This window comes from Oncorhynchus clarkii, chromosome 7 (assembly GCF_045791955.1).
Source record: "Oncorhynchus clarkii lewisi isolate Uvic-CL-2024 chromosome 7, UVic_Ocla_1.0, whole genome shotgun sequence".
In the NCBI taxonomy this organism is placed as follows: Eukaryota; Metazoa; Chordata; class Actinopteri; order Salmoniformes; family Salmonidae; genus Oncorhynchus; species Oncorhynchus clarkii.
Genome location: NC_092153.1, coordinates 70,446,585 through 70,518,673, shown reverse-complemented (window position 1 = coordinate 70,518,673; position 72,089 = coordinate 70,446,585). Strand labels below are relative to the sequence as shown.

At 43.1% G+C, this 72,089-nt stretch overlaps 1 protein-coding gene across 5 annotated transcripts; it reads left to right on the top strand.

The window, feature by feature from the left end:
* Positions 1-24,247: 24,247 nt before the first annotated feature.
* LOC139413785 (elongation factor for RNA polymerase II 2) lies at positions 24,248-64,399 on the top strand. Of its 5 annotated transcripts, none has more exons than XM_071161534.1 (13): positions 24,248-24,635; positions 33,897-33,944; positions 34,733-34,854; positions 35,052-35,203; positions 40,860-41,119; positions 42,386-42,510; positions 42,622-42,694; positions 42,925-43,642; positions 46,015-46,078; positions 46,257-46,428; positions 52,227-52,271; positions 59,805-61,076; positions 62,758-64,399. In XM_071161534.1, exons 1-12 carry the CDS (start codon positions 24,504-24,506, stop codon positions 59,919-59,921), a joined length of 2,028 nt encoding a protein of 675 aa, XP_071017635.1. In that variant the 5' UTR covers positions 24,248-24,503; the 3' UTR covers positions 59,922-61,076; positions 62,758-64,399. The 5 variants fall into 5 exon arrangements, with proteins under 5 accessions (XP_071017635.1, XP_071017636.1, XP_071017637.1 ...); XM_071161535.1 differs by lacking the exon at positions 62,758-64,399 and adding an exon at positions 59,233-59,459 and having other exon boundaries at positions 24,300-24,635; positions 59,805-60,192; XM_071161537.1 differs by lacking the exon at positions 62,758-64,399 and adding an exon at positions 59,233-59,459 and having other exon boundaries at positions 24,325-24,529; positions 59,805-60,223.
* Positions 64,400-72,089: the final 7,690 nt, after the last annotated feature.

Here is a 72,089-nt window from a genome sequence, read left to right as displayed (position 1 = left end):
CTCTATTGTAAAAATGTGCTTTTTGGACTTAATTTAAGTTTAGGATTAGGCACAAGGTTAGCAGTGTGGTTAAGGTAAGGGTTAAGGTTAGCAGTGTGGTTAAGGTAAGGGTTAAGGTTAGAATCAAATGGTATTACTTAATGTAACAACAGCTTAGGTAGTGAGGACCCTGCAGAGCTGCCTCCAGTACATGAGTCATCCAAATAAATGTCAACCTGCAAAGAGGACTCTCAGCACCTCATCGCTTTCACCTATCCTGTATTTTCAGCATTGTACAGATGAAGGCACCTTCATTCCTCTTCTCTAATTTCCTCTCCTCCATTCCTTATCATCTCCGTCCCTCTCCATATCTCTCCAAACTCATCCCATCAGCCGAGATTCCTAACACATCTGGTTGCTTTGGCCCGAGAAGAGAAGAGTCCAGATGCCTGATGGGGTAAGAGTGAAAGGAGAGGGGGGAGAAAAGAAAGAGAGGAGGGAAGCCAAGGGAGTGGGATATGAGATAAAAACACAACTCACAAATACAGATGATGGAGAACAAGAATTGATAGCTTTACAAAGAGTGCTAGACGTAGAGAAAGAGAAAGAATAGTTTCCTGGAGGACATCCAGGCCTTAGCCCAAAGCCATGTCATGCTGCAGAGTCTTGTCTGTCCAGAGCATGGTGCTGTTCCCACTCGGCAAACTGCTCTCAGGTCAGTCCAACTTTGCCACCAACACGCTTTCACATCACCATTTACTCGGTCTCTCACTGTTGCGCTCCTCCCCCCCTCTCCTTTTGCTTTCACTCTCCTTCTTTCACTCTTTCTCTCTATACCTCCCTTTCCTCTCTCTGTGAATACTCACATCTCAGGTAATTGTAAAATGGGTCATGGCTGTCGTTGATTTCATCGTCTTTATAAAAATTGACACAGCCTACAAGTTCTGTAATGATATTGAGAGATAATTTCACTACTTAAAGAATTCCAACTTGTCAAGCTTCGAAAGTGTGAGTGCATTCTTCTCATTCCCAGTGTGGACTTACATTTCTTCCCAAATCAATGCTTCATTTTCAGAGCCAGCTATTTTCAGGTCTCTGTTCGATCATGTTCAAGTCCGGGCTCTGGCTGGGCCACTCAAGGACATTCATAGACTTGTCCCGAAGCCACTCCTGTGTTGTCTTGGCTGTGTGCTTAGGGTCATTCTCCTGTTGTAAGGTGAACCTTCGCCCCAGTCTGAGGTCCTGAGCATTCTGGAGCACGTTTTCATCAATGATCTCTCTTTACTTTGTTATTTTTCATCTTTCCCTCGATCCTGACTAGTCTCCCAGTCCCTGCCGCTAAAAAACATCCCCACAGCGTGATGCTGCCACCACCATGCTTCACCGTAGGGATGGTATTGCCAGGTGATGAGCGGTGTCTGGTTTCCATCACATGTGACGCTTGGCATTTAAGTCAAAGAGTTCAATCTTGGTTTCATCAGAGCAGAGAATCTGCAAATGACACATACAGTAAAACTCTCGCTCTCTCTCTCGCAGTAATTCTACAATCTTTACTGTCTCACAGTCCCAGTAAACTCTTAAGTCTTGGTCACACTTTCAAAAAGTATTCAATCCCTTTGTTATGGCAAGCCTAAATACGTTCAGGATTCAAATGTATTAACTCAGATAAGTTGCTTGGACTCACTCTGTGTGTAATAATAGTGTTTAACATGATTTTTGAATGACTACCTCATCTCTGTACCCCACACATACAATTATCTGTAAGGTCCCTCAATCGAACAGTGAATTTCAAACTCAGATTCAACCACAAAGAACAGGGAGGTTTTCCAATGCCTCACCAAAAGGGCACATATTGGTAGATGGGTGCAGCTGTAATCGCTGCCAAAGGTGATTCTAACATGTATTGACAGCGGGTTGAATACTAATATAATCAAGATACAGTGCCCTCCGTAATTATTGGGACATGTTATGCGGAGTGGAACAGGGGAACCCAAGAGCAGATGAGGAGACTGGGATGAAGTAACCAAGGCATTTGTTGAAACACAGGGGGGAGTTGGAGTGCAGGTCAGGAGCAGCTCGGGCGGGTTGCTGGAAACCAGGTGCGGAGGCTGAGCCTGGAGCGAGAGGGGTTAAGACAGGGTAAGCAGGTCTAGAGGGGAATCCAAGGGAGTAGTAGAGTGGGGAATCCAGGACAGAGTAACAGGATGACGAGACGTGGGACTGGAGACAGGGACCAAAGTCAGAGTGGGTAGAACTGCAGCGGAGAGGAAAACAGCGTCAGTCAAGGAAAACAGGCACAACAGGATCTGAATGGTAACAAAAGGCTAGACATCTAGAAGCGTGGAAGTGGCAGGGTATTTGTCGAGGTCTTGATTATGGAACAGGTGAGCTGGTGGGGATCTGCTCTGACTCCAGCACACCTGTCTCCGCCCACACACACACGCACACGCGCGCGCGCACACGCACACGCACACACACACACACACACACACACACACACAGAGAGAGAGAGAGAGAGAGAGAGAGAGAGAGAGAGAGAGAGAGAGAGAGAGAGAGTGGGAAAGAGTACTGGGGGAGTGGCGGCAGGTTATCACACCCTAACCTTAGTTATCTTTGTTTTCTTTATTATTTTGGTTAGGTCAGGGTAGACAAGGGTGGTATGTGTGTTTTTGTCTTCTCTAGGGTTTTAAGTATATCTATGGGGTTTTGGTATTGTCTAGGTAAATGTAGGTCTATTGTGGCCTGAATTGGTTCCCAATCAGAGACAGCTGTTTATCGTTGTCTCTGATTGGGGATCCTATTTTTGGTTGCCATTTTCCATTTTGGTTTAGTGGGTTATTGTCTATGTGTAGTTGCATGTCAGCACTCGTGTGTAAAGCTTCACTTTCGTTTGTTTAGTGTTCTTCGTTCTCCTCGTTATGACGAACGTGACACAGGTCAAGGAGACACAGGATGAGCAGTAGAGGGCATTGCAGGAGCAGATGTGACAGGACAGTAATGCATTTTTTCTCCTTTTGGCTGTAAAGTTATGGGACCAAATACTTAATTTCCTACTACTTTAAATACACGTAAGTGCATTTGTCCCAATACTTTTGCTCTTCTAAAATGGGGGACCACGAACAAAAAGAGCTGTAATTTCTAAACGATATGGATGAAAATACCATCAAATTAAAGCTGACTATTCTGAGTGTTATTTTTCATAACATGTTTAGAAATATTCAAAATGTTCTTCCACTTTCACAAGAATAACATTTTAATCCCACTTTGTAACACAGCAAAATGTTGAAAAAATCAAGGGGTGTGAATACTTTCGGAAGGCACTGTATGCTATCTGCATATCTGTTGGTTTAATCATCAAACAAACAGCTACAGTTCCTTTTTATACACTGATTAACGTTAAACACTGATTAAAGGGATAAGTGATTTTGACATGCTACTAGAAGAATGCTGACAGGGGTCCTATACCACTAGTTTTTAACTCAATGCTAAGCTGTTGCTAAGAAAACAAACACAGATGTAGGATCACGGACTCTCTAGGTCCTTAGCCTACTTTCTACTTTCTCATTACATGACATGACTAGGTTAGACCAGTTGTACCTCACCTTGCAGCCTCTAGCATGATGGACTGATTAATGTAAATGTGGTTCTTTAAATGTGGTTCTGTCAAAGTGCCCTATTATTCTGACAGAAAACATATTTTGAGAACGATACATCTCAATAAACACGACCACAAGAAAATTCATCATTGAGCACACTTTTTTACCCCAATAATTCTGTAAAATCTATTATTGGGCCAACTGAGAACCAATCGTCATTGCAATTATGACCTGGACAAGAATCTGAAACTCTTGAGGGTCTCAATTTCAGAATAAGTACAAACCCATATAACTATAAACCCATATGAAAACATAATACAGTTTGCTATAGAATTCTGTAGTAAACTGTAGTATACTGCAGAATACTATACTACAAATTGTAGTATCCCTTGATCATGTGTAGTACTTAATATATACTGTTGTAGTATACTGTAGAATACTATAGTAAATACTACAGTATTATCAACAAAAGAACACGGTAGTAAATACTACAGTAATGTTCTCAAGAACACTACAGTCCACAAAAACATCACACTTGTTTATCTATAGTAAATACTAAATTATTTTATTTGCATATATTCCCTACAGGTTATTCGTTCAGACCCCAGTCCTACCTACCTACAGGTTATGGCAAATTATTTCTCCAGTAGGTTTCCTTAAGGAGAAAGCCTCCACTTCTATGTCAAATCTACAAAAACGTTTATTACAATGGTATTCAGTGCCTTCGGAAAGTATTCAGGCCCCTTGACTTTTTCCACATTTTGTTACGTTACAGCCTTATTCTAAAATGTATCAATTTGTTTTGTTCCATTCATCAATCTACACACAATATCCCATAATGATAAAGCAAAAACAGGTTTAGAATGTTTTGCTAATTTATATATATTGGTTAAACCGGATATATGACATTTACATAAATATTCAGACACTTTACTCATTACTTTGTTGAATCACCTTTGGCAACAATTACAGCATCTAGTCTTTTTGGGTATGACGCTACAAGCTTGGCACACCTGTATTTGGATCTCTGCAGATCCTCTCAAGCTCTGTCAGGTTGGATGGGGAGCGTTGCTGCACCAGCTGTTTTCAAGTCTCTCCAGAGATGTTAGATCGGGTTCAAGTCCGGGCTCTGGCTGGGCCACTCAGACATTCAGAGAATTGTCCCAAAGCCACTCCTGCGTTGTCTTGGCTGTGTGCTTAGGGTCATTGTCCTGTTGACAGTCTGAGGTCCTGAGCACTCTGGAGCAGGTTTTCATCAACGATCTCTGTACTTTGCTCCGTTCATCTTTGCCTCTACCCTGACTAGTCTCCCAGTCCCTGCCACTGAAAAACATCCCCACAGCATGATTCTGCCACCACCATGCTTCACCGTAGGGATGGTGCCAGGTTTCCTCCAGACGTGACACTTGGCATTCAGTCCAAAGAGTTCGATCTTGAATTCACCAGACCAGAGAATCGTGTTTCTCATGGTCTGAGAGTCTTTAGGTGCCGTTTGGCAAACTCCAAGTGGGCTGTAATGTGCCTTAACTGAGGAGTGGCTTCTGTCTGGCCACTCTATCATAAAGGCCTGATTGGTGGAGTGCTGCAGAGATGTTTGTCCTTCTGGAAGTTTCTCCCATCTCCACAGAGGAACTCTCGAGCTCTGTCAGAGTGACCATCGGGTTCTTGGTCACCTCCCTAACCAAGGCCCTTCTCCCCCAATTGCTCAGTTTGGCCAGGCACCCAGCTCTAGTAAGTCTTGGTGGTTCCAAACTTCTTCCATTTTAAGAATGACGGAGGCCACTGTGTTCTTGGGGACATTCAATGCTGCAGTAATTTTTTGGTACCCTTCCCCAGATCTCTGCCTCGACACAGTCCTGTCTCGGAGCTCAATACCTTCGACCTCGTGGCTTGGTTTTTGCTCCGACAACTGTGGGACCTTATACAGACAGGTGTGTGCCTTTCCAAATCATGTCCAATCAATTGAATTTACCACAGGTGGACTCCAATGAAGTTGTAGAAACATCTCAAGGATGATCAATAGAAACAGGATGCATCTGAGCTCAATTTCGAGTCTCATAGCAAAGGGTCTGAATATTTTTTTATATTTGCCCCAAAAAATGTTCATCTGTTTTTGCTTTGTCATTATGACGTATTGTGTGTAGATTGCTGAGGATTTTTATTTATTTAATACATGTTAGAATAAAGCTGTAATGTAACAAAATATGGAAAAAGTGAAGGGGTCAATATGATATAAATGAGATAACAACAAAAAGCAAGCTGTCGATGAAAACAAAAAGTCCACTCACCATTATGGTTATCATTTAAAAACGAAGTTCATTCTCTTGTCCTTCTTTATGAAATGGGCAATGGCAGCTTCATATAGATTGTCTTTTGATTTTAAATCCGAAATAAGTTATTTTTTGATTGCGATCAAAGCCAGGGCTGACAGTCGGGCCTGTCCAGTGGTGTTCCTGGAATATGTCTTGATCCATTTTAGTGCAAAAAATGTTCTTTCTACTGAAGCAGTGGACACTGGAATGATCACAACTAGACAGGTAAGCAGATACAATTGGTGTGTACTATCAATTAGTCTCTTCTGCTGGAGAAAGTGGAGCAGTTCAGCCGGGCTCTTACCCTCGACGTCAGACATTGAGTACATAACGTTGAGTTCTGTTTTAAGCCGCGGCAAATCAAAATTAGGGCCATAGCTTTCCTCAAGACTTGAGAACATATCGTTTGGAAAGTTTGGTGTTTCCCTACATATTGGGAACTTTTGTGGGTCAAGGAGGGCAAGAAACATGAGCCTTTCATGGTCATTGTGTCACGTCCTGTCACGTCGTTGTCTCTAATTGGGGATCATGCTTAAGTAGCATTTTTACCACCTGTGTGTTATGGGATATTGTTTAAAGTTTTCCACCTAGCATCTCTGTAGTCACGATTCGTTGTTAGTTTATTGTTTATTTGTTTTTTGTCTTTGCTAAGTTTCACTTTATTCATTAAAATTATGTGGAACTCAACATACGCTGCGTCTTGGTCCGATATTCATTCCAATGAACGTGACAGAATATCCCATCAACAAAGAACCACGCAGCGTGCCCAGGAGGAGGAAGTAGCCTGGACTTGGGAAGAGATTCTGGATGGGAAGGGATCCTGGACTTGGGAAGAAATCCTGGCAGGACTGGATCACTTTCCATGGCGGGAGACGACAAGGAGAGAATGGAGGACAGCGACGACGACAGGGTTCGCGGCCACGATGCAAGCCCAAGAAGCAGCCTCAAAAAAATATTTGGGGGGGGCACACAGGGTGGTCGGCGAAGTTGAGGGGTGAGTCAGAGACCGTCGAGGAGTTGTTGGATAAATTGGAGGAGAGTGAAGCGAGAGAGCTGTTGGTTTGGTGTAGTATGCATGGCATTCGCCCTGAGGAGCGTGTTAGCCGTCCGATGCCACCTGAGTCAGATCCCCGTACTCGTCCTGAGAAGTGTGTTATAAGTTCCGGTACAATTGATGCAGACAGGCTATACGCACCAGGTTTCCAGTGCGCCTTCACAGCCCAGTACGTCCTGTGCCAGCTCCTCGCACTTACCGGGCGAGGTGTGTCATCAAACTGGTACCATTGATGCCGGCTATAGGCACCAGGTCTCCAGTACATCTCCACAGCCCGGTACGTCCTGAGCCTGCTCCTCGCACTCTCCCTGAAGTGCGTGTCCCCAGTCCGGTACGTCCTGTGCTTGCTCCTCGTACTTTCCCTCAAGTGTGTGTCCCCAGTCCGGTACATCCTGTGCCTGCTCCTCACACTCTCCCTCAAGTGCGCCTTCCCAGTCTGGTACGTCCAGTGCCTGCTCCTCATACTCTCCCTGAAGTGCGTGTTCCCAGTCAGGTACATCCTGTGCCTTCTCCCAGCACTCCCCCTGAAGTGCGTGTCACCAGTCTGGCGCCACCTGTCCCGGCTCCACGCACTAGGCCTCCAGTGCGCCTTCCCAGTCCGGTACGTCCTGTGCCTGTTCCTCGTACTCTCCCTGAGGTGCGTGTCACCAGTCCGGTACCAGCAGTGCCGGCCCCCCGCACCAGGCTTCCTGCGACGATCCCCAGTCCAGAGCTTCCGGCAACGGTTCCCAGTCCAGAGCTTCGGTCCACACTTCGGTCCACAGTCCGGAATCTCCAATGACGGTCCACGGTCCGGAACCTCCTGAGACGGTCCACGGTCCGGAACCTCCTGAGACGGTCCACGGTCCGGAACCTTCTGAGACGGTTAACGGTCCGGGAACCTACTGCGACGGTCAACGGTTCGGAACCTCCAGCTCCATGGCCGGAGCCTTCCCCTGCGCCGATGCCCAGTCTGAGCACAGCGTCCAGTTCAGCTCCAAGGCCAGAGTCTTCTTCTGCGTTGGTGCCCAGTCCAAGCACAGCGTCCAGTCCCGCTCCATGGAAGGAGCCTCCCCCTGCGCCGATGCCCAGTCCAGACACGGCGTCCAGTCCAGCTCCATGGCAGGAGTCTTTCTCTGCGCCGATGCCCAGTCTAGACACGGCGTCCAGTCCCGCACCAGAGCCGCCCCCGATGTTGGCGGATCCGTGGGATGAGCGGGTACTTCGCCCCGCACCAGAGCCGCCACCGACACTAGACACCCCCCCCTAACCCTCCCTTTTTATTTCAGGTTTTGCGGTCGGGGTCCGCACCTTTGGGGGGTGGGGTGGGGGGCACTGTCACGTCCTGACCATAGAAAGCCTTTCTTTTCTATGGTAGAGTAGGTCAGGGCGTGGCGAGGGGTTTAGTCTAGTTTATATTTTCTATGTGGGGTTCTAGTTTGTTTTTTCTATGTTGGTGTTTTGGTATGATTCCCAATTAGAGGCAGCTGGCTTTCGTTGTCTCTAATTGGGGATCATACTCAAGTAGCATTTTTTCCACTTGTGTGTTATGGGATATTGTTTTGAGTTATTGCACGTAGCATCTCTGTAGTCAAGGTTCGTTGTTAATTTATTGTTTATTTGTTTTTTGTCTTTGCTAAGTTTCACTTTATTCATTAAAATTATGTGGAACTCAACAGCCTTGGTGTCATGAGAATTTTGTTCTCAATGTTCATAACCCAATTTAATTATATTACTCTCAGCCTGAAACCCAGAATTTATAGGAAACTGGTTGAAATGAATCAGACGGAGGCCCAGCTACAATAGTCAAATGTTTATTCATGGGAACGTTCCCCTTATCATTTCCTGTACATTGGTCTATATACCTCACATTTCGTCATAAATGTCCCTCCTCCTCTCAGATACATTGGCAATATAGTTCACAAGTCTTCTCACATTGTCTGCCACCTGTTAAACAATCTACTACAAGCCCAAGGTCTCTCCACTCCCTGGGTGGGGACATAATGTCCAGTAAGGAACACAGTATTCCAGCCGGTCTGACGACAGCTCCATTCGTTTCTAACAAGGAACAGAAAGTCCTTGTTCTAATTCTTGACTAAAACTACACACATCAGATTTAGTGTTATGATTCTGTATGATATAATCATACAGTGACAGGGTAGTATTCTGTTAAGTTATAGTTCTTTGTTAAATGTATACATCATTTAGTCATTATTCATAAAAAATCCCATAACACTTTGTCCGATATTCATTCCAACTAACGTGACACATTGAACTTGTTTCTTAGCTGAGTGACAATGTTGTTGATGATCGCACTGTGTAGCTGTTGGTACTGCCCGCGAACGTCTCCTTGCATATGTGTCCTGCACCCCCTTGGAACTCTGGTCTCACTCACAGTGTCCTCGTAGATGGAATTGAATTTCCCTTTTTCCCTCTCTGTGGTGTTGCAGAAGTCTGCATGTCAAACTCCCTGTTCTGCAATATTCCAAACAGCATGTCGGAGTATGCAAATATGGAGTAGAACGCACATAGCAGGAAGCAGAACTCTAAGCTTGTCAGGTGCATCATGTATCCATCTGCGCTGTGATTGGTGTCTTCATCAGTCATCGTGATGGTCCACTATGTATTCAAAGAGTTTACTGGGTTCAAAGAGTTTACAAGGTAGTGCTCACCTTGTCTTCTCCGGACAAGCTTTTTTCCGGAAGCCCCAAACAATCGGAAAGGGGATTCATCAGAGAAAATTACTTTCCCCAGTCCTCAGTAGTCCAATCCCTGTACCTTTTGCAGAATATCAGTCTATCCCTGATGTTTTTCCTGGAGAGAAGTGGCTTCTTTGCTGCCCTTCTTGACACCAGGCCATCCTCCAAAAGTCTTCGCCTCACTGGGCGTGCAGATGCACTCACACATGCCTGCTGCCATTCCTGAGCAAGCTCTGTACTGGTGGTGGCCCGATTCCGCAGCTGAATCAACTTTAGGAGACGGTCCTGGCGCTTGCTGGACTTACTTGGGTGCCCTGAAGCCTTCTTCACAACAGTTGAACCGCTCTCCTTGACGTTCTTGATGATCCGATAAATGGTTGATTTATGTGCAATCTTACTGGCAGCAATATCCTTGCCTGTGAAGCCCTTTTTGTGCAAAGCAATGATGATGGCATGTGTTTCTTTGCAGGTAACCATGTTTGACAGAGGAAGAACAATGATTCCAAGCACCACCCTCCTTTTGAAGCTTCCAGTCTGTTATTCGAACTCAATCAGCATGACAGAGTGATCTCCAGCCTTGTCCTCATCAACACTCACACCTGTGTTAACAAGAGAATAACTGATAACTGGTCCTTTTGTGGCAGGGCTAAAATGCAGTGGAAATGTTTTTGGGGGATTCAGTTCATTTGCATGGCAAAGAGGGATTTTCCAATTAATTGCGATTCATCTGATCACTCTTCATAACATTCTGGAGTATATGCAAATTGCCACCATACAAACTGAGGCAGCAGACCTTGTGAAAATTAATATTTGTGTCATTCTCAAAACTGTAGTACAGCCACGACTGTACTATAGTATTTTTTTCATGTGGGAAGTGGTTTTAGTAAAACCCTGTGAAGGTGGGGGGAAACACAAATTAATATATCCACATTCTGGATGTCTTACAAATGCTATTTCCAAGCCAAATTCAGGCTTGTGATGAAACATCAATATCCTAGAATTGACCTCAGTTCTGGGGCATAACCCATTCATTAACAGCACCTCTGGGTATTGGCAATGGAGAAAGAACATCTTTATCTCTTTGTGTACTGATTAGCGGCTTCAGCGGCAGTCCAGTGAGCATGTGCTGTTGTTGATTATCACCGATGAGGGAACCTGTCCAAATAGCACAGTGATTAATGATTGACTTTTCTTGTCCCTCAAACTAGAATCAGTTGGGAGGAGAGTATGAGTGCCAGACAGGTGGAGAAGGAGAGTGTGTATTACAAAATGAATGACAATCGTAAGAAAAGAGTTCTACTATGTACATATGGATATAGGCCATTCAGCCACAACCGGTCTCTCTGTGATGCACATTTCCCAGCTGTCAAGAATCCATGTGCTGAATTTTGCCTGCCGGTATTCACAACACATTGTGAAATTAGCCTAATGATTCCAAAGAAGCCATTTTGGATAAAAAAGTGACAAAGACAATTTAGGGTTAGGCTATGTGTTTTATTATTAGTTCGCCATATTTAGGTCAATGTCATGATCACTTTCACTTTAAAATCAACCTAAACAAAGAGAGGAGTACTCAAACGGATGTCTTTCTTTGTCTATCATTATGCAAATGTCAATGAATTATGCCCAAAGCCTTGTTGCTTTCTTCCATGACACAGTGTACAGTAGATGCTGTAGGATGGGTTAGGCTGTCGTAAAAACAATGGCTGTTAAGTGAATTAGTCCAATCCCATCCATTGCACATTATGTGCCAGGCATGGGTGCCTGGCTGGGATAGGAGCAGTCTTCAGGACCTCTTCTGTCCCCACACAGTACTGACAACCTGGGACAATGAGCACTTGCGTCATCAAAGAACGGGCACGCTACAGAGGAAATGTAATAATTTGCGAGGACGTGACTGTAATCAATGTAGTCATATGAGATTATCTGAATTTCCCTCTGTGATAAGAGTCACTGACTCAAAGCCGCAAGAGTGTAGAACATATTTAATTATCACTGTAATTGTGCAATAATTCCTGTAAGACAATGAGGACCATATGTCATCTGGGTATGTTGGTTGGTTGGGTTATCGAGTCCGGATGACTGTTTCAGGTAGGTGTGTGTGTGTGTGTGTGTGTATGTGTGTGTGTATGTCTGTGTGTGTGTGTGTGTGTTCTTGTCTGTCTTTTTGTTTGAGTGTAAGTAATTCGCTGTGTTTGTGTATGTTCATGTTTTTTTGAGTAAGTAAGAAGCCTTAAATGCACGTGTGTGTGTGTGTGTCTGGATGAGTGTGGTGGACAGGCTACAGAGAATCCAGTAATCTGCTGGATTCAAACAGGCTTTCCCACACCCTGCCTGAGGCTACACCACATCAAAATACACTCCCTTCTGTAGGGACTGACAGCAGGTAGAGATAGTACAGGTGTGTACAGACAAGGTGATGTGCTTTAATGACCTTTTGAGTCCACTTCCCAAGCCTGATTAAAAAAAATGCATTATACACCAGTGGTTGTCAACCTGGGCTAGCCTAGATGTACCCCTGGAGGTACTTGGCCTATCCACAGAAGGTACTTACTTGCGAATAAGTTTCAAGTTTCATGTTTTATTGTCACATGCACAAGTACAGTGAAATGCCTTTCTTGCTCTTTCCCAACAATGCAGTACTCAATATCAGTAGTACTATAAAACAAATTAAAGTAGAACAAAAACACATCAGAAAGAACATGATAAAGTAAGTAAGCTATATACAGCATCAGTTCCATGATCAGTGCCAATACCATATTTACAATGTGCAGGGATACTGGAGTGGTAAGGGTAAGTAGGTGTGTATCGGCATAAGGTGACTAGGCATCAGGATGTATGATAAACAGAGTAACAACAGCATATATGATGATCGTATGTGAGTGAGTGTGTGTGCGTGTGTGTAGAGTCAGTATGAATGTGTGTGCGTGTGTGTGTGGGCAAATCAAGTGTGTATGTGGGGCGGCAGGGTAGCCTAGTGGTTAGAGCGTTGGACTAGTAACCGGAAGGTTGCAAGTTCAAACCCCCGAGCTGACAAGGTACAAATCTGTCGTTCTGCCCCTGAACAGGCAGTTAACCCACTGTTCCTAGGCCGTCATTGAAAATAAGAATTTGTTCTTAACTGACTTGCCTAGTAAAATAAAGGTAAAATAAAAAATAAAAATAAAATGTGTGTTTGAGTGTCAGTATGAGTTTGTGTGTGTGAGTGAGTGTGTAGAGTCCTGTGAGTGTGCATAGTCTGCAAAAATACAAATAAAAGGGTCAATGCAGACAGTCCGTATAGCCATTTTGTTAGCTATTTAGCAGTCATGGCTTGGGGATGGAAGCTGTTCTGAAGCCTGTTGGTATCAGACTCGATGCTCCAGTACCGCTTGCCATGCGGAAACAGAGAGAACAGTCTATGACTTGGGTGGCTGGAGTCTAACAATTTTCCGGACCTTCCTTTCACACCGCCTTATATAGAGGTCCTGGATGTAGAAGCACCTGCATTGCGCTTCTGTCTCTCTTCCTGACTAGTTCTTCTGGAAAAATGTTACATAGTCATGAACATAAAATAATTTTTGTAAACTTGAACCCAAAATCTACCCTACAGGTAAGTTAGAACTGTAACAACTTGTCAGCTGTTTTTTAAATATTTTTACTTAAAGCTCAGTCTTTTGTTCTTGTTTGCTGACTTATAAGTCCAGTCTTTGAGGTTTAACTAATGCTTGCCCAGACCTTGCTCTGAGTGTAGCAGGTACATCCATGATTACCTTGTGTGTTGGTGGTAAAATAATATTTTTAAGATAAATACACAATGCAGAGGATGAGAGGACGAGAGTACTAAAAACTAAATAGAGTACTCATGGTCAGTAGGGAAATGTCAATGTAAATAGGAGTTGGTTTTCAGTTCAACAGCTGTTTAGAATCTGTGGAATGTCAGTCCTGAACTCAGAGCTACATGTGCTACGTGTACTGTGTTCTGTACATTGAGTCTGGAGCAGGATACTTGTTATTTGGCCATTGGCCCAGTTGTACTGCAAGGAATTCTGATTGGTCAACCCCAGGCTAAGGTGGGGGGTTATAAGTGGCATCCTGTTTCTTTGTTCTGGGGAGAAAAGCTGAGGACAGTTCTGGATCTGGAAAATCTGTGTGTTAGAGTGGTGAAGACACTTGAATCTTCTCCTGCATAGCGTTGTTGTTCTCAGGTCCATCCATAGAGATGAGGTGATGTCTGTTCCTACGGACGGTAAAATCAAGTAATACATGTCAGAGGAATCCGTGGTTTCAGCTTGATGGTATATGGTTGTTATACTGTGCCAAGACCACTGCACAGCTTTGGATGCTTTCTTTCAGTGTCTGTAAATCAATGCTGTCAAGTCGAGCAACTAGCTCAGGCTTTGTGATAGCTGGCCTGCCCAGTAAAGCTGTGTGTAGATCTCTGACATCATACACGTCCTCCAGTGTCTCCTTTTCTGCCTTCGAGAACCACACTTGGAACACCTGATCACGTCCAGCGGTGCTCTTTCTGCTCCTAGCAGCGTTTTTTGGGGGCTTTTGCAGAGCTGGCTTGCTGGTTCCTGCAAAAATGTGATTTAGCACATTGTCTGGGATAAGTCACATCGGCACCTGTTTCTATTTTGAATTTAACATTTCTGTCCATCACTTAAATATCAATCAATACCTCCTGCTGTTATTGTTCCTAGGAAAATGCTATCATCCTCTTCTTAAACCTCGTTTATGGCTCTTGATGATGACTGCTTTTTGTCATTAGCATTTCCATGGCTAGCTCTCTCACGCTGAAATTTCTGTTTGCACTGACACTGGCTGACTTTCTGCATAACTCTATCCACTGAGCATGCCTCTTTTGTTGTTACTGTGTCACCTCGCAGGCAACTTTGATGCTTTTTTACTTCAGTTTGCCTTGCCATCTCAATGGCTCTCTCTAGCGTGAGATCTTTATCTAGCTGCATCCATTCTGACAGACACGTCTGCAAACCCAACGACTAGCCTGTCTCGAATTAGTTAATCATGCACAAGTCCATAGTTGCTATTCTAGGGCATATACGGCTGTGACAAAATAATCCAGTTTAATTTCCCCTCTGTCTCCACATGTTAAAGCGGGCTCTCTCATAGATCACATTCTTTTTCACAATAAAGAATGTATGAAATCTGTCTCTTACTTGTCCATACCGTTGTTGCTCGAGTTTGTTTAGGTTTGGACCTCAAAACGTCACCTGCTTCATCGCCCAAGCAGTATATGAGGTTGTTCTCCTGATTCTCCTCGGTAGATGTGAAGATTACTCACCTGACAAAAGCGCTCGCAACTCCTAATTCATTTGGTCCATTCTTGCGGTTTAGAAAAATCAAACAGCTCTAGTGGCTGTAAACTGAATGTAGCACTTGGGCCTGTTTGCGTGAGTATCTGTGCACCTCCGGCTGCACCTTGAACAGGAGCCTGGCCTCTTCCTCTACCCACTGCTGCCAGTGGCTGCTGCGCTTCTCCTGCGACGTCTTCCATGCTGATTAGCCTCTTCAATTTTCTTACCAAAACTTTTTAACCCGATAAGCTAAACTCTGTTATTAAATACACTCGTTCTAGTCCCCTTCTGAAACCATATCGTGTAATCAGACTTGTCAATACGTGAGTAAAATAAAGGTGTATCGTCATGAAGGCAAATGTATTGCTAACTTGACATTGCTTCACATTACAAGCCACATGAGAGAGACACTTTCTTCATGAACCTTTAAATTCCCACTTCATTCGCATATGGCCAATCAGGATGCAATATGTAAATAACACCGCAAAAATGACATTAGATAATTTAGCTTGGTATGAAAAAACAAGAAAAAATTACATTTTAAGAGAATTATAAAACAATATGAGATATTTAGGCTTGTTTAGATTTCACTTTTTGCAGTGTTTGGTTTGGACACCGAGGAACTTGACACTCTCGACCCGCTCCCCTACAGCCCTGTTGAGGTGGATAGGGGCGTTTCCTGTAGTTCCCGATCAGCTCCTTGGTCTTACTGACGTTGAGGGAGAGGTTGCTGTCCTGGCACCACACTGCCATGGAGAGGCTATACAGACACCTTGGTGTCCAAATTGATGATGTATGTCATGTAGCTGAGAGCCAAGTCTGGAGATGAATGGATTCGGTTCAGTTGTCCTGATGAGCCCTTCCCAGCTAGCTAGTTTATATACAGGGCTGGCTAGCTGGCAACAACAGCATCACGGTGCTAGTTAAAACGTGTTTATTTTGATGGGAGAGGGAGAAGTAACTTGTAGTATTGGTAACCATCTGGATGTCACCGTGACATGCTAATTAGCTAACATAACAAGCCGGTGTGAATGACAAGTGCAATGGTGTTGTATCGAGGTGCTTTCCCGACATCAGTTGCATCCCACTGGGCAGCAGTTGCTTCCCATGGTGCAGTCGGTAGCTAAAGTGGCCAATTTCTTCCATCAAACTTGTTTATATTTTAAGTAGGATAGCACCCTACATGAAAAATAACTCGTAATATTGGTAGTAAGCATCTGGATGTCACTGTGATACAGTCCATTGCTCAATGGGGAGAGTTTGCGCTGCAAGCTGGCAACACAATAATACAGGGAACAGTGTCCTTTTCTCCTGCAGTACTTCTTCTTTGGTGAGGTTTAATGGCGGTTGGCATCCAATTTATGTTCCATTACCGCCACCAAGTAGACTGGGATATAAATCCATTATTCTTTGACCCACAAAATGGAAGAATTTAAAAGGAAATAAATAATAATAGTAATTAATAATTAAAACCCACCACCCTATTCCACTATTTAACCCTATCTGTCCCTACCCCAGGCCAACGGACACCACCACCTGTAACTCTTCTGAAGTCAAATCTCATACCCTCAAATACTTCTTTCCGCTGCCACCACAACATCTATTTTCTGTGAATTACATTCCATCTCTGCTGTACAGTTGATAACCATAGCTATGAACGCTAAAAATCCAACCTTACTGAAGCATATATCACTCATTGATCTATCCCTGTGTGGTGGCACAGATCTACTACTCACGGATATACTCTCAGGATTCCAAACCCTTGATCCATCTTCCTCTACTTTTTTCACTGCCTCAGGATACAACACCCTCTCCACTACTCTAACCCTGGTAATTTCAACCTGCCTCTCTCGCACCGGACACTTCTGATCTCCAGTATCATGTCCACCCCTACAATTAACACATACCACTTATTTCCCAATACTACACATTCCTTTGTCTCATGCTCTTCTGCACAAATCAAATCAAAATCAAATCAAATGTATTTGTCACATACACATGGTTAGCAGATGTTAATTCGAGTGTAGCGAAATGCTTGTGCTTCTAGTTCCGACAATGCAGTAATAACCAACGAGTAATCTAACCTAACAATTCCAAAACTACTACCTTATACACACAAGTGCAAAGGGATAAAGAATATGTACATAAAGATATATGAATGAGTGATGATACAGAACGGCATAGGCAAGATGCAGTAGATAGTTTCGAGTACAGTATATACATATGAGATGAGTAATGTAGGGCATGTAAACAAAGTGGCATAGTTTAAAGTGGCTAGTAATACATGTATTAAATAAAGATGCAGTAGATGATATAGAGTACAGTATATACATATACATATACATATGAGATGAGTAATGTAGGGTATGTAAACATTATATTAAGTAGCATTGTTTAAAGTGGCTAGTGATATATTTTACATACAGTGCATTGTGAAAGTATTCGGCCCCCTTGAACTTTGCGACCTTTTGCCACATTTCAGGCTTCAAACATAAAGATATAAAACTGTATTTTTTTGTGAAGAATCAACAACAAGTGGGACACAATCATGAAGTGGAACAACATTTATTGGATATTTCAAACTTTTTTAACAAATCAAAAACTGAAAAATTGGGTGTGCAAAATGATTCAGCCCCCTTAAGTTAATACTTTGTAGCGCCACCTTTTGCTGCGATTACAGCTGTAAGTCGCTTGGGGTATGTCTCTATCAGTTTTGCACATCGAGAGACTGACATTTTTTCCCATTCCTCCTTGCAAAACAGCTCGAGCTCAGTGAGGTTGGATGGAGAGCATTTGTGAACAGCAGTTTTCAGTTCTTTCCACAGATTCTCGATTGGATTCAGGTCTGGACTTTGACTTGGCCATTCTAACACCTGGATATGTTTATTTTTGAACCATTCCATTGTAGATTTTGCTTTATGTTTTGGATCATTGTCTTGTTGGAAGACAAATCTCCGTCCCAGTCTCAGGTCTTTTGCAGACTCCATCAGGTTTTCTTCCAGAATGGTCCTGTATTTGGCTCCATCAATCTTCCCATCAATTTTAACCATCTTCCCTGTCCCTGCTGAAGAAAAGCAGGCCCAAACCATGATGCTGCCACCACCATGTTTCACAGTGGGGATGGTGTGTTCAGGGTGATGAGCTGTGTTGCTTTTACACCAAACATAACGTTTTGCATTGTTGCCAAAAAGTTCAATTTTGGTTTCATCTGACCAGAGCACCTTCTTCCACATGTTTGGTGTGTCTCCCAGGTGGCTTGTGGCAAACTTTAAACAACACTTTTTATGGATATCTTTAAGAAATGGCTTTCTTCTTGCCACTTCCATAAAGGCCAGATTTGTGCAATATACGACTGATTGTTGTCCTATGGACAGAGTCTCCCACCTCAGCTGTAGATCTCTGCAGTTCATCCAGAGTGATCATGGGCCTCTTGGCTGCATCTCTGATCAGTCTTCTCCTTGTATGAGCTGAAAGTTTAGAGGGACGGCCAGGTCTTGGTAGATTTGCAGTGACCTGATACTCCTTCCATTTCAATATCATCGCTTGCACAGTGCTCCTTGGGATGTTTAAAGCTTGGGAAATCTTTTTGTATCCAAATCCGGCTTTAAACTTCTTCACAACAGTATCTCGGACCTGCCTGGTGTGTTCCTTGTTCTTCATGATGCTCTCTGCGCTTTTAACGGACCTCTGAGACTATCACAGTGCAGGTGCATTTATACGGAGACTTGATTACACACAGGTGGATTGTATTTATCATCATTAGTCATTTAGGTCAACATTGGATCATTCAGAGATCCTCACTGAACTTCTGGAGAGAGTTTGCTGCACTGAAAGTAAAGGGGCTGAATAATTTTGCACGCCCAATTTTTTAGTTTTTGATTTGTTAAAAAAGTTTGAAATATCCAATAAATGTCGTTCCACTTCATGATTGTGTCCCACTTGTTGTTGATTCTTCACAAAAAAAATACAGCTTTATATCTTTATGTTTGAATTCTGAAATGTAGCAAAAGGTCGCAAAGTTCAAGGGGGCCGAATACTTTCGCAATGCACTGTACATTTCCCATTATTAAAGTGGCTGGAGTTGAGTCAGTGTGTTGGCAGCAGCCACTCAATGTTAGTGGTGGCTGTTTAACAGTCTGATGGCCTTGAGATAGAAGCTGTTTTTCAGTCTCTCGGTCCCAGCTTTGATGCACCTGTACTGACCTCGCCTTCTGGATGATAGCGGGGTGAACAGGCAGTGGCTCGGGTGGTTGTTGTCCTTGATGATCTTTATGGCCTTCCTGTGACATTGGGTGGTGTAGGTGTCCTGGAGGGCAGGTAGTTTGCCCCCGGTGATGCGTTGTGCAGACCTCACTACCCTCTGGAGAGCCTTACGGTTGTGGGCGGAGCAGTTGCCGTACCAGGCGGTGATACAGCCCGACAGGATGCTCTCGATTGTGCATCTGTAGTTTGTGAGTGCTTTTGGTGACAAGCCAAATTTCTTCAGCCTCCTGAGGTTGAAGAGGGGCTGCTGTGCCTTCTTCATGACGTTGTCTGTGTGGGTGGACCAATTCAGTTTGTCCGTGATGTGTACGCCGAAGAACTTAAAACTTACTACCCTCTCCACTACTGTCCCATCGATGTGGATAGGGGGGTGCTCCCTCTGCTGTTTCCTGAAGTCCACAATCATCTCCTTTGTTTTGTTGACGTTGAGTGTGAGGTTATTTTCCTGACACCACACTCCGAGGGCCCTCACCTCCTCCCTGTAGGCCGTCTTGTCATTGTTGGTAATCAAGCCTACCACTGTAGTGTCATCCGCAAACTTGATGATTGAGTTGGAGGTGTGCATGGCCATGCAGTCGTGGGTGAACAGGGAGTACAGGAGAGGGCTCAGAACGCACCGTTGTGGCGCCCCAGTGTTGAGGATCAGCGGGGTGGAGATGTTGTTACCTACCCTCACCATCTGGGGTCGGCCCGTCAGGAAGTCCAGTACCCAGTTGCACAGGGCGGGGTCGAGACCCAGGGTCTCGAGCTTGATGACGAGTTTGGAGGGTACTATGGTGTTAAATGCTGAGCTGTAGTCGATGAACAGCATTCTCACATAGGTATTCCTCTTGTCCAGATGGGTTCGGGCAGTGTGCAGTGCGGTTGAGATTGCGTCGTCTGTGGACCTATTTGGACGGTAAGCAAATTGGAGTATGTCTAGGGTGTCAGGTAGGGTGGAGGTGATATGGTCCTTGACTAGTCTCTCAAAGCACTTCATGATGACGGAAGTGAGTGCTACGGGGCGGGGTGGTAGTCGTTTAGCTCAGTTACCTTAGCTTTCTTGGGAACAGGGACAATGGTGGCCCTCTTGAAGCATGTGGGAACAGCAGACTGGGATAAGGATTGATTGAATATGTCCGTAAACACACCAGCCAGCTGGTCTGCGCATGCTCTGAGGACGCGGCTGGAGATGCCGTTTGGGCCTGCAGCCTTGCGAGGTTTAACACGTTTAAATGTTTTACTCACGTTGGCTGCAGTGAAGGAGAGTCCGCAGGTTTTGGTTGCAGGTCGTGTCAGTGGCACTGTATTGTCCTCAAAGCGGGCAAAAAAGTTATTTAGTCTGTCTGGGAGCAAGACATCCTGGTCCGTGACGGGGCTGGTTTTCTTTTTGTAATCCGTGATTGACTGTATTCCCTGCCACATACCTCTTGTGTCTGAGCCGATGAATTGTGACTCTACTTGGTCTCTATACTGACGCTTAGCTTGTTTGATTGCCTTGCGGAGGGAATAGCTACGCTGTTTGTATTCGGTCATGTTTCCGGTCACCTTGCCCTGGTTAAAAGCAGTGGTCCGCGCTTTCAGTTTCACGCGAATGCTGCCATCAATCCACGGTTTCTTGTTTGGGAATGTTTTAATCGTTGCTATGGGAACGGCATCTTCAATGCACTTTCTAATGAACTCGCTCACCGAATCAGCGTATTCGTCAATGTTGTTGTTGGAAGCAATGCGGAACATATCCCAGTCCACGTGATTCAAGCAGTCTTGAAGCGTGGAATCAGATTGGTCGGACCAGCGTTGAACAGACCTGAGCTCGGGAGCTTCTTGTTTTAGTTTCTGTCTGTAGGCAGGGAGCAACTAAATGGATTCGTGGTCAGCTTTTCAGAAAGGAGGGCGGGGGAGGGCATTATATGCGTCACGGAAGTTAGAATAGCAATGATCCAAGGTTTTACCAGCCCTGGTTGCGCAATCGATATGCTGATACAATTTACCACACCTTCCCCTTCACTTAGCTTGCCCTAACTAACTTCCATTTCACCTCTAGCACTCGACCTGGCGTACTGCTCACTCTGTTTGTACTTGCCACCAGTCTTCGCCCCCCTATCTCCCTTTTTATCCCAATTTTCATTCAATTCAACCTCAACCGTCCTCATTTTCTTCAATGCCTTCTTCCTCTTCCATTCCTGACAGCTGAAACAGAAGAGTGTCTCGTGCAGCAGTTAGTCCCCACACTCATAACAGAAGTTCCTGTGGTTCCCGCTTGTCTCTGTAGCCTTTTTACACTCGACTGTCCCCGCAAAATCAACGCTCCTCTGCTCCTGCAGTAAGGAGAGGGAAGTACCTAGATAGTGTCTCCAAAATCAAGCCAGTGTTACAGCTAAAGCACATTTATTGTAGGCAAGTTATTTTCACAGAAAATGTACAAATCATTTTTTTGTACAATTACACCGATAACAATTGAATGATTCTGAACACTCTCCCAAGTCCCACCTTTGGCAGACAAGTTTCAAATTCTTGCTGAAGCCACAAGCACCAACTAGCTAGCTGGCTCATCAGAATGACTGAGTGAACCAAATCCGTTCCGTCTCTACTCGACTCTTGCTGCGTGACATATGTCATCAACTTAGGCAACCAGGCGTGTCCATTTAGCCTCTTCCACACTGCCAGGTCACTTTTTGCTTTCAAGACAACTGGGAACTCCAAAAAATCTGAGGTCAAATCATGACATCAGTGATCTTCGGGTCAAACATTCTGATCTCTAGAAAGATGCCTGAGTTTCCGTCTTGGAATTCCGAGTTTGATGAACGTTCAAAAAATGAATCCCAGTTTGGATCTCTTTTTTTTCAGAGTTAACAGTTGTCTTGAATGCACTGAAGTCAGAAGTCCGAGTTCCCTGTTGTTTTGTACGCGGAAACAATACAATCATCAAGTTTGCGGATGACACGATGATGGTATGCCTGATCACCGGCAACTGGGAACTTGGATCTGGGAAATCTCTGACTTACAACTTCAGTGCATTCAAGACAACTGGGAACTCTGGAAAAAAAAACAAGCTCCGAATTGGAAAAATAATTTTGAACTGTCATCCAACTCGGAATTCCAAGTCGGAAACTCTGGCATCTTTCTAGAGCTCCGACCTGAATGTCACTGACATCATGATTTTACCTTGTTTATTCCCAGAGTACCCAGTTGTCTTGAAAGCACCATTTCTGTCTTGCATGGCCACCCGCAGGTTAGCGTATTTCGTCTGGAGGCAGCTCTGCAGAGTGGTCACTAGCCAGCACAGCCACAAAGTCATAAAATCTGATTTTAAACCTAAACCTGACCTTAACCACACTGCTAACCCTAATGTCTAACCTTAAATTAGGACCAAAAAACTAAAATTTGACTTTGCAGCTGGCCTATCTAAGGGGAAATTACTCAGTTCTGCCTCCAGGGCAATACCTGCTGGCCACGCAGTCGTGGGTGAACAAGCAGTACAGGATGGGACTAAGCACACCCCATTGAGCTTCATAACAACATAGGCCTACTGGTAAATGCACAAGGGGGTACTTTGGGGGTACTCTGGTATAAGCAAAATATTTAACCAAAAAAGGTTGAGACTGCTCTTCCATGGTTACTGGTTTGGCCATTATGCCTCTAATATACTTACTTACTTACTTACTGACTTTATTGTCCCCATGGGGACATTTTGTTGCAGTGTCATGTACACATTTAAAGTGGCATTTAAATACAAAACCAAATTGATAATACAACTTTCATAACAGTTACGCACCAATAAAAATAATAATAGTAAGAAATAAGAAGTAAAACATTAAATAAAAAAGAAGAAAAGACTAGCCTGCTGGTCTTACGGAGTCAATGGGAACATTCCCTGAGCTATTTAGGAGGGATATCACACCTGGCACAAATTATTGTCTCGTTCTATTTTTCCTGCTGAGGGGTGCCCTATACCTGCGCCCAGAGGGGAGTAATTCAAAGTCCAGGTACAGGGGGTGACTTGGGTCTAAAATGATTTTGTGAGCCTTACAGAGGGCCCTGACCTTAAAGATCTCATCCAGGCCTGTCTGTTTGACTCCAAGTACCCCATGTCAGGGTTCTGTTTGTTGACTTTTCTTCTGCCTTCAACACAATCCAGCCTTACATTCTGGCACAGAGACTCATTCGGGACTTCTCCTTAGATGGGGGGCTGGTTTTGTGGCTGTTGGACTTCCTGAGCCAACGCTCACAGCGAGTCAAAATAGGTCCCCATGTGTCGGATATATGCAATACCAACACAGGCTCTCCCCAGGGATGTGTTTTGTCCCCACTTCTGTACATCTTGTACACTAATAGTTGTACTAGTTCCCATACTGACAGACACCTCGTTAAGTTTGCTGATGGCACTGCCTTGATCAGCCTGTTGCATGATGATGAGGAACATCATGGCCCGGTCCTAGGTGAATTTGTAGAGTGATGTGAGGAATCACACTTGGTCCTCAATACCAACAAGACCAAAGAGATGTGCATAGACTTCAGGAAGCGTACAACACCTACCTCTGCAACATCTATCAGAGGTCAGAATATGGAAATTGTAGAGGAATATAAATATCTGAGTGTCCTTTTGGACAATAAACTTCAGTGGAGTAAATGTACAGACTTGATCTACAAAAAGAGCCAACAGAGACTGTACTTTCTAAAAAAAGTTGGGTTATTTTAATATAGACTGTACTATACTGACTCTGTTTTACAAATCCTTTATTGAGAGTATTTTAACTTTTTGTATTGTTTGTTGGTTTGGCAATGCCACTGTCAGCCAGAGAAACATGCTGAGAAGGATTATTATACTTTACTATGGGGGTCTCATCTTTATGAAACCCTAAAATGAATATATATTGTTTTCACTATAAATTATTGTGAGAGAATCTGGATCCTGTCAGTGAAAAGCAATGGGAAAAAATCTTTGAATTTAAAGTAATACCTGTCAGTAGTAAATAAATGTCAACGATAAAAACTTTGTAGGTGTCAGTCAGCAGCATACATTTCCACTAATTCCAAGTGGACATTATGATACCGTATTTTTCTATGACGTAGTAGTGGACAGACCACAGCTGATTCGATCCATTCCTTTCACTTCTCAAAATAATGAGTTCTACAGCGACAAACTCTAGCATTCATACACTGAGGGAGTGAAGTCTGAGGAGGGCTGAAATTACATATGGTTATTAGAGAGGAAAGAAAAAGTAAGCCCAATAAAAAAAATAGAACAAGCCCTTGGGGGAGTCCCTCCCTTGAATTTGTGCTAGGTAGAGTATCTATATGCTCGGACATAAAACCCAGACGATGGTAGAGGGTTGGTAAAGATGGCGGCGCTCTCCGTGGATGGGAGGTATGGACTGAATTGTGGCCGACGGAATACAGACCACGTCACTGTATTGCACGTAAAATTGACAGAGACAGCTTTCAGAGCGATAGAAAAGTACCAAACCTCTAAGGTAAAGTTGAATACATGTTTTATAGCTTACCTTATACAACTACCGATGCTATCAAAACTGGTGAACTAACTGCCACGCACAGTCGGGTTGAGCAAACGTTATTCAAATTACCTTGCTAGTTAACGTAATTTACTGTCAACCCAATAATGCATATGCCATGAAGTGAGTTAGCAATTTGTGGATTACAAATCAAAGTTTGAGAGAAATGGATGTGTAGTCGATGTACTGTAGCTAGCTACATTTGGCAATGCAGCTAACGTTAGCTGACTAACCAAATGTAATTTCCCCAACAACAAAAAAGTATCCTTTTCCCCAGCCAAGTCCACTTTTTTTCTACTCAAATCCGTACAGAAATGTGACACTAATCGCACTGTTTGGTGAAATCGATGACTATTTTGATGTCAATTTCGCGTGACATCTTTACTTAACTTTAGCTAATTTACCATATGTTCTTAAGCCACGGTTTGGCACTGCAGTCAGTATTTTGGCGTTTTGGAGATGTTAGGAAATATATATATATTTTTAGCTAGCTACGGTAACTATCGTAACCCTTGATCATGACTCTCTCTGTTCCATTACACATTACAGTAGCTAAGTCATTGGACGAAAGCGTCTTCTGTACGGGGGAGTTTTGTTAAGAGCACCGATGCTTGGTCTGAACATTAACACGCATCAGTTGTGGTAGCATGATAAGGACCTTAACTTTCATATCAGCTAGAAACAATTTTCAAAAAACATAACGTTAAATGAATACACGCCATTATAGGGTTAGTGTTCCCACACGGCCATATCCCCATATTACAGCGCGTGTTTACGGAAGACCGCCAAAACAGCAAAATACTCCTATCTAAACGTGAAGTCGATCATCAATTGCGATATGATTCTAGAAACATAAAGAAAGCCCTTTAATTTATCACATCAAAATAATTTAACAAATTAAAAATACACACATACTGTACTTTTCAGTGACAACACCTTTTTGCCTGCCTTCTTACACACAGGAGTTCAGAGCATGCTAGATAGTAAATTAGCACTACCTCTGAAAATAAGATATAAGGTCCTTGGACCTTAAGGGTGCAATATGCAGAAAACGTTGCTAAAATTATAATAGTTCGCCTAATGTCAGTTTGTGACAGAACAAGCTGCCTAATCTCGAGAGTTGATAGGCTTGAAGTCATAAACAGTGCTGTGCTTGCGAAGAGCTGCTGGAAAAACTCACAAAAGTGCTCTTTGAATGAATGCTTACGAGCTTGCTGCTGCCTACCATCGCTCAGTCAGATTGCTCTATCAAATCATAGACTTAATTATAACATAATAACAAACAGAAATATGAGCCTTTGGTCATTAATATGGTCGTATCCGGAAACTATCATTTCGAAAACAAAACGTTTATTTCAGTGAAATACGGAACCGTTCCGTATTTTATCTAACGGGTGGCATCCCTAAGTCTAAATATTCCTTTTACAATGTACAACCTTCAATGTTATGTCATAATTACGTAAAATTCTGGCAAATTAGTTCGCAATGAGCCAGGCTGCCCAAACTGTTGCATATACCCTGACTCTGCGTGCAATGAACGCAAGAGAAGTGACACAATTTCACCTGGTTAATATTGCCTGCTAACCTGGATTTCCTTAAGCTAAATATGCAGGTTTAAAAAAGATATACTTCTGTCTATTGATTTTAAGAAAGGCATTGGTGTTTATGGTTAGGTACAGTCGTGCTACGATTGTGCTTTTTTCGCAAATGCGCTTTTGTTAAATCATCCCCCTGCGTTGCATTGATTATATGCAACACAGGACACGCTAGATAAACTAGTAATATCATCAACCATGTGTAGTTAACTAGTGATTATGATTGATTGTTTTTTATAAGATAAGTTTAATGCTAGCTAGCAACTTACCTTGGTTTACTTAGCTAGCCACTGTCACCAGCTGCTACCATTAGGTCAAACCTGTTTAAGATGACTAAATGTGTAGTTTACAAATTCACACCACCATTGTCTACCAATTTTTTTAATTTAAATGTGATTTTTATATACATTTGTAGCTAGCTATGTTAGCACGTTTTATGAAATTCTCACCCAAAAATCACCTTTTTATACAGAAAAATATCGAATTCACTCCGTTGTTACTACTTATCTGCATCAATACATTGGTTTCATTCCAAACTATTTTTGGAATAGCAATACACCTTATTGTAACAATGTTTTGGCTGCAGACCTATCTAGTTGCTCCACACTGAGTTTGTCAGTGTACGTTATGTTCATGATTCAACTATGTTCATGACTAAACTCTTGACTTAAATGTGAATGTTGCATTGGCAAGCTCCCCAGGCAAGAAACTTTATTGCCAATCTTTATAATTAACATACAGCATAGGCTACTTGACTGTTTTTATATAAAATTATAGGCCTACTTAACGTTTGATTGGGTTATATGCTGTTTTCTTCAAAATACTAGTCGCTGGGGTTTTCACTCCTTTTACTTCTAATCTTGTGCTTGTTCTCTTAAAGCTACAGTAAAAGTTCATGATAGCATGAATCCTTTTAAACTAGTGCTTTTCAAGGACTTTCTGGATGGAAGAGGTTCCATTTGCACAATGATTAATATAACTACAGCTATTTTATTGTAAGAAAACATTACATATGTTTGCAAAACAGTTCGCACATTAGACCTACAAGATATTCACAGAAAAGGGCGAACAGCAATTATTTTATTTTTTTACATATTTGTGTCAGATTTTCTAAATTTGGGCAAAACTATGTTTTTTCTTCTGTATTGGCCAATACATTTCCTCTGTCTAATCGACTGTCCTGGTGGGCAGTAGTGTTGGTATGTGATGTGGATTTGGTCTCATTCCATGGCTTTGCATTCCAGGCTTTTCTCAGTGGCAAACACAGAATCATGACTCAGGAAAAAAATCGTTGTCACAGTTGCTCAAATCCCTATCACGTCAGCCTCTGGTGATTGTGGGCCCTTACGGACTCTTACCAAACCAATCTGTAAGTACCAAATAAAGCTAGCGTGTTAATCCCATGGCCATACAACCTGTATTATCTGGAACCCCGTCAACAGAGATGCACTTAACGGGCCTCTTTGGCCTGTGATCAACCGAGGCCAGGAGTCCTGGGAATTTCAATGGACTGTCAACAACATTTACATAATTCCAGCAACAAGCTAGTCAGACTCTGTAGCATATTCCCAGAATGTTCAGGCCAGGGACTAATAAAAACATTTTTTAAAATCCTAATCCAAATGATTGGATTTGAAGTTGAGAAACTGGGCCTAAAGGATTTCATTCAGGCACGGTTGGGACTTAGTGTGTTGAATCAAGAAGTTAAGATCTTGTCCTGTTAAGTAGCCTAATTCAAGTCAGTGGTAGAAAGGGTGTCAGGAGGGGATATGGGAAGGAACACTGCCTTGGCCAATAGGAGCTTCGAACAAGCTGACAACAAGCCAATCGAAGTTGGAAGGAGATGGGAAGAACATGGCTGACGTTTTACATTCTCCCAATCAATTGTGCAATAATTTTTTGGGCGTTTTGTGTAACTTATTTTTTAACCTATTGTGTACATAACGTTGCTGCTACAGTCTCTTATGACCGAAAATAACTTCTGGACATCAGAAAAGTGATTACTCACCGCGGACTGAAATACACTTTTTCCTTTAACCAGTCCGACGAGGATATCCTGCTTTCACTGGAACAGGCCCAGATTCACACCTTTTGCAAGAAGAAAAGATTCCGGAAAAGGGGACGCAGATCAGGGATCCTTCTGAGAAGCCGGAGGCGAGCGAGTGAACTCCCAATGCCTTCCATTCTCCTTGCTAATGTGCAATCATTAGAAAATCAAATTGATGACCTACTATTAAGATTATCCTACCAGCGGGACATTAAAAACGGCATCTTATGTTTCACTGTGACGTGGTAGAACAAAGAAATGGGCAATATAGAGCTGGTGTGATTTTCCATGCACTGGTAAGACAAAGGGTGGGGGTGTGTCTTTTTGTCAATACCAGCTGGTGCGCAATGTCTAATATTAAAGAAGCCTTGAGGTATTGCTCGCCTGAGGTAGAGTACCTTATGATAAGCTGTCGACCACGCTATCTACCAAGAGAGTTCTCATCTGTATTACTCGTAGCCGTCTATTTACCACCAGAAAGCGAAGCTGGCACTAAGACCTCTATCAACCAACTCTATAAAGCCATAAGCAAGGAAGAAAATGGTCACCCAGAAGCGGCGCTCCTAGTGACCGAGGACTTTAATGCAGGCAAACTTACACCAGCTCTACCAAATTTTTACCAGCATGTCACATGTGCAACCAGGGGGGATAAAAATCCTAGACCACCTTTACTCCATACATAGATGCATACAAAGCTCTCCCCTGCCCTCCATTTGGCAAATATGACCATAATTCTATCCTCCTGATTCCTGCTTACAAGCAAAAACTAGTGGGAAGTACCAGTGACTCTCTAAATACGGAAGTGGTTATATGACGCGGATGCTATATTACAGGACTGTTTTGCTAGCACAGACTGGAATATGTTCCGGGATTCATCCAATGGCATTGAGGAATACACCACCTCAATCATCGGCTTTGTCAATAAGTGCATCGACAACGTCTTCCCCACAGTGACTGTACGTACATATCACAACCAGAAGCAATGGATTAAAGGCAACCTCCGCATCAAGCTAAAGGCTAGAGCTGCCGCTTTCAAGGAGTGGGAGACTAATCCGGACGCTTATAAGAAATCCTGCTATGCCCTCAGACGAACCATCAAACAAGCAAAGCGTCAATACGTGATTAAGATTGAATCCTGCTCTGACGCTCGTCGGATGTGGCAGGGCTTGAAAACTATTACGGACTACAAAGGGAAACCCAGACGCGAGCTGCCCAGTGATGCAAGCCTACCAGATGAAACGAGCATAAAAGGCATTTAGCTCAAGGCAAGCAACACTGAAGCATGCACGGGAGCACCAGCTGTTCTGGATGACTGTGAGAAGAAGCTCTCGGTAGCCGACGTGAACAAAACCTTTTTAAACAGGCCAACATTCACAAAGCCGCTAGGCCAGGCGGATTACCAGGGCGTGTACTCAAAGCATGGACGGACCAACTGTCAAGTGTCTTCGTTGACATTTTCAACCGCTCCCTGACCAAGTCTATAATACCTACATGATTCAAGCAGACTACCACAGTCCCTGTGCCCAAGGAAGTGAAGGTAACCTGCCTAAATGATTACCGCCCCGTGGCAGTCACGTCGGTAGCCACGAAGTACTTTGAAAGGCTGGTCATGGCTCACGTCAACAGCATCCTCCCAGACACCCTAGACCCACTCCAATTCGCATACAGCCCCAACCGATCCACAGATGACGTACACCACACCGCCCTTTCTCACCTGGACAAAAGGAATACCTACGTGAGAATTCTGTTCATTGACTACAGCTCCGTGTTCAACACCATAGTGCCCATGAAGCTAAGGACTAAACACCTCCCTCTGCAACTGGATCCTGGACTTCCTGACGGGTCGCATCCAGGTGGTGAAAGTAGGCAACAACACATCTGCCACGCTGATCCTTAACACTGGAGCCCCTCAGGGGTGTGTACTTAGTCCCCTCCTGTATTCCTTGTTCAATCACAACTCCAACACCATCATTAAGTTTGCTGACGACATAACAGTGGTTGGCCTGATCACCGGCCATGATGAGACAGAGTATAGGGATTTGGTCAGAGAACTAGCAGTGTGGTGCCAGGACAACAACCTCTCCCTCAGTGTGAGCAAGACCAAGGAGCTGATCGTGGACTACAGGAAAAGGCGGGCCCCCATTATCATCGGCGGGGCTGTAGTGGAGCAGGTCGAGAGTTTCAAGTTCCTTGGGGTCCACATACATTTTTTTCTGAAATGAAATGATATTGACCTCAAGTGGCTTTCTGTGATTTTTGGCCTTGTTTTGCCGTGGTATCGAGTACCCCTATTACTAGCCTGTTCAACCTCTTTTGATATCGGCTGAGATCCCTAAAGTTTTAGAAAGCTGCTGCGGTCATCCCTCTCTTCAAAGGGGGAGACACCCTAGACCCAAACTGTTAGACCTATATCTATCCTACCCTGCCTTTCTAAGGTCTTCGAAAAGCCAAGTTAACAAACAGTTCACCGACCATTTCAAATCCCACCGTACCTTCTCTGCTATGCAATCTGTTTTCCGAGCTGGTCATGGTTGCACCTCCTAAACGATATCATAACCACCATCGATAAAAGACAATACTGTGCAACCGTATTCATTGACAGTCGAAAGCCTTGGCCAGGTCGATCACCATATTCTTATTGGCAGACTCCACAGCCTTCGTTTCTCAAATGACTGCCTCGCCTGGTTCACCAACTACTTCTCAGACAGAGTTCAGTGTGTCAAATCGGAGGGCCTGTTGTCCGAACCTCTGGCAGTTTCTATGGGGGTGCTACAGGGTTCTATTCTCGGGCCGACTATTTTCTCTGTATACATCAATGATGTCGCTCTTGCTGCTGGTGATTCTCTGATCAACCTCGACACAGACGACACCATTCTGTATACTGCTGGCCCTTCTTTGGACACTGTGTTAACAAACCTCCAGACGAGCTTCAATGCCATACAACTCTCCTTCCATGGCCTCCAATTGCTCCTAAATGCAAGTAAAACTAAATGCATGCTCTTCAACCAATCGCTGCCCGCCCGTCTAGCATCACTACTCTGGACGGTTCTGACTTAGAATATGTGGACAACTACAAATACCTAGGTGTCTGGTTAGACTGTAAACTCTCCTTCCAGACTCACATCAAGCATCTCCAATCCAAAATTAAATCTAGAATCGGCTTCCTATTTCACAACAAAGCATCCTTCACTCATGCCGCCAAACACCCTCGTAAAACTGACTATCCTGCCGATCCTTGACTTCGGCAATGTCATTTACAAAATAGACCCCAACACTCTACTCGGATTGCATCCAATTTGCTATCACAGTGCCATCCGTTTTGTCACCAGAGCCCCATATACTACCCACCACGGCGACCTGTGTGCTCCCGTTGGCTGGCCCTCGCTTCATATTCGTCTCCAAACCCACTGGCTCCAGGTCATCTGTAAGTCTTTGCTAGGTAAAGCCCCGCCTTATCTCAGCTCACTGGTCACCATAGCAGCACCCACCATGGCACGCGCTCCAGCAGGTATATTTCACTGATCACCATCAAAGCCGACAACTCCTTTGGCTGCCTTCCAGTTCTCTGCTGCCAATGGCTGGAACGAACTGCAAAAATCACTAAAGCTGGAGACTCATATCTCCCTCACTAGCTTTAAGCATCAGCTGTCAGAGCAGCTTACAGATCATTGCACCTGTACATAGCCCATCTGTAAATAGCCCACCCAACTACCTCATCTCCATATTGTTTTTTTTAATTTTCTTCTTTGCACACCAGTATCTCTACTTGCACATTCATCTTCTCATCTATCACTCCAGTGTTTAAATGCTAAATTGTAATTATTTCGCAACTATGGTCTCCCTTCATTTGCACACACTGTATATAGATTTTTCTATTGTGTTATTGACTACGTTTGTTTATTCGATGTGTAACTGTTTGTGTCTCAATGTTTTTCTTTATATTGGCCAGGTCGCAATTGTAAAATGAGAACTTGTTCTCAACTGGCCTACCTGGTTAAATAAAGGTGAAATTTAATTAATTAATTAAAATCGTGATGGTAAACCTGGTCTGTGTATTGTGACACCGCGAGCAAGTTTACTTGCACTTATAATTTTTAGTGTACACTGTAAAGGGAAATTTGCCAAAGGGAAGTTCCTGAAGTTTCAAAACAGCCAGGAAAGAACCTATTCTGCCGAGCCAATGATTACTCATGTAGCTACCATTATACGTGACCTGTTGACGTAATCTGACCATGTGATTTACTTTATTATGATCAGACATACAGTGCCTTTGGAAAGTATTCAGACCCGTTGACTTTTTCCACATTTTGTTACGTTACAGCCTTATTCTCAAATGGATGAAATAAACAAATCTTCAAACCGGTTTATGTAAATCTTTGTTAATGTATTACCTAAGTATCCTGTTTCCATTGGTCACCCTTGAGATGTTTCTACAACTTGATTGGAGTCCATCAATCTTAAATGGAAGAAGTTTGGAACCACCATTACTCTTCCCAAGACTTTCAGACCATGAGAAACAAGATTATTTGGTTTGATGAAACCAAGATTGAACTCTTTGGCCTGAATGCCAAGCGTCTCTTCTGTAGGAAACCTGGTAACATCTCTACGGTGAAGCATGGTGGTGGCAACATCATGCTTTGGGGATGCTTTTCAGCAACTGGGAGACTAGTCAGGATTGAGGGACAGCTAAACGGAGCAAAGTACAGAGATCCTTGATAACCTGCTCAGGACCTCAGACTGTGGTGAAGGTTCACCTTCCAACAGGACAACGATCCTAAGCACACAGCCAAGACAACACAGGAGTAGCTTTGGGACAAGTCTGAGTGGCCCAGCCAGCGCCCGGACCTGAACCCGCTCGAACATCTCTGGAGAGACCTGAAAATGTGCTGTGTAGCAATGCTCCCCATCCAACCTGACAGTTTGAGGATCTGTAGAGAAGAGTGGGACGAACTCCCCAAATACAGGTGTGCCAAGCTTGTACTGAGTAAATGGCCTGAATACTTATGTAATTTCTGTTTTTTATTTTATATACTAGCAAAATTCTCATCCTGTTTTTTGCATTGTCATTATGGGGTATTGTGTGTAGGTTGATGAGGAGGGGGTGGGAAATGTAATACATTTTAGAATAAGGCTGTAACCTAACACAAAATGTGGAAAAAGTCAAGGTCTGATTACTCGCTAATTCTGAGGTAATGTTAATGTGACCATTTTGTCTGAGATGCCTATTATTTACACCGCTTTCAACATAAGAGGGAGTTTCGTATTCCTACTCTTACTGTACATTTTTCTTGTTGCAAATTCATGAAACTATAAACATGCTTTTGCTAGCTTGCTTCTTTGCTAGTTGATTTGCCAGATGAAAAACAATATATGCTTACCAATAGCATATGAGATGTGACTGGTTGACAGAATGCTTTTGTCACTTAATGAGAAACGGCTCTGTATTTTTCTCAACCACATCTGTGATAGTCCAGTTGTAACTGAGTGACATTCACATTATTGTTATGATGGAACAACTTACAATCAATGCTATTATGGAAAATGTGAATGTAGAGTCGAATCCCTTCCTCTCTTTTTCAGAATGTAACGTCCTCATGGCCAACAATGCAATTCAAGGGACTCCAAGGGGTAAGTATGTTCACATGTCAAATCTTCATTTTGACTTGAACTACAGTACTAGTTATGGGTCAACCCTGTGGGGGGTAAACTGCATTTTTAATGCAACCATTATTGAAGATTTAAGCAACCTATCATTTGAGCGCTGGTGGTATACACATTAAATACAATTCCTACCGTAGCTGGTGTAGACCCAATGTTTTCAGTGAAATATACATTTGTTAAGCTACGAGTTGTATTTAGAGGCTTGGGGCCTAACTCTTTCCACCCTTCTGAAAGCATCTGGTTAACCCCTGACTACCTGGGCTGTACACTATGAATAGTTGAACTCTCCGATGTCTCAATATCTGTAAATACTTCTCTGGCAGTCTGCAGCTGGGCCCAGAGCAGTGGGAACACACACACACACACACACACACCTAGCAACTCAGACCTCTAAGATCTGCTTGTGTCATGCAAGCTCATGTTCTAATTAGTCTCAGATCCCACCGCTCAGATCAGTCTATATTGACAGATGCAACACACTGAACATCACTGTAATGGTTAATGTTTTTTACAGATGGTTCGCTATTTGGCATGACAGACTCTGTCACATTCAAATATGAGCAAAATCTCTTCTTCCGTGCACTACAGTAGTAGAGGAAAATGAAATCCCATTTCCCTTCAGAATGATTGAGTACCTCTGTGCAATACGTCACTCCTGGCAGTTTCATGCATGTAGGGAAGAGAGAGACGCTCCTTGTTTTCTGTGGTTGATTAATATTTTTTTTATTAATCTCCTTTTGATGTGACCCTCACAGCGTATTAAGATCCCAAGGACTGACTCTCCAGATGGATCTCAGAACTTTGACTTCTACCTGTCCAACCTGGGCAAGGACAACCCTCAGGGAAGCTTTGAGTGCATCCAACAATATGTGTCCAGGTAATGTGGCAATGCTCGCTACTGAAGACCTAGTGTAAGTTGTTGTAAGCTGGTTAGTTAACTGAAATAATTGTCACTCTGGTGTCAGAATTTTGTCATTGAGCCTTGTTAATGAGTAATTGGTTGAATTGAGATGGTCCATGTTGAGAAACCCTGTGCTGTGGGACTGAAACCCCCCCCCCCCCCGTCCTCTCCAGTTCGGGGACCCCGCACCTGGTGTCCTTGGGGGTGGTTCAAGACAAAGTCACGTTATGTGCCACCAACGACTCCTACCAGGTGACTCGGGAGCGCATGACGCTGGCTGAGGAGGATGGAACCAAAGTCCTCAAGCATGGAGGCCATTTCAAAGGCAAGTTCCATCCATTTAAGCCCACATTTCCTTTGTTTGCGCCTGACTAAACCCTTTGGGTCCAGCCCATTAAGGCTTGTTCACATTGGCAATTTGAAGTGACTCCACTCAATTTTTTTGCATATCCGATTCAATTATAACATTTTTTCCTGCAGTCTAAACAGCCAAAAAGCACATGGAATCAGATATTTCAAGACCCATTTCAAACTACATTCGTAGGTGGTTTGAAATCGGAAACAAATCTGATTCCTGGCCATGTGACTTGTCTGAATGCATATAAATCAGATGTAAGTGGTTTTTAGACCTTTGGAATATCTTGTTGCTTGCTAACTACTCTGACAGTTTGACAAGAACGTTTGGTAGTTAACTAGCTTGTTAATTGTTTATAAACAAGATAGTAAATGTGCTAGAAAGCTATCTAGGTAGCTGATTAGCTTGTTGACTGCTGTGATTAGCCGAAAAGGACTCATTTTGAAAGCTAGTGTTAGTGCACTGACATACTAGATGTTCCCATAGACTTCCTATCATTGAATGACTATACATTTAAAAGCGTATCTCTGCAGATATAATTACGTATTTTTTGCAGCGGTGGCAACAATTCAGCAGTGTTTGGTCACCACTCCTAAATGAATATAGGGGAAACACTCACTTATGAGTATTGACACTGTATGCCATATCTGGGTTAGTCGCACTCTGCAAATAGTTCTTATTTAACACAACACTGGCCTACAGCCAAACCAATTGTCTTGCCTTTCTATTTCTAATACACTACGACTGGATTAAGGTTGGCCACGTGTAAAAGGGAAAGTAAATCTCGGGCTAATCTAATTTGGCTCTCTCGTCCCGTTTTTCCGGTGGAGATACGCTGCACATTCTCTCGATCTCCTTTCCCCTCGTAACAGCTCACTGTTGCTGTAACTGGTCATGCAAAATCTACCTCCACTGACCTGGGAGTGGACGGAGTTCTCCCACAGCAGAGGGCCATAAACTGAGTTTCACTGGCAAAGTTTTTCTTCAGGCGCCATGTAACAACATAGATTTGATGTCACCCAAATGGCCCATTTGTCACCAGTTATGTTACTCTAAAAGGCAGTGTGCCCCATAGGCTTCTTTGTATGGGATTATAATTTTAATGCCTTGTGTTTTGCGCAATTATGTGACATGCCTGGATTTGAAAGGTTTATTGAAAGATTTTTCATCACTGTTCCCTTTTCATTATGATGATTGCGCAAAACACAGCGTCTACCAGTTTGTCTGAATAGGCGTTAGTTTAGACAATCGTATAGCAATGTTCATAAAGGGGGAGATGTTCAGGGCTTGTCCAGTTTCTAATAGAAATAAAGTTCCAGTTATCTACATGAATTGGTATTGTTTATTTAACATGGCATTGCATGTTTTCTCAACAGTAAGCAGATTTGCGTCTTTGCCTCTAGGGCTTCTCTGGAACTATATTTAATGCTGCAATATGTAAGTTATTAGGTGATCTGACCAAATTTGCAGATGTGTTTTTTGAAATGTCATTCTCAATGAAAGCAAGTCTAAGAAGTGGTAGATATGTTCTATGTATGCTATTTATATGCTTCCCATTCTCAAGTTTTGTTTTCATCTTTCACTTTTGGTGTTGTACACCAGCTTCAAACAGCTGAAAGTACAATATTTTTGCTTATGGAAAATGTATTTCACAGCAGTTTAGATGATACAATGATTCTCTACACTAGCTTGTTTATTCACAAACTTAAATTTGGCAAACTATTAGAATTTTAGCAACCAGGGAATGGCTGGATAGTGCATCTTTAACTGCAGGAATCCATGAAATCTTTGCTCTCTGTACTCTCAAACTTGAAAAGTCAGTTAAACCAACCTTTCGGTCTAGTTTCTGCCTGTGGGGATTAATTTGCATGTTGTGTCCCAGATGGAAACTGAGAGGGGAGCAGAGGAAAGGGGTGGAGTTTGGGCATGTAACAGCTGGCTCAGTAGAAGCACTCCTATTAACATGTGCAAAATTAGCCCTAGCCTTCATTTATTTAGTTTGTTTAGGCTTTGTCCGTTATGTATGTTGGCCTGGGACCTTATGCAATGTTTGTCTTAAATGGGAGACTCATTTACTTGATGCTATTCAGAGTTTAGTACGCCAAAGTGAAATCATAAACACACAGCACTGCTACACGGCAGGTCTGTTGGTTTGAATGACATGCATCAAATTTTATTGGTCACATTGTTGTGAATGGTTAGATACTACTGCACTTTTGGAGCTAGGAACAAAAGCTTTCGCTACACCCGCAATAACATCTGCTAAATATGTGTATGTGACCCATCAAATTGAATTTGATGCATGTCATGGCAGAAACTGTAATTCTGATAACAAGCCAACAGAGCTGCTGTGATGGGTAGCTGTGTTTTTATTATCTCCCATGTAAAGTCACTAGGCTGGCCAGTGCTGAAAGCAAAGCTGATTAGCAGCTGATGCAAGCAACTCACCTACTTCAGTCTCTCACCAGGCCTTGAGACAGCAAAAATTGATGTGTGGTTTGTGCACATAGACTGCGAGATCTCTATCAGCATTTGCCCGGAGGAGGCGGCAGACGAGGGTACACGTTTCTCTCTAACCTTTAATCTTGTAGAGCGCATTAGAATTTCATAATCACTGGAGAGCATTATGGAGAAATGTCAAGGCATCCTGACTAATCAGGCATCATGAGCTGGGAGCCAGATTCTCTGGATCCTCTTAATGACATTGACTTTTACATTGGGAACTCAGTCTCTCCAAATCAGGCTTCTATGATGTATCTTGTACTAGTAACATACAGTCAGTTCAAATTCAGTCCACATCCAGATCTGAACACACAGAGTAGCAACTGACTCTTTAGGGCAGGGTTCCCCAACTGGCAGCACCCGGGCTGAATTTGGCCCGCAGGTGGTTTTATTTGGCCCAACAAAAAATCACTGAGCATTTAAAAATATGTATTTTTATTGTTTGTCATAAGACTGTAAAAACACCAGGGAATCATCTCCAAGTGATTTTAATTTTGGAAATCTGTTCAAGTATTCCCATGCATAATAGTGAGATACATGATCTTATTCAAATGTAAGCAATATTTGAAATAGTTTGTCATATTATACTTAACGAAAATATAAACAAAACATGTAAAGTGTTGGTCCCATGTTTCATGAGCTAAGATTAAAGATCCCAGAAATGTTCCATACATACAAAGGTTATTTCCCTAAAATGTTCTTCACAAATTTGTTTATCCTTGTTAGTGAGCATTTCTCCTTCACCAAGATAATCCACTTGACAGGTGTAGCATATCAAGAAGCTGATTAAACAGCATGATCATTACACAGGTGTACTTTGTGCTGGAAACATTAATGGCCACTCTAAAATTGTGTTTATCTGTTTGGACTTTCAATTTGACCAACCATCCGCTTAAGAAAAAAATCTGCCTGCTGATAATTGATTTATCCCTGCTCTAGTGTTCCAAGTGCCTGCTGGCTTTCGTACTCCTCTTTCAGTCAGTGTTCAATAACATTATTATGATGTCATATTAATAATAAAAACCTTTGTTAGTGACCCTTTCTTTCTAAAATTATCTGCCGAAATTGTTGCCACCCCTATTACTAGCCTGTTCAACCTCTCTTTCGTGTCGTCTGAGATTCCCAAAGATTGGAAAGCAGCTGCGGTCATCCCCCTCTTCAAAGGGGGGGACACTCTTGACCCAAACTGCTACAGACCTATATCTATCCTACCATGCCTTTCTAAGGTCTTCGAAAGCCAAGTCAACAAACAGATTACCGACCATTTCGAATCTCACCATACCTTCTCTGCTATGCAATCTGGTTTCAGAGCTGGTCATGGGTGCACCTCAGCCACGCTCAAGGTCCTAAACGATATCTTAACCGCCATCGATAAGAAACATTACTGTGCAGCCGTATTCATTGATCTGGCCAAGGCTTTCGACTCTGTCAATCACCACATCCTCATCGGCAGACTCAACAGCCTTGGTTTCTCAAATGATTGCCTCGCCTGGTTCTCCAACTACTTCTCTGATAGAGTTCAGTGTGTCAAATCGGAGGGTCTGCTGTCCGGACCTCTGGCAGTCTCTATGGGGGTGCCACAGGGTTCAATTCTTGGACCGACTCTCTTCTCTGTATACATCAATGAGGTCGCTCTTGCTGCTGGTGAGTCTCTGATCCACCTCTACGCAGACGACACCATTCTGTATACTTCCAGCCCTTCTTTGGACACTGTGTTAACAACCCTCCAGGCAAGCTTCAATGCCATACAACTCTCCTTCCGTGGCCTCCAATTGCTCTTAAAAACAAGTAAAACTAAATGCATGCTCTTCAACCGATCGCTACCTGCACCTACCCGCCTGTCCAACATCACTACTCTGGACGGCTCTGACTTAGAATACGTGGACAACTACAAATACTTAGGTGTCTGGTTAGACTGTAAACTCTCCTTCCAGACCCATATCAAACATCTCCAATCCAAAGTTAAATCTAGAATTGGCTTCCTATTTCGCAACAAAGCATCCTTCACTCATGCTGCCAAACATACCCTTGTATAACTGACCATCCTACCAATCCTCGACTTTGGCGATGTCATTTACAAAATAGCCTCCAAAACCCTACTCAACAAATTGGACGCAGTCTATCACAGTGCAATCCGTTTTGTCACCAAAGCCCCATATACTACCCACCATTGCGACCTGTACGCTCTCGTTGGCTGGCCCTCGCTTCATACTCGTCGCCAAACCCACTGGCTCCATGTCATCTACAAGACCCTGCTAGGTAAAGTCCCCCCTTATCTCAGCTCGCTGGTCACCATAGCATCTCCCACCTGTAGCACACGCTCCAGCAGGTATATCTCTCTAGTCACCCCCTAAACCAATTCTTTCTTTGGCCGCCTCTCCTTCCAGTTCTCTGCTGCCAATGACTGGAACGAACTACAAAAATCTCAAACTGGAAACACTTATCTCCCTCACTAGCTTTAAGCACCAACTGTCAGAGCAGCTCACATATTACTGCACCTGTACATAGCCCACCTATAATTTAGCCCAAACAACTACCTCTTTCCCAACTGTATTTAATTAATTTATTTATTTTGCTCCTTTGCACCCCATTATTTTTATTTCTACTTTGCACATTCTTCCATTGCAAAACTACCATTCCAGTGTTTTTTACTTGCTATATTGTATTTACTTTGCCACCATGGCCTTTTTTTGCCGTTACCTCCCTTCTCACCTCATTTGCTCACATTGTATATAGACTTGTTTATACTGTATTATTGACTGTATGTTTGTTTTACTCCATGTGTAACTCTGTGTTGTTTGTGTCGAACTGCTTTGCTTTATCTTGGCCAGGTCGCAATTGTAAATGAGAACTTGTTCTCAACTTGCCTACCTGGTTAAATAAAGGTGAAATAAAATAAAATAAAAAACTAAGCTGCTAGTTAGCGAGGAGTGCCGTTTCTGCTGTAAACTCAATTGAGGTAAGCAATACAACATTTTTTAAGTATCAGAGAAACAAATTATCAAATAAATGGACTGTGTAGTTCTTAGGTTCCATAATGCCATGGTCTCAACGGATATTGGTTTTGGACAGATTGTGTGCCATTTTTCTCAGCGTCACCTCCTTCGCCCCTCTCTAACCTCAGGTAAGAAAGTCCAGATCCGCAAGCCAGCGCCGTCAGGCTCTGAACCAGTCGCGGAGCGCAAACGCTCCACCCCCATCAACCCAGCCAAGACCATCCGCAAGTGCCTTGCCAACAACCTGGTTTCCCAGCGCCCATACCGCGACCGCCTCGTCCACTTGCTGGCGTTGCGCTCCTACAAGAAGCTGGAGCTACTGGCCAGGATGCAGCGGGACGGGGTCAGTCAGAAGGACCGCAGCTCTCTTGGGAGTACCCTGCAACAAGTAAGGCTTAGGCTAGCGCCTTGCAACACGTGAGGCTAAGGCTAGTGCTTTGCAACGCGTGAGGCTAGAAGCCAATTTATGCTTGGTCCGAAAATGTAGTTGGATGCTCCGTATAGAGGGTGTGATGTAATTGTAGCACCTCCAGAGGCATGCAGAGGCCAAAATTGAGCTCCGCACTGCTGTGCGCCTTCCAAATTTTGTAACAATGTGGAAGGGCTTGCTCCGCATTGACATGATTGGTTAACGGTAGGTGGGGGTGGGAGGTCCTGTATAAACACAAACTCACTTCCTTCACAACTGCTCTGCGAAGCGCAAGTATGAATGCCCTGCCTTCTGCAGAGGCCGTATCGCAGTAAATGCTGTACGCCACTGCAGACGCCAGATTGACCATGCAGATCCTTTGAGGCTAGTAGTACCCCTACATCAAGTAAAGAGGCGGCTAGTACCCCTGCAATAAGTAAGACTAGCAGCCTGCAACATGTTTAGTTACAACTCTGCAACCATAATGGCTAGCATCCTGCAACAACAAGAGGGGGGGTAGAACCCTAAAACAAGTAAGAGGGGGGAGAATAGTACTTTTATTGGTTTCATATAAAAGTGAGGGGGGGGGGGGTCCTAACTATTTATGTCAAGTATGAGTAACTGGCAGCACTGTGTATGAGAAGACAAATGTTCCTGTTTACCCTTAGGACCCCTCACCCTTCTTAGGCATTAAACACCGAATGCAAATCAGTCTAGGAGACCAATTCCCTGTAGTACAATGACCTTCATTCACAATTACTGAACACGGAAAGAACCAAGCAGCCATACATGAAAGCCATTAGTCTTATTAGACACACACACATAGCAAGAACCAAGCACGCACAGATCACACAGCAAGAATCAAGCACACAGACACACTTATACTAGCTATTGCAGATGATGTACTGAACTACTCAGACTGGTTTACTTGGCAACAGCAACTGTGGTTAAGCTGACTACCCATGCTTGGTATACAGAAAACACAATACTCATACTTGTTTGGGGATTTGCCTAATGTTGTGATTGAATACAGAGATTGGATTTGAAATGCAGTGATTTCATACCCAGGTTGAGATGCAAGTAGGGCATTTCATTAACGGAAGAAAAGTCTCTTAAACTCTTAAAAAAAAAAAAAAAAAAAAAGTATTACCAGTGGTTGTATTTGAGTTGCTTTTAATGCTCCCAAATGATTGGAGAGCACTTTTTTCAAATGGAAATCTTGTTTGTGGGTATATTTGTTCACAGGTGGCCAACCTGAACCCCAAAGATAACTCGTACACTCTGAAGGACTTTGTGTACCGTGAGGTGCAGAGGGACTGGCTGGGCTACTCTGAGGACGACCGCGTTCAGGTCAATGGGATTCTGGCCCGGTAGGTCACAATACATTTCACCCTCCTGAACAGGCCCCTGCATTTCTTGCAAGCAGAACCTCGTGGTGACTATGTAGCAGTGGCTCACAGTTGGTTCTCCCTCTCTCTCAGGAAACTGGGCCTTCCCACTGAGCCGCTTTCCTCCAGCGGTCCTCCTAAAAATGGCTTCCCGGGTTCCCCACAGGTAACGCCTCAACTCTACACTCTGTTAGACACACACCTTCAGTATTACTTGCACAAACCAGCGTGTAAGTTAACAGACAAGCCAAACCTGATGACCAGGTCTCTCCTGTAAAGAGACATTTTATCTCAAGCCTATGCAAATAAATGTTTACTAAGATCAAAAATAGCCTTTTAGCACTCATTCACAGTAGAGATATTTTGTGTTTTGAATTGTTTATTTGTGTCTTTCAGAAGTGCCAGCCCGAGTTGCCGAGTCACTTCACTGACCCCTTGATGCCCAAGAAGCCCCGCATTTCCCATGTCACCAGCCAAGGGCCACCCACCACCCCCACCTCGTCCTCTAGAGTGCGCCGCAGCGCCACGAAGGGGGACAACAGCCACCACAGCGCCGCTCCCGCCACCACCAAACGCTCGTCTCTCCCAGCCAGGCCCACCACGACTGGCCCGCCCCTCAACCACCTCCCCCCTCCCTCCCAGCTGCCCGTTTCTCACCGCCGTCGTATGTCTCATCACCCTGGCCTGGGCTCCAACTCCAGCTCGCCCAGCACGCCTGAGGGCCGTGGCACCCAGGATCTGCCCCTTGACCAGAGCTCTACCTGCCTGGACCCCTCCTCACCGATAGCCAGCCCTCCAGGCAGGACCGCCGACCGCTATGGCTCCGGCATGCTGCCACCGGCCAGCTCCAGCCGCCCAGCCCTCACCATCTCCTCTTCATCATCCTCTTCCTCTACCATTATCCCCCCTTCACCCAGCAGTAGCAAGAAGCACAAAGGGAAGGACAGAGAGAAGGAGCGCTGTAGGGAGGGGCACAGCATCACATGCGATGGTGTCAGCCCCCCAGAGGTACAGGTTGAGGACGGCCAAAGGCCCAGGAAGAGAGACCGTGCCAATGGGGAGGAAAGACGAAAGCCAGTCATCCCAGCCAAAAGCCTATTCTGCTCAGACGAAGGTAGTCTACCTTAATGCCTTGGTTTGGCTTCATGCTTTAATGCCTTGTTAAGAAGGGAAAGGTGTGAGTGCTTGCTCATTATCATGTAAGGCCTGATTCCAATCCATGGTTTTGTAATGACAGCAATGCGCAACCAGGCATTGAAAGTGCACTCATGGTGTGTGTGCTTGGAAAGGGCAAAGTGTATGCATGCTTTGAACATGATGGGCTGCTTGCGTATTGGAGTACGTTTCTCACTTGAGTTGTATGTATGTACAGCAAGTCGGAAATGTACATACTTAGGTTGGAGTCATTAAAACTCTGTTTTCAACCACTCTCCAAATTTCTTAACAAACTACAGTTTTGGTAAGTCGGTTAGGACATTCTTGGACATCTACTTTGTGCATGACACAAGTAATTTTTACAACAATTGTTTACAGACCGATTATTTCACTTATAATTTACTGTATCACAATTCCAGTGGGTCAGAAGTTTACTGTGCCTTTTTTAAAACAGCTTGGAAAATTCCAGAAAATTATGTCATGGCTTTAGAAGCTTCTGGTAGGCTAATTGACATAATTTGAGTCAATTATGTCAATTGTGGATGTATTTCAAGGCCTACCTTCAAACTCAGTGCCTCTTTGCTTGACATCTTGGGAAAATGAAAAGAAATCAGCCAAGACCTCAGAATTTTGTTTTTAGACATCATCCACATGTCTGATTGATCCTTGGGAGCAATTTCCAAACGTTCATCTGTACGAACAATAGTACGCAAGCATAAACACCATGGGACCACGCAGCCGTCATACCGCTTAGGAAGGAGACGCATTCTGTCTCCTAGAGATGAATGTACTTTGGTGCGAAAAGTGGAAATCAATTCCAGAACAACAGCAAAGGACCTTGTGAAGATGCTGGAGGAAACGGGTACAAAAGTATTTATATCCACAGTAAAACGAGTCCTACATCGACATAACCTGAAAGGCCACTCAGCAAGGAAGAAGCCACTGCTCCAAAACCGCCATTGAAAAAGCCAATCTACGGTCTGCAACTGCACATGGGGACAAAGATTGTACTTTTTTTTTTTAGAAACGTCCTCTGCTCTGATGAAACAAAAATAGAACTGTTTAGCCTTAATGACCATCATTATGTTTGGAGGAAAAAGGGGGACGCTTGCAAGCCGAAGAACACCATCCCAAATTTGAAGCACGGGGGTGGCAGCAGCATCATGTTGTGGGGGTGCTTTGCTGCAGGAGGCACTGGTGCACTTCACTAAATAGATGGCATCACGAGGCAGGAAAATTTGGTGGATATATTGAAGCAACATCTTCAGACATCAGTCAGCACTTCCAAAGTTGTGGCAAAATGGCTTAAGGACAACAAAGTCAAGGTATTGGAGTGGCCACCACAAAGCCCTGACCTCAATCCTATAGAAAATGTGTGGGCAAAACTGAAAACGTGTGTGAGCAAGGACGGCCTACAAACCTGACTCGGTTACACCAGCTCTGTCAGGAGGAATGGGCCAAAATTCACCCAACTTATTGTGGGAAGCTTGTTGAATGCTATCTGAAATGTTTGATCCAAGTTAAACAATTTAAAGCCAATGCTACCAAATACTAATTGAGTATTACTAAACTTCTGACCCACTGGGAATGTGATGAAAGAAATAAAAGCTGAAATAAATAATTTCACATTCTTAAAATAAAGTGGCGATCCTAACTGACCTAAGACGGGGACTTTTTACTAGGATTAAATGTCAGGAATTGTGAAACTGAGTTTAAATGTGTTTGGTTAAGCTGTATGTAAACTTCAGACTTCAACTGGTATGTATGATGATTGATTTAGTATGTATGTGCCAATTCTTCTACATCCAACCTTACAAACCAATTTTCTTTCATCCTTTGGACTCAAGCTCAGCATTTTCTACTCTCTGCCCTGTAATTGGTGCCAACAAACCTTTAATCATGGAAGTTAATTTCACTGATAAACCTTGTCTTTATGATAAGTAAAGATTGGTCCGCCCTGAGCAGCACACTCAGAAATCTGTTCAAGGGTTCACTCTGACAACTCTTTCAAGACCAGTACTTTTGAATAGCTTGTTTTACATTTACGTTACAGTTTAGTCATTTAGCAGGAGCTCTTATCCAGAGTGACGTATAGTTCATTTTAAGATGGGTGGGACAACCACATCAGTTATGGTAAATACATTTTTCCTCATAGTAGCTTTCAGCAAATTTAGAGCTAGTAAGAGGGAACCGCGTCAAGTGCGAGTGTTAGTTTACAACAACAAATAATTGGGGGGGGGGGGTGCTAGTCATTATTTTAAGGCTAGTAAAGAGAGCTGTTCAGATGTCAGTTGATGTAATTGTCCGATGTGTGTCTTTGTTATTCCCCAGACAATAAAAAGAGGCCAGTCCACTCCACAGACTCCTCCACCACTGTGATGCCAGATTACATATGGTGAGTACTTTTATTTACTGACTTAATCCTCTTTGTTCTATGTTGAACATGAAGCTTCCATAAGAATGCCACTGCCGCCAATCAACCTTTTTTGGGATGGTACCCCCTTTTAGCCCTCTGAAATACAATTGAATGGCACGTGTGTGTGTCACTGTCCTGTGCTGCTGTCCCGTTACAGTAAGTACATGGCAGTGGTGTCCATGGACCAGAGGCAGACTTACAAGGACAACTTCAATGCAGAGTATGAGGAGTACCGCATCCTGCATGCCCGTGTGGAGAAGATCACTCGCCACTTCACCCAGCTAGACGCTCAGTGCAGGAGGCTGCCGCCTGGCACCAAAGAGTACCAGGTCAGATTATAACAAACTACACCACAGTTACAACCAGGTCAAAACACAACAATCTATGCCACATAACTTGAGGGGTATACTACAATGCAGGTTCAATGAGTTAGCCAGCTAATTTCATTAAACAGCCAGAAATTACTATTGATTTTCTGGTTCATTTTAAGAAAGCTGAACTTGGATACAGTGCCTGGATATCTGAGCATGTCCTTCTCCAAGCTGATACAGTTTCTTCAGAAAGTATTCACACCCCTTGATTTATTCCACATTTTGTTGTTAGAGCCTGAATGTAAAATGGATTACATTAGTTTTTTCTAACCCATCTACACACAATGCCCCATAATGACAAAGTGAAAACATGTTTTTAGAAATGTTGTAAATGTATTGTAAATGAAATACTTTGTCACATAGTCTGTGGACACCTGCTTGTTGAACATCTCATTCCAAAATCATGGGCCTTAAATGGAGTTGCCCCCCTTTCTGCTAAAACAGCCTCTACTCTTCTGGGAAGGCTTTCCACGAGATGTTGGACCATTGTTGCGGGAACTTGCTTCCATTCAGCCACGAGCATTAGTGAGGTCAGGCACTGATGCTGGGCGATTAGCCCTGGCTCACAGTCTGTGTTCCAATTCATCCCAAAGATATTCAATGGGGTTGAGGTCAGGGCTCTGTGCAGGCCAGTCAAGTTCTTCCACACCGATCTCGACAGACCATTTCTGTATGGACCTCGCTTTGTGCGCTGGGGCATTGTCATTCTAAAACAGGATAGGGCCTTCCCCAAACTGTTGCCACAACGTTGGAAGCACAGAATCGTCTAGAATGTCATTTTATGCTGTTAGGTTAAAGATTTCCCTTCACTGGAACTAAGGGGCCTAGCCCAAACCACGAAAAACAGCCCCAGACCATTATTCATCCTCCACCAAACTTTACAGTTGGCGCTATGCATTCGGGCTGGTAGCATTCTCCTGGCATCCGCCAAACCAGATTCATCTGTCGGATGGCCAGATGTTGAAGCTTGATCCATCACTCCAGAGAATGCGTTTCCACTGCTCCAGAGTCCAATGGCGGTGAGATTTACACCACTCTAGCCAACACTTTGTATTGGGCATGGTGATGTTAGGCTTGTGTGGCTGCACGGCCATGGAAACTAATTTCATTTGGCCATTTTCCTGTTGGAACGTAAATCGTCGCCCCATTCACTTGCATTCTGAAGCAGGATCTCGTCAAGATCTGGTCACATGCGCCGAATACAACAGGTGGAGACTACCGTGAAATGCTTATTTACGAGTCCATTTCCAACAATGCAGAGTTAAAAAGACAGCTTTTCCTTTAAAAAAAATATATATTTAACGCAATAAAATAACAATAACGAGGCTATACAAGGTATCAGTACCGAGTCAACGTGCAGTGGTACGAGGTAATACAGTGTATATACATTATGTAAGTGTAAAAGTGACGAGGCAATCAGGATATTTAACAGAGTAGCAACAGTGTGTGGGAGTGTCAGTGTAGTATGTGTGTGGGTAGAGACTAGTGAGTGTGCATAGAGCCAGTGCAAGAGAGTCAGTGTCTGTATTTGGCTCCATTCATTGATCCCGCCATCCATCCAGTCCCTGCCGCTGAAAAGCATCCCTATAGAATGATGCTGCCACCATCATGCTTCACGGTAGGGACGGTGTTTGACAGGTGATGAGCTGTGCCAGGTTTTCTCCAGACATAATGCTTTGTGTTCGACCAAAGAAACTTTTTACCGTCACCTTTTGCTTTTATGATCGGAGTCTTTCTCTGGCCTTTTTGCGTACTCCAGTCGTGCCTTTTTCTTAGGAGTGGCTTCTGTTTGGACACTTTTTCATAAAGCCCAGATTGGTGAAGTGCTGTAGATTGTCCTTCTGGCAGGTTCTCCCATCTCAGCCAATGAACTCTGTAGTTCTGTCAGGGTGGTCATTGTGTTCTTGGTTATCTTCCTGATCAAGGTCTTTCTTGCCTGTTTGGTCAGATGGCCAGCTCTATGCGGAGTCTGTGTAGTTCCATATTTTTTTTTTCAATTTCCCAATGATGTAGACCACTGTACTTCAACATTCTAGAAATTGTTTTAAACATTTGCCAAGATTTATGCTTCATCACAATTCTATCTTGAAGTCCAAGGAACTGTCCGTAGATCTCAATGGTATAGTTTTTGCTCTAACCTTTTTTTATATTAGACGTGTTTCTTTCTAAATCATGTTTAAACAATTGAATTGGCCACAGGTGGACTCCAAGTTGTAGTAACATCTCAAGGATAATCAAAGGAAATTGGATGCACTGGAGCTCAATTTGGAGTATCATAGCAAAGGGGTGTGAATACTTATGTAAATTTAGATTTATGCATTTCATTTAATTGGCTAAACATTTTTTGCATGTTTTCACTTTTTCGTTATGGGGTATTAAGTGTGTGTAGATCTCAGAGAAATAATCCATTTTGAATTCAAGCTGTAAAACAACAATGTGAAATTTAAGGGGTATGAAGTCAAGGGGTATAAATTAGAGGTCTTCACAGATCCACATTTGCCTAAATACCCGAACTGGTCCGGATCCAGAATTATACATGTCACCGGTCTGGATTGGATCTAATATGATTGTCTCCGGTATGTGTAATTTGAACTGACTTGTCCGGAAGGGCCCTTACAGATCCGAACGAGACTGCTGCAGTAGCGGGGGAAAGAGAAATAAGATATTTTATGTTGATGCTCTTGCTTTTTCATGAGTTGGGTGTGTAGCTTGTTGTTGGCCAATCATAAGTTATCAAAATCATCCTTAGCGCCTACTAACTTGATGAGACTCTCACAAATATGCAGTGGTGGAGAAAGTACCCAATTTTCATACTTGAGAAAAAGTATAGATTCCTTTTAACAGAAAGTTTCTCAAGTAAGTCAGCCAGTAAAATACTACTTGAGTAAAAATATACTTAAGTATCAAAAGTAAAAGTATAAATCACTTAGAATTCCTTATATTAAGCAAAGCAGACAGCACAATTTCCTTGTTTTTAAAATTTAAGGATAACTAGGGGCACACTCCAACACTATTTACAACATTATTTACAAAATATGCATTTGTGCTTAGTGAGTCCGCCAAGCCAGAGGCTTGCTCTAGGACACCCACAAGCCTCACAAGACTCGTCTGAAGGTCCCCCAGTACCAGTTGAAAACATTAATGGAAGTATATGAGATATGAGTGTATTTTTAGTGCCCCCAAAAAATGGAGAGGGAGAGACTGAACAAGTTCCACAGACGTGGAATAATGTGTCCCTGAACAGAAGGGGGGGAGGGGGGGGGTCAAAAGTAACAGTCAGTATCTGGTGTGGCCACCAGCTGCATTAAGTACTGCAGTGCATCTCCTCCTGATGGACTGCACCAGATTTGCCAGTTCTTGCTGTGAGATGTTAACCCACTCTTCCACCAAGGCACCTGCAAGTTCCTGGACATTTCTGGGGGGAATGGCCCTAGCCCTCACCCTCCGATCCAACAGGTCCCAGACGTGCTCAATGGGATTGAGATCCGGGCTCTTCGATGGCCATGGCAGAACACTGACATTCCTGTCTTGCAGGAAATCAAGCACAGAACGAGCAGTATAGTTGGTAATATTGTCATGCTGGAGGGTTATGTCAGGATGAGCCTGCAGGAAGGGTACCACATGAGGGAGGAGGATCTTTTCCCTGTAACGCAAAGCATTGATTGCCTGCAATGACAAGCTCAGTTCGATGATGCTCTGACACAGCATGACGGACCCTCCACCTCCAAATCGATCCCGCTCCAGAGTACAGGCCTCGGTGTAACGCTCATTCCTTCGACGATAAACACAAATCCGACCATCATCCCTGGTGAGACAAAATCGTCAGTGAAGAGCACTTTTTGCCAGTCCTGTCTGGTCCAGCGATGGTGGGTTTGTGCCCATTGGCGACATTGTTGCCTGTGATGTCTAGTGAGGACCTGCCTTACAACAGGCCTACAAGCCCTCAGTCCACCCTATTGGGGACAGTCTGAGCACTGATGGAGGGATTGTGCGTTCCTGGTGTAACTCAGTCAGTTGTTGTTGCCATCCTGTACATGTCCCGCAGGTGTGATGTTCAGATGTACCGATCCTGTGCAGATGTTGTTACACGTGGTCTGCCAATGCGAGGACATTCCGCTGTCCGTCCTGTCTCCCTGTAGAGCTGTCTTAAGCGTCTCACAGTAAAGACATTGCAATTTATTGCCCTAGCCACGTCTGCAGTCCTCATGCCTCCTTGCAGCAGGCCTAATGAACGTTCACGCAGATGAGCAGGGACCCTGGGCATCTTTCTTTTGGTGTTTTTCAGAGTCTGTAGAAAGGCCCCTTTTGTGTTCTAAGTTTTCATAACTGTGACCTTAATTGCCTATCGTCTGTAAGCTGTTAATGTCTTAACGACCGTTCCACAGTTGCATGTTCATTAATTGTTTATGGTTCATTGAACAAGCATGGGAAACAGTGTTTAAACCCTTTACAATGAAGATCTGGGAAGTTATTTGGATTTTTACGAATTCTTTGAAAGACAGGGTCCTGAAAAAGTGACTTTTTTGTGTTGAAATATTATTTTAGATTTTTTTTCTCAGCTTTTTTATATCCTAAATATAGGACAAACACTTCAAAACCTTGTTATACATTTTTTGACCTTTTTCTGTTTATGAATGTTATTCAATGTTTTCTGGGCTATAGTAGTAAAGGCCAAATTCAATATTTGACCATTTGTATTTTTTTTTCAAATGTCTTTACCTAAAGTCCTGAAATTCCAAATCGAATAGTATGACTATGGATGATTTTTTGCATCTTTATTTAGTCAGTTAAGAACAAATTCTTATTTTCAATGACGGCCTAGGAACAGTGGGTTAACTGCCTGTTCAGGGGCAGAATGACAGATTTGTACCTTGCCAGCTCGGGGGTGTGAACTTGCAACCATCCGGTTACTAGTCCAACACTCTAACCACTAGGCTACCTTGTTTTACTATATAGCTATCGTAAAACAATTCCATATGTCAGCTTAGAACCCTCCCTCTCCCAATGGACTTTTAAGAATTCATTTTCTGACTTTTTATTTGAAACTATAGGCTGAGAATGCGCATGCACTGCAGACTCAATTAGCCTAGCTAGCTTAACTAGCTTTTCCCAGTTTGATGTAATCAAAACATAATACATAATCATATTTGATGATAAATAACCTAGCTATGGTAGCTATCAGTCTACTGTAGCGTGAGTCGGCTTGGTTGGTTGCAGTCTCTTCCACCCTGCTCCCCGTGTCACTCGCTCACAGTATAGCCCTTCCCCTGCCTCCTAGAGCTGTACCTGTCTCCTTCCTCTCGCGCTTTATCAGCTCCGATTTTAATAAAGTAGCTTAAACTTATTCAGCTTCCCGCACTGATCGGAATGGGTCTGGATCCGACCAGGTCTCTAAAAAAAAAATGTAATAATGCATATTGGGTCTGGGTGGGAAAGCCCCAGGTCCATTTCAAAATGGGTTTTTTTGGACCCTTGAAGACCTAGTATGATTACTTTCTGAAGGCACTGTATGCATTTTTGGTCGTTGAGTCAATTATACCATGCCCATTTTCAAGCTGGTCTTTCAAAAAATATATATAATTAAGAATATTTAGGCAAATTTAGCTGGCTACCTCATTGATTCTGCTTTGTAGTATATCCCTCAGGTCATATAACAACTAGGTCTACACCAAAGAGTACCAGGTCAGATTTAATGTCTGGTCTCAATGGAACACATGCTCATGTAAATGAAAGCGACGTTGTTTCATCTTTTGCAGGAGGTACATGAAGACGTGATGAAAGAGTACAACAAAATGAGACTAGTAAGTAAAACAAATATTTCAATAGCAAACTTAGTCAATGAGCTATTAGCTAGCTAATGTATGTAAATCTGAATTTGCTAGGCAAAATAGTGTTTCCTTGCGTAGTTGCGTCAAGACCCAATTTTGGGCCAAGCACTTGTTTTTGCGATGCAGCATAGCCATTTTCAGTCTTTGCATTACACGCTTAGTTCATTCGGAAGGAATTCAGACCACTTGACTTTCTCCACATTTTGTTACGTTATGGCCTTATTCTAAAATTGATTAAATAAAACATTTTTGCTCATCAATCTATACACAATACGCCATAATGGCACAGAAAACAGGTTTTTATAAAATTATACAAAAAAAGGTATAGCGTTGCAGTGCTAGCTGTATCACTAGAGATTCTGGGTTCGAGTCCAGGCTCTGTCATAGCCGGCCGCGACCGGGAGACCCATGGGGCGGCGCACAATTGGCCCAGCGTCGTCCGGGTTAGGGGAGGCTTTGTCCTTCAGGGATGTCCTGTGGCTGGCCGGGCGCAGTGCACGCTGACACGGTCGCCAGGTGTATGGTGTTTCTTCCCGACACATTTGTGCGGCTGGCTTCCGGGTTAAGTAGGCATTGTGTCGCGAAGCAGTGCGGCTTGGTTGGGTGGTGTTTCGGAGGACGCACGGCTCTCGACCTTCGCCTCTCCCGAGACCGTACAGGTGTTCCAGCGAAGAGAAGACATTAACTGCCAATTGGATTCCACGAAATTTGAGAGAAAGGGGTAAAAAAAAAAAAAAAAGTTTATACCTTAAGTTCTCAGCCCCTTTGCTATGAGACTCGAAATTGAGCTCCGGTGCATCCTGTTTCCATTGATCAACCTTGACATGTTTCTACAATTTGTTTGGAATCCACCTCTGGTAAATTCAATTGCTTGGGCATGATTTGGAAAGGAACATCTGTCTATTTAAAGTCCCACAGTTGACCATGCATGTCAGAGCAAAAACCAAGCCATGAGGTCAAAGGAATTGTCCGTAGAGCTCTGAGACAGGATTGTGTTGAGGCACAGATCTGGGGAAGGGTACCAAAATATTTCTGCAGCATTGAAGGTCCCCAAGAACCCAGTGGCCTTCATTCCTAAATAGAAGAGGTTTGGAACCACCGAAGACTCTTCCAAGAGCTGGCCGCCCTGAAAACTAAGCAATCGGGGGAGAAGGTCCTTGGTCAGGGAGGTGACCAAGAACCCGATGGTCACTCTGACAGCACTCCAGAGTTTCTCTGTGGAGACGGGAGAATCTTCCAGAAGGACAACCATCTCTACAGAGCTTCACCAATCAGGCCTTTTTTAGGCGACTCCAGGATGCTGGCCTTCAAGGCAGAGTTGCAAAGAAAAAGCCATATCTCAGACTGACCAATAAAAATAAAATATTAAGATGGGCAAAATAACACACACTGGACAGAGGAACGCTGCCTAGAAGGCAAGCATTCCGGAGTTGCCTCTTCACTGTTGATGTTGAAACTGGTGTTTTGCGGGTACTATTTAATGAAGCTGCCAGTTGAGGACTTGTGAGGAGGCTGTTTCTCAAACTAGACACGCTAATGTACTTGTCCTCTTGCTCAGTTGTGCACCGGGGTCTCCCACTCTTTCCAATCTGGTTAGGGCCAGTTTGCGCTGTTCTGTGAAGGGAGTACTACACAGCATTGTACGAGATCTTCAGTTTCTTGGCAATTTCTCACATGGAATAGCCTTCATTTCTCAGAACAAGAATAGACTGAGGTTTCTGGCCATTTTGAGCCTGTAATCGAACCCACAAATGCTGGCGCTCCAGATACTCAACTAGTCTAAAGAAGGCCAGTTTTATTGCTTCTTTAATCAGTACAGCAGTTTATAACTGTGCTAACATAATTTCAAAAGGGTTTTCTCATGCTCAATTAGCTTTTTTTAAAATGATAAACTTGGATTAGCTAACACCGTGCCATTGGAACACAGGAGGGATGGTTGCTGATAATGGGCCTCTGTATGCATACGTAGATATTCCATGAAAAATCTGCCGTTTCCAGCTACAACAGTCATTTACAACATTAACAATGTCTACACTGTATTTCTAATCAATTAGATTTTTTTTAATGGACAAAAATGTGCTTTCAAAAACAAGGACATTCACAAGTGACCCCAAACTTTTCGTTTCAAATTTTTTATTAAACACACACAAGAATGGTGTATAGGTAGGTATACAAGACAGATATACAATTCTTATCTAAACATAAAAGAGCATACAGGAACAACAAGACCCAGAGTTCTGGGTGCAAACCAAATAATACCAAACACGACATACAAAACAAGGACACGTAGAAAGAAAGAGGGAAGATGTCCCCCCTTATTCCCCCAAACCCCCCCCCCAACTGCTCGGGTGGCAGGGCCAGCACATGCTGCCCAAAGGTAGATTAAAATATTACAATTGAGAGTGCGTTAATAAGTACAAATTCACAGCGCCGACTCGTCCAAGTAGGAGAGGAAAGGCTGCCAGATTTGATCAAATGTTGATAATTTATTGTTCAGAATATATCTAATTCTTTCTAAGTGTACAGTGTTTGCCAATTCACTGAGCCATAATTTGGTAGAGGGCGCTTCCCTCCTTTTCCAAAACAACAAGATTAGTTTTTTTGCCGAGATGAGATTGTGACCCCAAACTTTTGAACGGTAGTGTACATGCACCAGCAGGAGTGAAGTTGAAGTCTGGCTGTCTACTTGTCCTTCACGAGTCATAACCCATTTTGGAAGGGAGACTTGAAACACGTTCCAGTCTCACTTTAAGAAGTGGACATTGTATTATAAGGAGGCTTGGATCCACCCAAATCATTTGGAATCCTGAATCCTTTCACAGCATTATTAGGCTTCGTTGAGACAATGACTTATCAATAACCCAAGTCCAACTCATTTAATCCCTACCGTTGTCATAATGCTTCAGCAAATGTACATTATCCTAGGGGTGTTGAAAGAGACAATGAAAGTAACCTAATTTATGTCACTCTTACTGCCCTGAATGCCTCTGCTGATCCTACAGCTATTGTATGCAGTAATCATATGCCTATGAACAAGAGTAATACTGTTAGCACGGAGTTGGTGTGCCCTATTAGGAAGTCCATTGTGTGCAGCTCACCCTGCACTAATAAAAATAACCTGAGCCATGTCTACCTCTGCTAAGTTTCACATTTTAAAGCAAGAAAAACAATTTAAGCATCACAGGAAAGTGTTTAAATATAGCCCACATTAACATATGTAGCTTAAGAAATAAGGTTAATGAAATCAATTATTTTGCTATTAACAGATGACATTCATATTCTGACTATCTGAAACTCACTTAGATAATACCTTTTTTCCAGGGGTTAGCAATACATGGTTGTAAGACCTATTGAAAAGACAAATGCCAAAGGTGGAGGTGTGGCTGTTTTTAAATTCAGAACCACATTCCTGTAAAGCTTAGCGAGGATCTCGTGTTAAATACTGTTGAAGTAATATGGCTACAGGTTCATCTGTCTCACCTTAAGCCCATTCTGGTGGGACGCTGCTATAGAACACCAAGGGCTAACAGTCAGTATCTGAATAACTTGTGAAATGCTTGATAATGTGTGTGATGCCAATCACACAGGGGGGTGTACTTTCTGGGTGATTTTTAAATATTGATTGGCTTTCAACAGGCTGCCCACTCAAGAGAAAGCTTCAAACTTTAACTAGTGCCTGCAACCTGGTTCAGGTTATCAATAAACCTACCAGGGTAGTTACAAACAGTACAGGAATGACATCAACATGTATTGATCTTATCTTTACTAATGCTGCAGAAATTTGTTTGAAAGAAGCATCCAAATCCATCGACGTGATCACTATAGTAGCCATATCTAGGAAAACCAAAGTTCCTAAGGCTGGGCCTAATATTGTGAATGAGGTCATACAAGACATTCTGTAGTGATTTCTATGTTGTGAAGAATATTTGTTGGTTTGTAGTGTGTAATGACGAGCAACCAGAACATTGCCCTTGACACATTTAAAGAAGAAACTACACTAAAACAAAGATAAATGACATAAAGAATGCTAGAAAGAGAAAAAAAAGCTTTGGAGCACCTTAAGTGACTATTTGGCAAAAAGCCAAACTCCACTCCATCATTCAATGAATCAGATGGCTCCTTTATCACAAAATCTACTGCCGACTACTTTTTAATGATTTTTTAAATTGGGTAGATAAGCAAATTTAGCCATGACATGCCAGCAACAAACGCTGACCTATATCTGACCAAATTATGAAAGACTAGCATTGTAATTTTGAATTCCGTAAACTAAGTATGGATGAGGTGAAAAAATTGTCTATCAACAATGACAAGCCACTGGGGACTGACAACCTGGATTGAACATTTCTTGAGGATAATAGGGGACAATATTGCCACATTTTCGATTGAAGCCTACTAGAAAGTGTGTGCCCTCAGGCGTGGAAGGAAGCAAAAGTTATTCCCCTACCTAAGAATAGTGAAGGCCCCATTACTGGCTCAAATAGTCGACCAATCAGCCTGTTACCAACTCTTAGTATTCTTTTAGAAAGAATTGTTTGACCCAGATACAATGCTATTTTACAGTAAACAAATTGACAAGACTTTCAGCACGCTTATAGGGAAGGACATTCAACAAGCACAGCACTTACACAAATGACTGATTTAGCTCAGAGAAATTGATGATAAAAATATTGGGGGGGCTATGGATTTATGGATTTACACTCCCTGCTATATTTTGGATGAAGAGTTACCTGTCTAACAGTACACAGAGGGTGTTCTTTAATGGAAGCCTCTCCAAAAAAATCCAGGTAGAATCAGGAATTCCTCAGAGCAGCTGTCTAGGTCCCTTTTTTCCATCTTTACTAACGACATGCCAGTCTATGTATGCGGATGACTCAGCACTGTACACGTCAGCTACCACAGCGACTGATGTGACAGCAACACTTAACAGTTTGTTTCAGAATGGGTGGCAAGGAATAAGTTAATCATAAATATTTCCTAAACTAAAAGCATTGTATTTGGGACAAATCATTCAGTAAACCTCAACTAAATATTGTAATGAATAATGTTCAGTCGTGTGGTCAGGTGCCACAAAGAGGGACTTAGGAAAATTGCAATTGGCTTCGAACAGGGCATCACGGCTTGCCCTTGTAATGTTAGCTCTCTGTGTACATCCAACTATGCATGTAAATCTCTCCTGGCTCAAAGTGGAGGAGAGATTAACTTCCTCACTGCTTGTATTTGTGAGCGTTATTGACATGTTGAATGCACTGAGCTGTCTGTTTGAACTACTGGCACACAGCTCGGACACCCATGCCCCACAAGACATGCCACCAGAGGTCTCTTCACAGTTCCCAAGTCCAGAACAGGCTATGGGAGGCGCACAGTATTTATTTGATCTTTTTAAGGGGTGGAATCAGCTTTAATATTGCGGATAGATTGTTGCTTCCATCAATGTAATTGTCTGCATCATTTCCAATCCCCTATATGTATGTGTATGTGTATGTATACGTACGTGTGTATGCATACGTACGTGCATACATACAGTGGGGCAAAAAAAGTATTTAGTCAGCCACCAATTGTGCAAGTTCTCCCACTTAAAAAGATGAGGCCTGTAATTTTCATCATAGGTACACTTCAACTATGACAGACAAAATGAGGGAAAAAAATCCAGAAAATCACATTGTAGGATTTTTTAATTAATTTATTTGCAAATTATGGTGGAAATTAAGTATAGTTTAGTTTTAGTTTTTGGTAAGTGTTACAATTCTTCAGCCATTCCCGGACCTGTGACCAAAAACGAGCTACATATGGACAGTACCAAAATAAATGATCTAATGGTTCTGCCTCCTTGCAGAAAAATCTGCAGAGCTGGGAAGATTGTATCATTCTATTGGTTGCAAGAATTTTGTATAATTTAAATTTAGAAGTTTTGAATCCGCCGTTTTGCGTGTCAATTCAATGTGCCATGGAATCGGTACGTCAAAAATCGCACAGTATTACATAGAGCCATGACTACATGGAACTCTACTACACATCAAGTAACTTGTGCCAGTAGTAAAATTTGATTTAAAAATGAGAATACACCTTATGGAACAGCAGGGACTGTGAAGCAACACAAACAGACACATGCATACAAACGCACGATAACATACCCACTATACACAAATGTACACACAGATTTGGTGTTATAGATCTGTGAGAGTAGAGGCCTGAGGGCATTTTTAAAATGTATAATTGCCTTTATTTTGCTGGACCCCAGGAAAAGTGCCTTGGCAGCAGCTAATGGGGATCCATAATAAATACAAATACAGCCAAAGGGTGGGCTGGCTGGCTGGCTGGCTAGCTAAAGTACTCATTATGCATTAGTTAGCTAATGTGGCCAGCGCTAATTACTAGCAAACTATTTAGGGATATTTTGGTAATGAGGCCCTTTTATCTACTTCTCCAGAGTCCGATGAACTTGTGCATAACATTTTTGTGTCTGTCCAGTATGAAGGATGTTAGAGGTAGTTTCTGGAAGCCTATGGGTATCTACTACATGTTCGCGAAACTACCTAGAACTTCCTTCATACTGGACATTGAGACACAAAAATGGTATACAAAGTTTCAGACTCGAGGGAAGTAGATAAAGGGCCTCATTGCCAAAATCCCGATATCCCTTTAATGACTTAAAAAATGGGCTAACCAAGGCTAAATCTTAATCATTCATTGGATTTATATAGCGCTTTTCTGTAAATTTACATGGTAGGGAGAAACTCCCCTCATCCACCACCAATGTGTAGCACCCACCAGGGTGATGCACGGCAAGCATTTTTGTCAGAACGCTCACCACACATCCGCTCTCAGGTGGAGAGAAGTGAGATATGCCAATTAGGAATGAGGTTAGGTTGGGAACTTATCGTATGAGTGTTGACCCCATGGTCATTGATAAGTGCCATTTTTATGACCACAGATTCAGGACACCCGTTTAATGTTCCATCCGAAAGACTGCACCCTATGCAGGGCAATGTCCCCTTCACTTCCCTAGGGCATTGGGATATCCTTAGACCAGAGAGACTGCCCCCTACTGGCCCTCCAACACCAACACCACTTCCAGCAGCAGCTGGTCTCCCAACCAGGACTGACCCTGCTTGGCTTAAGAAGCAAGCCAGCAGTGGGATGCAGGGTTGTATGCTGCTGGTGTGTTCTGTTGATGGTGTATTTATTTATTTTTCAATTTATTCCTTGTAATTATTTTAATTTGTTTCTTTCTGCATTATTGGGAAGGGCCCGTAAGTAACATTAGATGATTAATTGACTTTGCTTAGCTTGGTTACAGCTGTCCAGGGAGGCAGACTAACAAAACAAGCATTCTGTACAGTTCAAGGCATTGTGTTTTATGAACCAAACACAGCGCCGGAACATTGAGCGGTCAAGTAACAGTAATTCAACCCCTCTAAAAAAACTTTATGAATGGCTTTCTAAACACTGCATATCAGGTAACATTATGGAGTCTAATTTCTTTGTGTATGTGTCACCCTGCAGCACAGCCCAAACTACCAGGTGGAGAAGCAGCGCTGCGAGTACCTGCACAACAAGCTGGCCCACATCAAGCGCCTCATCGCTGACTTTGACCAGCGCAGTTCCCAATCCTGGAGCTAGAGCAACAGTTTCAAGACCACACAGTTTTGAGGTGGTTTAAGGGGTGTGCGGAGCAAGGGGGTTTCAACTGGCTTTTATTTATTCAGACCCCCCTGTCTCTGCTGCCCCCCCCCTTCTCGTAATGGTTTCTCATGAAGCTCCTCTTCAATTATACAACACTGGTCTAGAGGAAGGGAACTACATGTGTGTGGGGGTAGGGGGGATACTTAACACTTTTAGCCTTTGAAGGACTTTATCCAAAAATGTAACTTATTTTTGAAAGCAGAGAAAATATAATACTTGTATTTAAGTAAAAAAAAAAATTTTTTAAAAGTATTTATTTTGGACTGTTCAGATGTGTGTGTGTGTGTGTGTGTGTGTGTGTGTGTGGTCCACACATGATTTATTGTTTAAAGAGTTTAAATTTTCCGAAAGCAATGCAAAAAACATGGGCCTTATGTGTTTGACTTTCTGAAGCCATTTTGTACATGAGAGGAGATTCCGAGTGGCGCAGTGGTCTAAGACACTGCATCTCAGTGCTAGAGGCGTCACTACAGACACTGGTTCAAATCTAGGCTGTATCGCAACTGGCCGTGATTGAGTCCCATAGGGCGGAGCACAATTGGCCCAGCGTCGTCCGGGTGTGGCCGGTGTAAGCCGTCAATGTAAATAAGAATTTGTTATTAACTGACTTGCCTAGTTAAAAAAAAGAAAATCCAACGTATCGTCCCAATTGTCAGCAGTTGCTCATCTTCCCTTTACCCTCTTCCTTCATGGTGAAGTAGATGGGGAGGAATCCACTTTAGACCATTGAGACGCAACACCAATATGGGTTATGGGGGGGGGGGGGGGGTTACATTTAGGAGGATCATACCCTGATAGCAGGGGGGCGCTACCCTGCGCAACATTAGTGTTTCTGCTCTCTGTGCAAAAGAGTGCCTTAAGGTGTTAGTTTACATGGGGGAATTACAACCACCTGGCTACAGGTCTCACACACCAGCATGAGGTGTGTGGGGGGGGGGATACAAAGGTGTCAGAGGGAATACAAAGGTCAGGGAGGTGTGTGTGTGTGTGTGTGTGGGCGGCTATGTAAAATGGGGGGAACACGGGAGGGTGAGAAAATAGCTAAGATTCCATCCAATTCATGACTGATTTTCATGCAAATATTATAAAATCGTCGGATAAAAGTCTGCGTGATGACGTAGTGCACATTTTAAAAAAGTTATTGGTTTCCATCGCATTTTCAACTACTGATGGTTTTGTAAGAGAAATGTTGCATTTTACAGTGCATTGCGAAAGTATTCGGCCCCCTTGAACTTTGCGACCTTTTGCCACATTTCAGGCTTCAAACAAAGATATAAAACTGTATTTTTTGTGAAGAATCAACAACAAGTGGGACACAATCATGAAGTGGAACGACATTTATTGGATATTTCAAACCTTTTTAACAAATCAAAAAGTGAAAAATTGGGCGTGCAAAATTATTCAGCCCCCTTAAGTTAATACTTTGTAGCGCCACCTTTTGCTGCGATTACAGCTGTAAGTCGCTTGGGGTATGTCTCTATCAGTTTTGCACATCGAGAGACTGAAATTTTTTCCCATTCCTCCTTGCAAAACAGCTCGAGCTCAGTGAGGTTGGATGGAGAGCATTTCTTTCCACAGATTCTCGATTGGATTCAGGTCTGGACTTTGACTTGGCCATTCTAACACCTGGATATGTTTATTTTTGAACCATTCCATTGTAGATTTTGCTTTGTTTTGGATCATTGTCTTGTTGGAAGACAAATCTCCGTCCCAGTCTCAGGTCTTTTGCAGACTCCATCAGGTTTTCTTCCAGAATGGTCCAGTATTTGGCTCCATCCATCTTTCCATCAATTTTAACCATCTTCCCTGTCCCTGCTGAAGAAAAGCAGGCCCAAACCATGATGCTGCCACCACCATGTTTGACAGTGGGGATGGTGTGTTCAGGGTGATGACCTGTGTTGCTTTTACGCCAAACATAAGGTCTTGCATTGTTGCCAAAAAGTTCAATTTTGGTTTCATCTGACCAGAGCACCTTCTTCCACATGTTTGGTGTGTCTCCCAGGTGGCTTGTGGCAAACTTTAAACGACACTTTTTATGGATATCTTTAAGAAATGGCTTTCTTCTTGCCACTTCCATAAAGGCCAGATTTGTGCAATATACGACTGATTGTTGTCCTATGGACAGAGTCTCCCACCTCAGCTGTAGATCTCTGCAGTTCATCCAGAGTGATCATGGGCCTCTTGGCTGCATCTCTGATCAGTCTTCTCCTTGTATGAGCTGAAAGTTTAGAGGGACGGCCAGGTCTTGGTAGATTTGCAGTGGTCTGATATTCCTTCCATTTCAATATTATCGCTTGCACAGTGCTCCTTGGGATGTTTAAAGCTTGGGAAATATTTTTGTATCCAAATCCGGCTTTAAACTTCTTCACAACAGTATCTCGGACCTGCCTGGTGTGTTCCTTGTTCTTCATGATGCTCTCTGCGCTTTTAACGGACCTCTGAGACTATCACAGTGCAGGTGCATTTATACGGAGACTTGATTACACACAGGTGGATTGTATTTATCATCATTAGTCATTTAGGTCAACATTGGATCATTCAGAGATCCTCACTGAACTTCTGGAGAGAGTTTGCTGCACTGAAAGTAAAGGGGCTGAATAATTTTGCACGCCCAATTTTTCAGTTTTTGATTTGTTAAAAAAGTTTGAAATATCCAATAAATGTCGTTCCACTTCATGATTGTGTCCCACTTGTTGTTGATTCTTCACAAAAAAATACAGTTTTATATCTTTGTTTGAAGCCTGAAATGTGGCAAAAGGTCGCAAAGTTCAAGGGGGCCGAATACTTTCGCAATGCACTGTATATAGCGAATGTGCCCACTGGCAGTGGCATGTGCGCTCCAGCCAACAGCTCCAGGTACAGTGCTAGTAGGCTACCTACATGAGAGCGTTTTCATTATTTTAATTTGTCAAATGGCAGCCAAGCATCTATCATTATGTTACTAGAATAGACCCTCAATATTTATTGGAAAAGAGCATCAAGCTCATCACTGCACTTTCACCACCCTGTGAAGTAAATACCTTATTTAATCTGTAGCATAAGCTGTATGCTTTCCCGTGGTGTAGTGGGAGGACCACATGATATGATTGTGTGACTCCCAAGTTTACATCAATGGTTATTATATCAATATTTGCGCGTAATGGCAACCTCCATTTCTCGCATCATTAATTTTATTGAAACAAAAAGATCCCACCTTGTCTAGTGTATTTTTTGTTTTGTCGACATTTGGAAAGTTGACCGACATAAGTTGTTGGATAGAAAACATGTTTATGAAAAAGGGGGTAAAAGGCTGCTGTAGTCTTTTGTTGTTGTTTGACTAGCCAGAGCACTCAGGATCAACCTGGCTAAAGTTTGTGTTTTTAATTGGGGGGCTGTTCTAGAGTCTCTGGAAGGACTAGAGCATTGCCTCGCCAGTTTATTTAAAGGAAAACAGGCTGTTCTGTTTGATAAATTAATGCATCCACCAGAGGACAAATCTGTATTCTAAAGACAAATGTATTCTTTTCTCCTTGATTCCAGTTTTGTCAGTGCAGCAGAACTATGGAAGAACTGCGAATAGCATTTCTGTTTTAGTTTTTGAATTCAACTCATGCTGATTTAGTTTGACAGACAGATGAATGCATGGATTAAGGATGAAAATTTCATGATATCATTAATAAACAAGGTCTTGAGCTCAAGGGAAATATTATGTTTACAAACCTGTGTTAGAATTTGTCCCCAAAAAGTGAAATACTGTTCTGGTATATATCTACATACTGGTTCAGCCTTTATTTATGAGGCACTGATACTGGAGACAGGATATAAAATGTGTTCCCTGGAAGATGACATTTCTGTTAACTTTTTTCTCTCTGCTTTCCAAGTGGGGGGGACAAATCCAACATTGTAAGTAAGAAACTGAAGATTATGCACTCTTGATGCAGAGACCCATCCAACAGAAGCCCCAATGATGTAAGGTCTGATGGTACTGTCATGATTGGGGCTTCCGTTGGGTCTCTGCAGCAGAGGTGACTTTTTAAAAACAGGAAGGCCCTCTTCAGTCACAATTCAAACTATATTCCAGTGTTACTACATTTCAGTTTGAAAGTCAAACTCTGCAAGGACCATGAGCTCAACATGTTTTAGAGGGATTTGTAGACATGAAAAATACTTATTTGGAGATCTCTGAAGCATCTTGACACTCATGAGTTCCAGCAGACTACTACAGTACAGGGTCCACTCCCAGCAAAATGGTGACTTTGTTGGAGTTCAGCAGTCTTACTGAGAAGTTGTAAAGGGCAAACAAGTGTTTTAAAAGACATCTCAATGTTTTGGTGTGAAAGATGACTCAGAACTGTATGGATTGTGAAGGAGTACTGAACCTGCCCACCTGAAAATGCATTAAATCTGTAAAATAAAAGTCAACTTGGCTTTACATTGAAGATTGTAGACTTTCTTTTCAGTTGTATGCCATCTGCATATTTGTGTGATTATGGGCCTTGGCCCCTGGTTAAGAGTTCTGTATGAATGCAACCCATGGTTATGAAGGTGTGATTTGAAGCTTTGGAATGTTTAATCATTTTGGCTACTGAGACTTCACATTTGTTTCATCATGATTAGTGTGAAAAATCATACTGTTTTAATATACGTGTCATTTCTGGTTAGAATTGTAGACTGGAACAGCAGCAAACTGGAGTCCCTCTGGCTTAATCTGTGCAAAGGTATGCAGATACTGCACTAGTGCACGCATGGAAAGGTATTTTTTTTTGAATAGTTACAAGCAACTTTGGTTGTACAGGGATTTTTGGGGGGTTGGCCTTAATGCCCTTAATATTTTCACACATGCAATGCATGCATGTTCCAGGGATTTCAAATTCTAGGACAGAAAATAATTTTCCATAATATATTTCACTTAACTGGTTCAGTGAACCACAGGATGAGTAACCTTGCCTGAAGATGTGCTGGCTCCTAGAGAAAATGCCTACAGGCTTTAGCGCTACGGCCTAGCAGACTTATGACACACAACTGACCCGGGTTCAAATCCAGCCAGTCACATTGGTGCAGTGACTTTGATAGTCTGTTGATTCTGAGGAGGTGGTCAAAGGAGGGTGAATTGTAGCAGAGGTAGTTTGGTGAACCACCCTCTTGAGTAACCAACCTTTCCTGAGATCTGAGGACTTGCGTTAGTTCCCGTAACACAGCCTTGTGCAGATGAGATGGGTTCAAACCCAGTCAGTCACGCTATCAAATACAGTGTACAAAACATTATGAACACCTGCTCTTTCCATGACAGACTGACCTGGTGAATCCAGGTGAAGGCTATGATCCCTTATTGATGTCACTTAAATCATTTTCAATCTGTGTAGATGAAGGGGAGGAAGGTTAAAGAAGGATTTTTAAGCCTTGAGACATGGATTGTGTATGTGCCATTCAGAGGGTGAATGGGCAAGTCAAAATATTTAAGTGCCTTTGAATGGGGTATGGTGGTAGTAGGTGCCAGGTGCACCAGTTAGGGTCAAGAACTGCTACGCTGCTGGGTTTTTCACACACAACCGTTTCCGATGTGTTTCAACAATGGTACATCACCCAAAGGACATCCAGCCAACTTGACACAACTGTGGGAAGCGTTGGCGTCAACATGGGCCAGCATTCGTGTGAATTGCTTTCGACACCTTGACAAAATGAGGCTGTTCTGAGTGCAAAAGGGAGGGTGGATGCAACTCAATATTGGGAAAGTGTTCTTAATGTTTTGTACAGTCTTTAAAAAAAATCATTATTCCTTATGGCAGCAGTGGTGGCCAACCCTGCTCTTTGCAATGCATGTGTCATATGCAGTATACAAGGCAGAAGGAAGTGAAGAGTGAAACAAGCTCTTTTACCTGCATCAAGGTATCCCTCAGTCTCTGTGCTTCTATGATTTTCATCTATTAGATTAAATCAAATGCATCACAACATACATTTTCAGGATGCGCAGCCCACATAGGCTAATAAGGCACTGTATTTAATGTAGCAAAATAAATATTTGTATATGCATAGAGATCCCTATGTACAGAATGTATAATATACACCAGTTGAGCTGTCAGTCACAACTGCTGCCATGGGCGGATTGGTCGTCTGGCAATTCTGGGCTGGTCGAAATTCACAAAAAAAGAAACATATATATATATATATATTCTCACACACACACACACACACACACACAGTTGAAGTCGTAAGTTTACATGCACCTTAGCCAAATATATTTGAACTCAGTTTTTCACAATTCCTGACATTTAATCCTAGTACAAATTCCTTGTCTTAGGTCAGTTAGGATCACCACTTTATTTTAAGAATGTGAAATGTCAGAATAATAGTAGAGTGATTTATTTCAGCTTTTATTTCTTTCACATTTCCAGTGGGTCAGAAGTTAACATACACTCAATTAATATTTGGTAGCATTGCCTATAAATTGTTTAACTTGGGTCAAACGTTTCAGGTAGCCTTCCACAAGCTTCCCACAATAAGTTGGGTGAATTTTGGCCCATTCCTCCTGACAGAACTGATATAACTGAGTCAGGTTTTATAGGCCTTCTTACTCGCACATGCTTTTTCAGTTCTGCCCACAAATTTTCTTTAAGATTGAGGTCAGGGCTTTGTGGTGGCCACTCCAATACCTTGACTTTGTTGTCCTTAAGCCATTTTGCCACAACTTTGGAAGTATACTTGGGGTCATTGTCCCATTTGGAAGACCCATTTGCGAGCAAGCTTTAACTTCCTGACTGATGTTTTGAGATGTTGCTTCAATTGTCTAAGATTCCCAAAGATTGGAAAGCTGCCGCGGTCATCCCCCTCTTCAAAGGAGGAGACACTTTAGACCCAAACTTCTGCAGACCTATATCTATCCTACCCTGCCTTTCTAAGGTCTTCGAAAGCCAAGTTAAACAGATTACCGACCATTTTAAATCTCACCATACCTTCTCCCCTATGCAATCTGGTTTCAGAGCTGGTCATGGGTGCACCTCAGCCACGCTGAAGGTCCTAAATGATATCATAACCGCCATCGATAAGAGATAGTACTGTGCAGCCGTATTCATTGACCTGGCCAAGGCTTTTGACTGTCAATCACCACATTCTTGTCGGCAGACTCAATAGCCTTGGTTTCTCAAATGACTGCCTCGCCTGGTTCACCAACTACTTCTCAGACAGAGTTCAGTGTGTCAAATCGGAGGGTCTGTTGTCCAGACCTCTGGCAGTCTCTATGGGGGTGCTGCAGGGTTTAATTCTCGGGTCGACTCTCTTCTCTGTATTCATCAATGATGTCACTCTTGCTGCTGGTGTTTCTCTGATCCACCTCTACGCAGACGACACCTTTCTGTATACCTCTGGCCCTTCTTTGGACACTGTGTTAACTAACCTCCAGACGAGCTTCAATGCCATACAACTCTCCTTCCGTGGCCTCCAACGGCTCTTAAATGCAAGTAAAACTAAATGCATGCTCTTCAACCGATCGCTGCCTGCACCTGCCCGCCCATCCAGCATCACTACTCTGGATGGTTCTGACTTAGAATATGTGGACAACTACAAATACCTAGGTTTCTGGTTAGACTGTAAACTCTCCTTCAAGACTCACATTAAGCATCTCCAATCCAAAATTAAATCTAGAATTGGCTTCCTATTTTGCAACGAAGCATTCTTCACTCATGCTGCCAAACACACCCTCGTAAAAGTCACCATTCTACCGATCCTCGACTTCGGCGATTTACAAAATAGCCTCCAACATTCTACTCAACAAATCGGATGCAGTCTATCACAGTGCCATCCGTTTTGTCACCAAAGCCCCATATACTACCCTCCACTGCGACATGTATGCTCTTGTTTGCTGGCCCTCGCTTCATACTCGTCGCCAAACCCACTGGCTCCCGGTCATCTACAAGACTCTGCTAGGTAAAGCCCCACCTTATCTCAGCTCACTGGTCACCATAGCAGCACCCACCCGTAGCACACACTCCAGCAGGTATATCTCACTGGTCACCCCCAAAGCCAAAGCTTTGGCTGCCTTTCCTTCCAGTTCTCTGTTGCCAATGACTGGAACAAACTGCAAAAATCACTGAAGCTCAAGACTCATATCTCCCTCACTAGCTTTAAGCACCAGCTGTCACAGCAGCTCACAGATCACTGCACCTGTACATAGCCCATCTGTAAATAGCCCATCCAACTACCTCATCCCCATACTGTATTTATTTATTTATCTTGCTCTGTTGCACCCCAGTATCTCTACTTGCACATTCATCTCCTGCACATCTACCATTCCAGTGTTTAATTGCTATATTGTAATTACTTTGCCACCATGGCTTATTTATTGCCTTACCTCCCTTATCCTACCTCCTTTGCACACACTGTATATTGACTTTTTCTATTGTATTATTGACTGTATGTTTGTTTATTCCATGTGTAACTCTGTGTTGTTGTATGTGTCAAACTGCTTTGCTTCATCTCGGCCAGGTCGCAGTTGTAAATGAGAACTTTTCTCAACTGGCCTACCTGGTTAAATAAAGGTGAAATAAATAAAAATATCCACATAAATTTCCTACCTCATGATATCATCTCTTTTGTGAAGTGCACCAGTCCCTCTTTGTCCCCATGTGCAATTGCAAACCATAGTCTGGCTTTTTTATGGCCGTTTTGGAGTAGTGGTTTCATCCTTGCTGAGCGGCCTTTCAGGTTATGTCGATATAGGACTTGTTTTACTGTGGATATAGAAACGTTTGTATCTGTTTCCTCTAGCATCTTCACACAGTCCTTTGCTTTTGTTCTGGGATTGATTTGCACTATTCACACCAAGTACGTTCATCTCTAGGAGACAGAATGCTTCTCCTTCCTGAGCGGTATGACAGCAGCGTGGTCCTATGGTGCTTGTACTTGCGTACTATTGCTTGTACAGATGAACGTGGTACCTTCAGGCATTTGGAAATTGTTCCCAAGGATGTACCAGACGTGGATGTCTACAATTTTTTTCTGAAGTCTTGGCTGATTTCTTTTGATTTTCCCATGATGTCAAGCAAAGAGGCACTGAGTTTGAAGGTAGGCCTTGAAATACATCCACAGGTACACCTCCAATTGACTCAAATGATGTAAATTAGCCTACCAGAATCTTCTAAAGACTTGACCTAATTTTCTGGAATTTTCCAAGCTGTTTAAAGGCACAGTCAACTTAGTGTATGTAAACTTCTGACCCACTGGAATTGTGATACAGTGAATTATAAGTGAAATAATCTGTCTGTAAACAACTGTTGGAAAAAATACTTGTCATGCACAAAGTAGATGTCCTAACTGACTTGCCAAAACTATAGTTGTTAACAAGAAATTTGGGGAGTGGTTGAAAAACAAGTTTTAATGACTCCAACCAAAGTGTATGTAAACTTCCGACTTCAACTGTGTGTGTGTGTGTGTATGTATGTATGCATGCATGTATGTATGTGTGTGATATATATATATATATATACAGTGCCTTGCGAAAGTATTCGGCCCCCTTGAACTTTGTGACCTTTTGCCACATTTCAGGCTTCAAACATAAAGATATAAAACTGTATTTTTTTGTGAAGAATCAACAACAAGTGGGACACAATCATGAAGTGGAACGACATTTATTGGATATTTCAAACTTTTTTAACAAATCAAAAACTGAAAAATTGGGCGTGCAAAATTATTCAGCCCCTTTACTTTCAGTGCAGCAAACTCTCTCCAGAAGTTCAGTGCGGATCTCTGAATGATCCAATGTTGACCTAAATGACTAATGATGATAAATACAATACACCTGTGTGTAATCAAGTCTCTGTATAAATGCACCTGCACTGTGATAGTCTCAGAGGTCCGTTTGAAGCCTGAAATGTGGCAAAAGGTCGCAAAGTTCAAGGGGGCCGAATACTTTCGCAAGGCACTGTATATACACTGCTCAAAAAAATAAAGGGAACACTTAAACAACACAATGTGCAACACTGATTGACAATAAATTCCACATGCTGTTGTGCAAATGGAATAGACAACAGGTGGAAATTATAAGCAATTAGCAAGACAGCCCAAATAAAGGAGTGGTTCTGCAGGTGGGGACCACAGACCACTTCTCAGTTTCTATGCTTCCTGGCTGATGTTTTGGTCACTTTTGAATGCTGGCGGTGCTTTCACTCTAGTGGTGGCATGAGACGGAGTCCACAACCCACACAAGTGGCTCAGGTAGTGCAGCTCATCCAGGATGGTACATCAATGCGAGCTATGGCAAGAAGGTTTGCTGTGTCTGTCAGCGTAGTGTCCAGAGCAAGGAGGCGCTTCCAGGAGACAGGCCAGTACATCAGGAGACGTGGAGGAGGCCGTAGGAGGGCAACAAGCCAGCAGCAGGACCGCTACCTCCGCCTTTGTGCAAGGAGGAGCAGAAGGAGCACTGCCAGAGCCCTGCAAAATGACCTCCAGCAGGCCACAAATGTGCATGTGTCTGCTCAAACGGTCAGAAACAGACTCCATGAGGGTGGTATGAGGGCCCGACGTCCACAGGTGGGGGTTGTGCTTACAGCCCAACACCGTGCAGGACGTTTTTCATTTGCCAGAGAACACCAAGATTGGCAAATTCGCCACTGGCGCCCTGTGCTCTTCACAGATGAAAGCAGGTTCACACTGAGCACATGTGACAGACTTGACAGTCTGGAGACGCCATGGAGAACGTTCTGCTGCCTGCAACATCCTCCAGCATGACCGGTTTGGCGGTGGGTCAATCATGGTGTGGGGTGGCATTTCTTTGGGGGGCCGCACAGCCCTCCATGTGCTCGCCAGAGGTAGCCTGACTGCCATTAGGTACCGAGATGAGATCCTCAGACCCCTTGTGAGACCATATGCTGGTGCGGTTGGCCCTGGGTTCCTCCTAATGCAAGACAATGCTAGACCTCATGTGGCTGGAGTGTGTCAGCAGTTCCTGCAAGAGGAAGGCATTGATGCTATGGACTGGCCCGCCCGTTCCCCAGACCTGAATCCAATTGAGCACATCAGGGACATCATGTCTCGCTCCATCCACCAGCGCCACGTTGCACCACAGTCTGATGACAGCTTTGATGACAGCTTTGCACACTCTTGGCATTCTCTCAGACAGCTTCATAAGGAATACTTTTCCAACAGTCTTGAAGGAGTTCCCACACGTGCTGAACACTTGTTAGCTGCTTTTCCTTCGCTCTGCAGTCCAACTCATCCTAAACCATCTCAATTTGGTTGAGGTCGGGTGATTGTGGAGGCCAGGTCATCTGATGCAGCACTCCATCACTCTCCTTCTTGGTCAAATAGCCCTTACACAGCCTGGAGGTGTGTTGGTCATTGTCCTGTTGAAAAACAAATGATAGTCCCACTAAGCGCAAACCAGATGGGATGGCATATCGCTGCAGAATGCTGTGGTAGCCATGCTGGTTAAGTGTGCCTTGAATTCTAAATAAATCACTGACACCAGCAAAGCACCATTACATTACCTCCATGCTTCACTGTGGGAACCACACATGCGGAGATCATCTGTTTACCTACTCTGCGTCTCAAAGACACATCGGTTGGAACCACAAATCTCAAATTTGGACTCACCAGACCAAAGGACAGATTTCCACTGGTCTAATGTCCTTTGCTCATGTTTCTTGGCCCAAGCAAGTCTCTTATTTTATTTATTTACCTTGATTTAACTAGACAAGTCAGTTAAGAACAAAATCTTATTTACATTGACGGCCTAGCTAGGAACAGTGGGTTAACTGCCTTGTTCAGGGGCAGAACAACAGATTTTTACCTTGTCAGCTCAGGGATTCGATCTCTAAACCTATCAGTTACTGGTACAACGCTCTAACCACTAGGCTACCTGCCACCCAAATTATTATTGGTGTCCTTTAGTAGTGGATTCATTGCAGCAATTTGACCACGAAGGCCTGATTCACACAGTCTCCTCAACATCAACTGTTCAGAGATGTCTTACTGAAATTCTGCAAAGCATTTATTTGAGCTGGTAACTCTAATGAACTCTGGGTCTTCCTTTCCTGTGGCAGTCCTCATGAGAGCCAATTTCATCATAGTGCTTGATAGTTTTTGCGATAGCACTTGAAGAAACTTTCAGTTCTAGACAATTTCCCGATTGACTGA

What these genes read in the sequence shown, in the direction of transcription:
- LOC139413785 (XM_071161534.1), top strand. Translation starts at nt 24,504, where the DNA reads ATGGCGGCGCTCTCCGTGGATGGGAGGTATGGACTGAATTGTGGCCGA. An exon ending in GTCAATGGGATTCTGGCCCG is followed by an intron (nt 42,511 to 42,621) that starts GTAGGTCACAAT and finishes CCTCTCTCTCAG; the next exon opens with GAAACTGGGCCTTCCCACTG. An exon ending in AGTACAACAAAATGAGACTA is followed by an intron (nt 52,272 to 59,804) that starts GTAAGTAAAACA and finishes GTCACCCTGCAG; the next exon opens with CACAGCCCAAACTACCAGGT.